Source organism: Oryzias latipes, chromosome 3, assembly GCF_053564925.1.
Source record: "Oryzias latipes strain Hd-rR chromosome 3, Olatipes_Hd-rR_3.1".
In the NCBI taxonomy this organism is placed as follows: domain Eukaryota; kingdom Metazoa; phylum Chordata; class Actinopteri; order Beloniformes; family Adrianichthyidae; genus Oryzias; species Oryzias latipes.
The window spans coordinates 19,062,777-19,134,865 of record NC_136239.1 but is presented as its reverse complement, the minus strand read 5'-3'; the positions used below and the strand labels follow the sequence as shown (position 1 = coordinate 19,134,865).

At 37.5% G+C, this 72,089-nt stretch overlaps 1 protein-coding gene across 1 annotated transcript; it reads right to left on the bottom strand.

Moving 5' to 3' along the window:
* Positions 1-33,401: 33,401 nt before the first annotated feature.
* LOC144990956 (uncharacterized) lies at positions 33,402-63,047 on the bottom strand. The gene is made up of 2 exons (XM_078944360.1): positions 63,044-63,047; positions 33,402-36,236 (listed from the first exon to the last, which is right to left on the bottom strand). The coding sequence occupies exon 2, from the start codon at positions 36,202-36,204 to the stop codon at positions 33,424-33,426; it is 2,781 nt and encodes a 926-aa protein (XP_078800486.1). The 5' UTR covers positions 36,205-36,236; positions 63,044-63,047; the 3' UTR covers positions 33,402-33,423.
* Positions 63,048-72,089: the final 9,042 nt, after the last annotated feature.

The window sequence follows — 72,089 nt, the reverse complement described above, 5'->3', positions numbered from 1 at the left end:
ATGCCCCGTTCTTTCTCTTTATAGATGAAGACTTTAAAGAAAGGTTTTATCCTTAAAGTTGAAAAAGAAATTCTAGAAATATATGCTGATAATGTCTTTCTGCTTTGAAAACAATCTTTTGAATTTCCAAAATGATAAAGTCGTTATTGAACTTTTACTGCAACAAAACCCAACAGGATACTGGATATTGATGTTGCGGAACCCCAAACACAGGAGACCAAGCAAGGGGAAGGAACTCAAACTTGAATGTAATTCAATTCAATTTTACTTATATATAATATATATTATATATTATTATTATTATATATTATATATTTATTTATATTACAATATTGTTACCATTGTACTGTCCACCGATCACTACCTGGTGGTGAGTTGGATTCGCTGGCGGGGAAGGAGGCCGGAAAGACTTGGAAGACCCAAACGTACTGTGAGGGTCTGCTGGGAACGTCTGGCAGAGCCCTCCGTCAGGGAAGTCTTTAACTCCCACATCCGGGAGAACTTCAAACAGGTACCGAGGGAGGTTGGGGACATTGAGTCCGAGTGGACCATGTTTTCCACCTCCATTGTCTCTGCTGCTGCTCGGAGCTGTGGTCGCAAGGTCTCTGGTGCCTGTCGCGGCGGTAACCCCCGAACCCGGTGGTGGACACCGGAAGTAAGGGATGCCGTCAAGCTGAAGAAGGAGTCCTACCAGGCTTGGCTGGCCTGAAGGACTCCAGAGGCAGCTGACAGATACCGGCAGTCTAAGCGAGCTGCGGCCCGGACTGTTGCGGAGGCGAAAACTCGGTCCTGGGAGGAGTTCGTTGAGGCCATGGAGAAGGACTATCGGTTGGCCTCGAAGAAATTCTGGCAAACCATCCGGCGACTCAGGAGGGGAAAGCAGTTCTCCACAGGCACCGTTTTCAGTGCAGGTGGGGAGCTGTTGACTTCGACTGGGGACATTGTCGGGCGGTGGAAGGAGTACTTCGAGGATCTCGTCAATCCCACTGACACGCCTTCTTTTGAAGAAGCGGAGAGTGAGGACTTTGGGGTGGGGCTGTCTATTACCCGGGCTGAAGTCACTGAGGTAGTCAACGAGCTCCTCGGTGGCAAGGCCCCGGGGGTGGATGAAGTCCGCCCTGTGCACCTCAAGTCTCTGGAGGCTGTGGGAGTGTCTTGGCTGACATGTCTCTGCAGCATCGCGTGGCGGTCGGGAACCGCACCACTGGACTGGCAGACAGGGGTGGTGGTTCCCCTCTTTAAGAAGGGGGACCGGAGGGTGTGTTCCAACCATAGGGGAATTACACTCCTCAGCCTCCCTGGGAAAGTCTATGCCAGGGTACTGGAGAGGAGAGTCCGTCCGATAGTCGAACCTCGGATTCAGGAACAACAGTGCGGTAACAACAGTGCGGTTTCCGTCCTGGTCGTGGAACAGTGGACCAGCTCTACACCCTATCTAGGGTACTGAAGGGATTGTGGCGTTCGACCGCGTCCCCCGTGGCATCCTGTGGGGGGGTGCTCTGGGGGTATGGGGTCCGGGGAGCCTTACTGAGGGCTGTCCGGTCTCTGTATGACCGGAGTAGGAGCTTGGTTCGCATAGCCGGCAGTAAGTCAGACCTGTTCCCGGTCCACGTTGGACTCCGGCAGGGCTGCCCTTTATCACCGGTTCTGTTCATAGTTTTTATGGACAGAATTTCTAGGCGCAGGCAGGGGCCGGAAGGGATCTGGTTTGGGGACCACAGGATTTCCTCTCTGCTTTTTGCAGATGATGTTGTCCTGTTGGCTTCATCAGACCGGAGCCTCCAGCGTGCATTGGGGCGGTTTGCGGCCGAGTGTGAAGCGGCTGGGATGAGGGTCAGCACCGCTAAATCTGAGGCCATGGTCCTTGACCGGAGTAAGGTAGTTTGCCATCTCTCGGTGGGTTGAGTGTCCTTGCCCCAGGTGGAGGAGTTTAAATACCTTGGGGTCTTGTTCACGAGTGAGGGAAGATCGGAGCGTGAGATTGACAGGCGGATCGGAGCGGCGTCCGTAGTTATGCGGTCGCTCTATCGGTCCGTCGTGGTGAAGAGAGAGCTGAGCCGAAAAGCAAAGCTCTCAATTTACCGGTCGATCTTCGTTCCAATACTCACCTATGGTCATGAGCTATGGGTCATGACCGAAAGAACGAGGTCCCGAATACAAGCGGCTGAAATGAGCTTCCTCCGTAGGGTGGCTGGGCGCCCCCTTAGAGATAGGGTGAGAAGCTCGGTCACCCGCGGGGAGCTCGGAGTAGAACCGCTTCTCCTCCACATCGAAAGGAGCCAGCTAAGGTGGCTCGGGCATCTTTGCCCGAGCCACCTTAGCTCGGGCATTTTTGTAAACACTGATAAGAAATTCAGACTTTTTAGCATTTTATAATTAATAACTGCACCACTAATCCAATTTTACTTAGTGATCAAAATATTTTGTATGGATAGATGGTTAAAAAAGCAGTAATGTCAAAGAAAGAGGAGAATTTGTTTGATTTTGTCACTGAAAATGAGGGGATGAGTGCAGAGTGTGAGGCGTTAAAAGAAAGTCATTTTTTTTATTATTTTTTTTTCATTAGCCAATTAAATACTTTTTTTTTTCATTTGTATTATAATATATTGTATAACATTTATGTTGTGGCCTTGTCAAAAAAAATTAGGTTCACTTTCTGAAACCTTTTTAAAATGAATACACGACGGACTGAAGCATTGAGTGAATTACATGATTATCAATGAAGGTGGAAAAAAGATTAAAGGAAGTCTGAATTAAAATGATGAAATATAAAAATAATTGGCAAAACCAAAACCGGGAAGAGGAAATTAAAAGAGAAGATCACGTGTCCAGTTTTATAGAAATTATATCAATTAGAAAAGAAACTCATTATGCAATTCCGCTTTGAAAATCTTGCCTTAGAGGATGTCATAACACAGCGGTAAAGCATCAGTGAGAGGCCAAGAAGGGAGGAGCGAATGTTGAACTCAGAAACTTAAAATGATTTTTCACGACCTCCTTTGAGTTCTGTCAGATGTTTGATGCTCCTTTGAAAATTTGACTTATTTTCCATAAAGGTGAAATTATAAACACCTAGCAGGGCTTTCTACAAAAAAACAAACAAACAAAAAATTGTTATCAATATATTCTTTTCACAAACTATTAATAGTAATTGCAAAACAAACAGATTTTTTTGCATTATTTTAAATGTTTATTAAACTAACTTTTGACCTGTCAAAAACCATTTGAGGAAAAACTTTGTATTTTAAAGTAAATATTATTTTAGAACATGTGAATTTTTTTATTCACACTATTTGCTTATGTGAAAAAAAGCATAACCGAATCAGAAAAAATCATTTAGATTTACTTTCTAGGTGACTAGATATTATTTGATTAAGGTATAAAAGACTTGTATTGCCTTAATAATTGAATATTTAATCAATTAATATCTCTATCAATTATAGAACATTTAAAGCAAAACCTGTTTGCTGTTCAAATAAATTGTTTAAAATGTCACTTGGCTAAACCACTTCTTTCATTACCCTGCCTTATATCTGAAATATGCAGAATACAATGTTAAACACAGATGTGTTAAACTGGCAGGACCTAGTCCCTGCGTCACAATTAATTTAGTTCCCATCCTGTTAATAAATGGTGGATGGTCAAAACACTTTGGCACAAGTGGAGTCTTGGCCTGGCTGTGGTCACTTGTTATTCTGACAGCAAGGGAAACAGGTTCAGTCACCTGGAGCAAACAGCAAAGGGGGGTCCTTTATTTCTCCAATAAACCAAGGTTTGTTTTGGCATGACATAAAAGGATTCAAATCGTTCAAACAATTTCACTCTGCTGTTCTGTGGTTTTGCGGACACTATAACAATACATTTTTTCATTCTTTGAAAAGAAAAATACATTTAAAAAGTGAAATAAATGACTAATATAAAAAATTATAGATGAGTTTTTTTTTCTTTCCTTGTTGGGACCTTGTTTTCACTAAAATAAAACCTAAGTTCTGAATTATTAAGGTCTTACTTAAAGTAAAGTAGAAAAGTAGTTGTAAAATCAGCCAAAATAGTCTACACATGAACATTTTCCACCACAGGTTCTCATTAAACTGCTGTCCATATTGTTGTCCCTATCAATGAGCCTATACATTTACACTGAAGAGAAATGTGAGCTACCTGCTCTCTTTTGAGGAGCATTATCACCTTGAAAAATGACTTCATCAACTCCAAACATGCTCAGAATTTCCAAGTTCATCTGTCCATTAACTGTGGACGTAATGACAACTGTCACCGTGATTCTTTACATGAATTGCAGTCGAACATCATTAATTATTGTAGAAAGTTTTAACTTTCTCCCCTCAGTCAGTAACTTTTATGTTTTACATGTTTTGAACCAAACAAATATTCTCCTTATTTAGTATAAACTGGTTATTTATCACTAAATGGTGTTTTCATTATATCAGTCACAGAGCTTGTAACTGACTTTTCTTGAATTCACTTTTTTCACCTAGAAAACGACATTTCTTTTTAACACATTATTTTAGTGTTTCAAAAATAATTTAAGTTCCTATTTTATTTATTTATTTATTTATTTTTAAACTTTCTTTTCTACAAGGGATATAACAATTAATCGACAATTGGTTAATTGATTTATATTCCTACGATCCAACCAAATCAATTTGCCTGAGGCCAGTTGTTAATTTAATCGACCTATACTATTTTAAAATGGTTTCATAACTCAATAAGTGGATTATGATCAATATTGGAAGATACTATTTGGATTGAGGCATGTTCGAGTTAACTTACTGTAGAAGATCAAAACGACAAAGTGCATCACAGTGGACAAAACACGTAATGGCAGCACAAAATGATCAGTCCATCATTTCATTACAATATGTGTATCTAAGACGTGTGACCATACAGTGTGTTAGAAACTTCTAATACTGTTCCCTCTGGAATATTTTGATGTGGAAAAACAACGGTCTGAACTTTAGGAAACTGAAATGTGAATGGATTTGACATTCATTTTTCTTTACTTGTTTATTTTTACACATATGTATTCACATGTGATCATCTTGCAAGAAATTTAAGGGATGTGGAAAACTTCACCTGCACTGTATGGAACCCAAGTATTTATCTCTGAGTCACACTGTTTGGATTTTTGGCTAAATATGTTGTGGATTGATTTTAGGTCAGTCAATCGGATTAAAACGGGTTGAAATAACCAAAGTTAACCATGAATTGTATCAGTAACCACAAGCTATGATATGAATTGAATTGTTTTTAAAGGAATTGTAACACCCATCGTTTTTTTTTTTACTTCAAAACCCTTTGTTTTCTTCATCGTTTGCTTTTCTGTCCTCCGAATTTGAAACCTAATTATGGATTTTTGTTCCATCACAGTTAATAGACTTGTGCAATCTAAGCCTTACACTTAAAGTCAATAATGGATTGTTTTGTTCTGTTTCCAGGCTCTCAGTAAGTTTGGGGTCATTTTCATTTTCAGTATAGCGAAGCAGGATGATTGGCACAAATGAGCCTGTGTTTGTGTGATGGATGGAGTGATGGAGGAAGAGAGAGTTGAAGGCGGTGAGTCCCAGGCTTATACAACAATCTCTGACCATCTTGGGCTTCTCTGACAGTGATCAAGTGTGTCTCACTGAGACACCTTAGGTGATCGAGGTGTCCACGACAGCAATTCATCATGCTATCGGGTAGCACAAAGATGACAAGTTGTTTCACTGGCTAAATCAATTTTCAACAATTTCAAGAAGACTATGGCTTCTTGTTGAGAAACCACAGTGCTCCCCATGATAGGTTCTTTCTTTTTCTATGCTCTTGATAAGCACTAAGTCAATTTAAGCTGTGGCTGTTGCTAAAGCAGCCAATTATAAACAGGTTTGAACAGTGGAACAGGTGATGCCTGTGAGTTGTGCGTTCATCACCTGTCAGATGTCTCCCGCAGCTGCCAACCATCCAGCCCCACGCACAGCCTCAGCCAGACTCACTCGAACTGAACTTTGAATACCACCGCAGTCGATGTGGCACCATTATTGTAAATAGACACAATTATTGGCCAATCACAGCAAAGGTAAAAACAAATCAATATGTCATCACTAATTATGAATAATAATATTCGCTTGATGAGAAACTGTTGAATTCGACTGTAACAGAATTCAAGCAGCCAAGAAAAAAGTGTCAAAAGGAGAGAGGAAGCAGAAAAGCTCATGCGATAACTACCTTTTTTTAAACCGCGACAGACCTGACTTATAGCTAAAAGAGTGGACTCCAGAGAAAGAGTATTAGTGAGATTTCATGGAAGAAGAGCATCCACCATTTGCCCATCCCACGGGGCTGTCTCTGCTCCGGTTAAAGACACTTATAAGAAAAAGACAACAGAATAATTTATTCAACTCACATGAAATTTTAATACTAAAATGTTTTCCCATGCCATTGTCTGTAGTTCTCTTTTTCAGATGACTTGATGGGCTTTTATTGTTCCCATGATGCATTTATTATCTGGGGGATCGCGTTACATTTCTTTTCCTGTTTTCTTTTTTTCAACCTTGAAGCAGACTTCCCATCTCTGGTTTTTTCTTCTTCCACCTGCTCCTGACTTCCATCTGTTTCTCCAAGCATTTGACTTGCTCTTGTTTTTCCTCTTTCTGTAGCTTGACTGTCATCCTCAGGAGGTTTTGACATGATATTAAGTTATAGTTACAAGGCAATACTGTGATGTGGCCCCTCTGGGAAATTTCTCTGATGTGGAGCATGCAGTTTTTACTAGAGAAGGCAGGTGTTTGCCTGTCTAAACCAAACAGCAATATATTTAATTTCAGAAACGGATCTGTGGGACCTCCTTTGAGCCACTGAGGAATTTCATTCTGGGATGAGGAAATCTGTTGTCTCCTAGGAGGAAGGTAATTCATTGACAGAATGACGTATGATTCCAGTGGTGACAGGTGTGGGCATGGCCAGGTGCTACATTGTGATACTGACATTAAATTTATGTTTGTTCATCTCACAGTAAAGGTCTTGTCTTTACCAGCTGCTACAACCTTGCAAGGAAAAAGCTAAAGGGTTTTAATTAGGAGTTAAAGTGTCATTAATTACAAATTCATTCACTCTCACATAACTGTCTTGCCAACAACTTCTTCCTACCACCTCATCCCTCCCCCTTTACTTTCTTGTCAGCCCAATGCCTGTTTAAGTACCAGAGAATTTACTCCATTGCCTTCTGGGAAGAGGAAGGTAAATTTGTTAATTTGATGTATCACACTCCCTACTCCCTCCACGCCACCCCTTCACCCCAGTCTCCCAGATCGTTCAGCGTGCTTTCATCTTTGATCTAGAACCCCCGTGAGGAGCCATGTTTAAAAAGGCAGATACCCAGCAGCTTTTTTTGATAGCCTGGATTTAAATGAGACAAGGCTATGTGCAGCAGATTACTCTTTTAAACAACTTGGGGAACAATAAGCGGGAACATTTCTTGTGAAAAGCACCTAGGTTCATTACTCTAACTAATTTAATTTTTCCCTTTTGTACAAACGAGATGATGAGGTCATAACTCACTGTAGAAACCTGCGACAGAGGCTGTTGCTGCCGTCAGTGTGATAAAGACATGTAATATGCTTAAGTTCCCCAGATATATCCTTCAGAGAAGGGATACTTTAATCTTCCCTTATAACATAGCCTAGCTTTATTAATATTCATTCATAGGTAAAAAATTGCTTTGCCATGCTGTTAATGTCCATTTACGGTTGTCTTGAAGGCATTGGAGGCAACTGGTGCTACAGTCAATTTAATATAAATGATCTTAATCCACAACTGCAGCATTACTGTCGCTTTACAACGAAAATTTATGTGTGTGCCAACTGGCTCAGTGTCTGCATGAATTGCCACCATATTCCCTGAATTCTTCTCAGTATCACAAATGGAGGGCTAAAAAGCATGTCGAGGAATACATTTAAACCTCGTCTTCTTTGTTGTTAATACTTGGTCCTTGCAAAGACTTGGATACCTCATAATCTTGAAAAGGCTTCACAATCTGAGTTTCCCTGCCTTTTTGTTAACTTTTAAAATGCCCTGACTTTTAACTTTGAAAGCAATGTATCTGCAATCTAGTTTTACATGCTAATAATAACTGGAAGGTATTTGCTTTTATTCATGGTAGCTGGGAATGAAATGTTGTCTTTGAAATTAAACCTCTGAAGATCTGTTTGATTTTTGATTAATTTTATTTTCATCAAAACTTGGCCGTAAGACTTATTTATACAGTAGGTCCTTGACTGAAGCTGTGCAGTGGGAATACCCAGATAACTTAATGTTTCTTGTGCACACAACATTTCACCATTTGGGTGCAGTTAGATCAACCATAAAATGGTAAAACGATAATGAACTACATGATAGTCATCAGTAACTCTAAGGCAACCCTGCAGTCACTCCCTTACATATAACCAAGATGATAGAAGTGAAGTATACAGGTAAACCGTCAGACAATATTGTCTTTGTGGGGAGCAACTAAACCCTCAGATAAATTTCAGCATGGCATTGATCTATTGGCTACTGTATATATAAGAACTTGACTTAGTGACCCCTCCCTATTTGTGTTCTGAATAGTGGACCCTTGCTCTTTCAGGAGTTACATTGCATAAATAACCGGCAAAAGAGGAAATCCGCAAAGTAGGATTACATTTGTTTTGGAGCTGCAAAACCGCTCACTACACACTTTAGACACTTTTCTCAAAAAAAAATTGTTTAAACTTTAAAAGTTCAAATCTTCACAGAAAAACAAATCCAGTATTTTAAAATGAAAACAAAGATCCAATCGCAGTTAAAGGTTTATGTTAAATTTGGCAAACTGAATGCATTCTGTACAGGAGACAGCACGGACTCGATAGATTTACAGGGTCAAGAGCTCATCAAGATGCAGAATGCAGTGCCGTGTACGTAAATGAAAAAGACAAAAAAAAATAGCATAAAAAATTGTGCTGAAAAAAATCCATGAGACAAGATATAATGAGGTATTACTGTACCCACTGGCTCCAAGAAGTCAAAATAAACAGCTGTTACTCAGTCATTCTATTTGGTGCAATGTATTCAATCATGGCCAATCAGATGTCTCAAAAAAGTAGACAGTAGAATCTGTCAATCAAATGTTCAACACATTTGATTGATTATTCTGCTTTCAAGCAGTAGGGGTGTGGACTTCCAACAAGCCTACTCCTGATTGGTGAGAGTGGTGACTCACACCAACTCTGACCAATCACTGCATACTGACGTCGTCTGGCTCCAACATGGTGGCATCCGTATAAGGAAAAAATGACGACTGAATTGACTTATTTCTGTTGGAGCCAGAATTACGCCCTTTTCATTGGGTGACGTCACACTCACTCAGTCTAGTCACTCGGTATCAGCAGTTAAGAAAGTTAGTTGAGTCACATTATCTCATGTTTCAGTAAGTTTTTTTTTGTTTTCAGTGTTTCTCATATAATTTATCTCTGATTTGAAGTTAGGTCTTTGGCCTTTTTCAATTTTATTTTTTTAAGCATTTAGTTAAAAATTGGCGCATTGGTTCATAGCTTCGGAGCATTGTTAGCTTATATGATTAAGAACAGACTAAACTTGTGGTAATATAGTTTCACAATTATCTGACTACTATTTGGTGCAAAAAACAGCAGGTGATTGACTGAGTAAATTAATAGGGATGCAGGTTCTGTTGCTCCAAAGCTAGCCTAACACATCATTATTCCCTCACTGTGGCTGATTTTCATCTGTAGGATGCATTTACAATGGCTGGTTTAATTTGCTTTTTTGGCTTGGACAGATTCACGTATGTCTAAACAAGTGAACTCCCACTTAAGAACGAGGGTCTTAGTTCACTTGAGTCTGAATGCAAACAGACTTTCAGTGAACTAAAGAGTGATACTAACTGAAAGAAGGAAATTACATCAGCACTGTGTTTAACAAATTGCAAGGGAAAAATAGCCAACTGTGCAAAAATATAAAACTTTTTTATCTCAATCTATGGTTCTATCCTGGTGGGAAAGTAACCCCAAAGGTATAAGAAGGCAAAAGAAAATACAGGCAAGTGTACAGGCATATTATACTACAAAGAATGTCTAAAACATGATAGAATTGAACATAGTCTTTATTAAACTGTGTGAAGATATAAGTAAAAATAAAAATATGTCACATAGGTCACATTGGAGAGATAAGAAAAAAAAGGTAATGGAGTCATAAATAAAACCCAAAATGTACAAGATCGCTTCTACACTAGGCAAAAGCTAAGGCTTCGGACGAATATACAGTGTTAAAAACAGTTACTGCAGGACTGACTGTGCCTTAAGCTTAGCTTGTCAGCTTATGATATTTGGCAGACTTGACACTGAAGGTATCAAGTGAGTCACCAGTCTAGAGACACAGTCCAAACTATGATATACCAGAGAGTGTTAAAAAAAATACACAACAGAATCTGTTGTACATATACTTAAAACATTTCTGTTATTAAACTCTGGCAAACCCACCTATGCCTACAGCAGTAGCACTTTTTTGTTTAAGTATGATCTCTATACTTGAGAAACTTATTGGCAAATATTTTAAAACAGTGCACTTTGTATTATAAAAATATTAGTGGATCAATCATTGGCTTGAGAGAAAAAAAGCTGACCAGTTCATTTTAAAATTACCTTTACAGAAGTTTCACTTTTGATCCCTACTACTTTTTTTTATTATTTCTCATTAGCTCTAACAAATTCAGTGATGTCACTGAGTCCACAATCAAGGAGTTTATTTTTTAGGAGACTGTTTAGCCAAAAAAGAGGGGCTTTGGGGGGGGGGGGGGGTGGGGGGGGTGGGGGGGTCATCTATGGTAAATACTTGCTTAGGTTGTTTTCAAGTAAATTGGTGTTGTGACGAGATGACATTTTTGCTTGTTTGCTTGTTTGTAAAATTAATCTTTGTTCATACTTCTTTTTGCAATTTTAAGATCATTTCAATTTTGCATCAGACTTTTTTAACTGATCAAATGAACCCTTTTGATATAAATTCCACAATAACTTCAAATTCATCAAGCTTGCCCGGTGACAGTCTTTTGTTTGGCCTTCTGGTTGTTTAAGAGCTACATAGAGTTGGCTTTCTTAAACCTCAACTACCGGATTGTCTTAAGCAGAACCGTTTTGGGTTCATGGACCCTGGTGTGAAAGTCCAACTCAAGCTGAGCTTTGAGCCACCAACCCTATAGCTGTTGCAGTCTGATGGGGTTAGACACTGCCAACCTTTAAAATCGGGGATGTTGCCAACGACACCTAAAAAACACACTTTTAACATACTGTAAGTCTATGACAGTTTACTCAATCAATGTGAATCAGTCAATTCTGACATAAAGAAGATGAGCTTTTCATATTGGCTTTGCACTGATATGTAACACATAAGTAACGTAAAGTGTTGCATAATGGAGCCAAAGGTGTTTTTCTCCACATCAGAATCAGCTGATTTAAGTTGATTGTGGAAACACTGCATTACTGTAAATTGTTGCAGAACAGTAAAATGCTGTTTTTACAGCTTAAGACTCCACTGTAGGTAGGGTAACTGCATAAACGATTAAGGAGTTATGCAGCATTTACACTACATAAAGTTTACTCCTCAACACCTTGACGCTCCGGTTGTGGAGCAACCGCCAAAGTTTTTTCTGGACTTTATTCCTTCCCACATCATGGAAAACATTGACGATGTCGAGCGAGTAGCTTGGGTTTTTGTGTTTTGGAGAGATCTACAGAGGCGCCGGCTAGCACATCGTTGTGTCTGGATTGACCAGGTCCTTCAGTCCCTTCCAGTGCAACGTACTAAACTCTTGCAACGAGTGCTGTGTGTGACTGTCGTTGTAAATCTCACACCTCTCTGTCTGTGGCCCAGTTTAAGCATTAACTTGAGAGAGAAAAATAATAATAAAATTGAAGGGGTAAAGGTAAAATAAGGAAAACATTGCAAGCCAATGGAGCTGGAGTGATTATGCCAGCTATGACGCACCTGCGGCACCTCAATGTCTGCAGAGCAGCCAACCGCAGGCGGGCCAGCAAAGTGAGCTATGCTGCCCAGAGACCGGCGCACACTAGCTCTGTTGGACCTTAGGCAGCGCGGCATGCTACACTGTCCAGGGGGTGGCTGGCTATCTTAGCAGGTTCGATTGTTCCAGCTCCATGGGGCCTGTGACAGGCTGGGGACCTGTCCGGGGTGTATTCCACCTTTACCCAATAGTAACTGGGGTAGTCTCTGGCAACGCCTCTGAACCTCATATTGCATCTGTACACTACCTTTATATTGATACTTGAAATGCGAATGGCATTCAATGTGAATGCAGCATTACAGTAGTTAAAAGAATGTCAACATTTAAGCTTTAGCTCAAATGTTAAAGGGTGAAATTTGTGACATTACTAAATGAGGCGTTTCAGCAATTCCACAAGCTGAAAACCAAATTGGTAAAATATACAGCTGCTGTGTTCTGCCAACACGCACCCCTCCAAATCTCACCTCTTTTACAGAGGAACTTATACGGTTTGTTTAGTAGATGCAGCACATTCACCACCTGGAACTGCCCAACTCTTTCGGTCTCGCGCTCACTTTCAGATAACAGCTGGTGACCTCCATCCTGCACTGAGTTAACACTTGTAAGGCTTCCGGCCCTGACACACCAAGAGGCTCAAAGGGTTATTAACTTATTTATTTTTATTCCAAGCTGTTTCAGCATCTCTTTACTTCCTCGGCTGGTGGGAATAATCCACAACAGTCACAGCTTTCACAAAAAGGCTCACACAAAAAACCTAATGAACTATAGAACCATTGTCTGACAAGTATGACTTTCAGGTCAAATTCTTGAGGCAAAAAAGTGGGTCATATATTCTGTCACTATCAACCACAAGTAAAGGTAGTATATTTAAAGTAGAAAAGAGCAATATGAGCTGGATCTATGTTCTTTTTAGTTCATCTTTGTTTTTAAAACAGAAATACTTTCTGTAATCTTGCTATGCATGTTTTACTGCTTTTTTAGGCATAAACACTGAGAACAACTTTGCAAAGAACAACAATGCAAAGAAGAACTTTGCATGGAAGTAAAGACAACTTTACTGTAAGTCTTTCTATTCCAGGTGTTCTAATGTATTGGAGTGTTCATTGTTGGAATATTTCTAAACTTGTGTTATTTATGAGACCAAATTTTGTGTTTTTCAGTGTTGAGGAACATTATTGGCTGAAAAGCAGACATTAATGGTTAAACGAATTTTCTGAATGCTAATTCAAAAAAGTAAACGAAACTGAGACGCAAGTAGTTTTTGGTAAATACCTTCAAAAAAGATTTTTCTGTTGTAGAATTTTTATACTGGTGTCGGAGCAACCTAAAGCTAACTTTTATATCTTCAGAGAAAGTTATTTCAGATATTTTATATTTTGGGTAAATAAACCCACCAGTTTGTTTGTGCTTTCACTTTAAAAGTGTAAGTAATGACAATGTTTTGTCTTTTTTATTTTTTTTAGAGAATCTACAGTTAAAACCTTTAGTCTACCAAATCCTATAGCTGCCATCATGAAGCCTTGCTAAATTTCTGTGATAATCTGCCAGAGAAGGTTTCTCTGATAATTTCTGTCAGGTATTATTTTGCTCTTACCTAAACTTTCTAACTTACATTATCATGCCAAATATTTATACAATTATTGATTTCTTTCCCTGAAATCTTTATTCATTCAATTAAAAGACTGTAACTTAAAAAAAAAAAATCCTATTTAGTTCTGCATTTGATTAAAAAAAAACAGGACTAAAAATTTAAATCAGTGAATCCCTGTTTAGTGCTCTTAGCAACCAACTACTTTAGGACCACCATATTTTTTTTGCAACATTTCCCAAAACTGTTCTGTTACCACAGTGACACCACAGTCAAAACTGCACACTTGAGAAGATTACTTACTGTTATAGAATTCAATAAATATGCAAATGGTCTTATTCGCTTTTATCCCACGAGAACTAAACAGAATAAATGTTGGTATTGTCTCTTAGAGAGATCTGTTTTATGTGACCAGGGAAAATCTGTCATGGTTCTTAATGGCCGATGGACCAACCTCTGCCAACAGCTGTCAGACCCACTGAACTGAGACAGGCACCCCACACTGACTGACTGATTGCCTCTGGCCTAAATACTAATCAGTGCTTCTGTCTATCTGAGTCACAACACACATTTAGAATGACATTATTACTAACTGTCCAATTGTCCAATATGAGATTATGCCACATCCGTAATTGGTTGAAAAGTTTTGTCTAAATGATTGTATTTCAAATTCAGATTTGAATGACTAGGGAAAGGAAAATTTGTGTGTTAGTAAAAAAAATATGTGTTTCTGTACATGAGTTATGCCATATGTACATGCAACTTTTTTTGAGAAAAGATGTTATCGTACACTGTACTAGCAGTAATATGTGACCAACTGGAAAGATTCAGTAATTTAATGAATTGCAGAGTTTATTTACATCATTTGAACTTCAAGAGACTTTAATTAATAACTGTAGCAGATTCAAATGCTCTGAGAGGTCAACACAGACTTGGCAGAGTGCTCAAAGTGACAAAAAGGAAGTAGTCGGGGATGTGAATGTAAGAACATTCCCCAGCTTTTTCCTCCCATGCGTAGAGCAAACCCAAGGGGAAACATTTCTGAAATAATTTGTCTTGCTCCCATTTTTCACTGGGACGTTGGATGTGCGATTGCAATTCTACCAGTTGAAGAAAAAAAATGTACCGAGTATGCAGAAAAGATTGTGACCATTTGTGACCTCTTTATGCCACAAACAGACCGGGCATGTGACGCAGGTTCAAGGACATTTTTGAACATCCTTTCAGCATTTGGTGTTCACACTGTGTCAATACTTGATACTAGTGCATTGTTGGAATAGGCTTGGTGAGAAATGATGACGTAGTGCAAATCCCATGAATCTTGCTTCAGGCTTTTTATTTCACAGCTCCATTCTGATATATGAAAGACTTAGTGTCATATAAATAAACAACTATAATTAATTCCATTAACAATTTTCAAACAGTTGGCACTTACGTGAAATAAAAGGACACAACCCATATGTCACTACTAAATCTGAATCCAAGAATGGTGAAAGCTCGACTACCTAGTTTAACATTCAACGCATGTCCAATAGACGCATGTTTTGTAGGTGTAGCAACATGTAAACATCAGAGTTTAGAACACAAAAGCCTGGAACACGTATATAGGCACGTTTACATAGACTATCCATTGAAAATGGTTGCTTGAATGGGCTTTTATGAGGCCGTTGTGAACGTAGCTTTTAATCTGAGAGCCAAAAGCTCAAGAGAGAGGTGTTGGGTTCAAAGAGCTAAGTGTTAACATAAATGCCATGAAATGTAGTTGATCCTAGTGTCTTAGAGTAAAACCAGGTTGGGCTTTAAATTGGGCTTAAGCTAGAGAAAGACAAGAACTTGACATATACATATAAATATAAACCTAAACCTCATGATAATTACTGCATCAATTTAAAGTTATTTGATTTCTTCCTATATGTTTTAAAAAATCAAACATTAGGTTCTTATTTGTCGGATCTCTTGAGATCAGTAAAACATTTGCCTCTCCTTAAATGCTCAGATATCCATTTTGAATCCTAATTTTCTTTTGAAGTCCTGTTGTCTTATGAGAAAATATTATTGTCTCCACACAAGATCCAAAAGAATCCATTGGATGGTCTAATTTCTTTTCTTTTTAAAGAAGTGATCAGAAGTAAATGGAAAATCCAAACTGGGACCAAGACATCTGAGACATCTGAAAACGTTTTCCACAACTTTCATCGTTCATACAAGTTGTATGTTTTTTCTATATGAAATAAATATATTTCATAAATTTTTTATTTTTTTTTACATTTGTGTAATTTTCTACATCCCCCTTCACACACACATCCATAAAAAGTACCTTTGTACTGACTAATTAGTAAAATTATTTGCTCAGCTGTGCTTTGGAATTAACCCGAAGCTCAAACACCAAATAATGTGCCAGACTCTTTTTAACATTCAGCGCCAGCAGAAGTGTGTTTGAAAAAACATGCATTGGATGTCATCATCTGCTTGGAAGGCCAAAAATAAATATGCCAAAATCATTTAATTTGCATGCCAACAGAATATGTTTTTTGCAGTTTTAGATTGAGGAATATTTTTATTTGTACATAGGCATAAACTACTGGTCTAGCTCAAAAATGAGAACGGTCTTGTACATGTTGACAACAACAATAAATAAATAATACATAATTGTTTTCAGTTTTGCTTAAAAATTCGGCCGTAATTTCATAATTTTGTGGCAAAAATTATCATCTGCTAACCTTATTCTGAATCATGGTCTTTCCTCTAATCCTAAGGTTTTTCTGTGGTTTATTAACAAAAGCAGAAAATATTTAGCATGTTCATATAAATTTGTACTGTGTGTAAACATAATAATGGATCTCTAGAACACTATATCAAAAATATGTATACAAAATACTAACTAATACATAGCTTGGAGCACATAATTCATAAGCACAGAATAAAATATTTCTATGCCCAGACTTTTTTGATAATTGTAAAACAAGAAGGTTAAGGTTGTATTGTATGCACTTTGTACCAAAATTTGGTCCAATCATTTCACATGTTTCACGTGTTAGGGTTCAGTACAACATACATCTTTGTGAAACAGATTTTTTTTATCACCTGTATAAGATTATTTAAGATTTCAAGATCTTCCAGGCCTCCGTCTCCTTTTATTCTTTTTATTATTATCATGATTATTTTTTGATACTTATAAAAGTAGTAACTAAAGACACTATTCATATTTCTTTTATACAAAGTAAAGAACCAGATTTCTTGAGCACTGTTGTTTTAAGTTACTCTGACAATTCTTCGACTTTGGCATTAGAGATGATGTGTGATGGCTGTTTTAAGAGGTGTAAAAGACTGGACATTCTGAAATACATTTCAAGTTGCTGATTAATTGTTAACTTAAGAGGGAACAGTCATGAAGAAGTTAACATTCTTAAAAGGCTTTAAACATAGAATGAATGCATTCAATAGTATGATACACTTCCCTGCTAGTGCTGTTTATTCTTGAGAATTCAAAACAAAAGATTGCCTTTTTCTCAACTACAAGTGTAACAAAGAAGGTATAGAAAAGCATTGCAACATCAATGTTGTAGATTATGCTGACAAATCACAGCCAAGAAGACATGATAACAATCTCAGACCATACCCCTGTTTGCTTATAAGGCTTAAAAATTAAAGTCCCATTGCTGTGGTAAAGTTGCATGGAACTAAATTCTATGGAAAATTTGATTCTTTCTTGTACCACAATCTACACATTTATGTTTCTATTTTTTATTTAATTTCTTTAAAGAGATCTGCCTGAAATCCGGTGTCTGTTTTAGGGCCTGACACTGAGTGTGATGTATCGATCCAAAGATATGCCACAGTTACATAAATGTTACCTTCCACAAGAGCAATTTTTCTCAGCGCAAATGTGTCACAAGATGTATAAAATAGTTGTTGTCTGGATGAGATACACAGATCTGTGAGCTAACTGCCTTTCTAACTAGTGGTGAAAAATGCATTCAGGCGGAGATATGTATGCTATCTAATTTATATTCATATCTGGCACATTGGGGCTAAAATGACATGTATGATGCATTTTTACAAATGGCTCTATCCTTCCCTGCATTGTATACCCTCTTCTTGCCTGCCAATGCGCCTCATGGCAATAGTATGTTACATAACTCCAACAATTCTTTTCATGAGATTTTGCAAAACAAAATGTTTGTTTTTCTTTTTACAGATGATTCTGTCAGTTGATTTCAGTCATTTAAGTTATCCAAAACATCATTTTGCTGGTTGTTTGTTTTGTTCTCAATTTCAAGTCTTTAATAACCTATTACTTTGAGTAAATAGATATGTTTGTCTTAGCCAGATAGCCAGATTTTATTGTTAAAATCCTTTTCTCTCCTACCCATGAGTTAGTTTTGTCCACTTGCAGTTTTAAAAGATACCTACATTTTGATTCAGTCCTGGCTTTTGCCAAATCAGAATGGATTTCATCCACTTGGTGATTGAAAATGTAACCTTTTTGTTTACTTTCTGTGTTCCTCTGGCATCGGTTACTGCAATTTCACAGAGTAAAGGACTTTTAATACTCTTAAAAGTAAACCATGTGTTTGGCCTTTCTATATTTCCTAATTTGACAACTTTACGTGTTACAGTTCAAGAATATCTGTAAAGATGATGCAGGAAAAGTCCCAGAAATTGACGAATCCTGATTCTATCATTTTATAATCCCTCATGGAGCTTTTCCCATCGACTGTACTGCAAAGGTGGCGAGCACGGCGGACCATTGGAGGTCCACCAATCAAAAATTCACATAAACACAAAAAATGTTAACAATCAATGTACACATAGACAAAAAGTACACAAACAAAGCATGGACAATACTATCTATGCCATCAGTGCTGGCAAATAAAACAATTTGCATTTTATAATTAAAACTTCTGCTTTTACTGATGAGTTGATTAGAGTGAATACAGGAATCCAATTCTGTGATTACACGGGACTGTATGTGGAGGTTTAAAAAGAAGCAGAAGATAAAGATCAATGCCCCAGGATCTACATATATACATGCAACTGCCACAGAGAGCAATCAACCTCCCACAGAGCTAATAGAACAAGACCTTTAAGACATTATTACATAGAACAAGGACCAGGAAAACTATGGCACTGTAACAGAATTAAGGAACCAAAGACCAGATATTTTTTAGAATGCTGTATAAAATAATAATTTGCAAATAAAAGCTGTAGTTCTATGATTTAAAAAGAAACCATTCAAAATTTTTAATAAAAGGAGTCCAACAAATTAACATTACATGATTCCTGCAATGCATGATGTAATTGTTTACAAAACTAAAGCTCATATAGTACAGGAGTTTGGTAGAATTGGTACAATATTGGGAGTTAGAGGATTGGATTTAATAACTTCAGGGATTACGTAAAATACATTCTGCTTTCAAAAGTCTTTTTTTTATTTTTAAAGTGTATAAATATTTTTGTGTATCAGTCTCTTCATACATTTGATGAGAAGTGGTTTGATGAAGGTGTTGGCGAAAATCAATGAAGTTTTAATGGAAAAACAGGATGTCCTCAGGTAAAATTGCGTCCGAAATACTGCACAAAACTCTTTCTGAAGGATTACTTTTTGTATACTGGATGGGGACAGGAGAAAAATGTAAGGAAAGGTAGTCGATCATGCCCCCCTCCACCAATATACATTTATGTTCTTGAAGGTCAGAAAGCTTGTTATATTGGACAAATATTATATGTCTGATGGAGCTGTCGTCTCATTAATCTCTTCTTCTCATCTGAGGCAAAAACCATAAAAAGTCTGGATGTACTCCAATATATCAAAGTCCACATTTCCTTAGATATATTACTTTATCTAAAAGTCCCATCTGGTAATGCTTTAATTAATCCTTTAAGCCCTCACACAACATATGGCTATTCAATTTCCCATGTATAAGGGACACCTTGAGCCTTGAAGAGTTAAAAGCCTCAAAGGGAGTGTTGGAGTCTTTCAAATGTAGCATTCAGCGATCTGGTACCACTTGATTAGGATGGCAGTTCATTACAGGGCTACACAGTTACAAAAGCCTTGGAACATTCACAATTACATCCTATAAATATTTAACCTAAAAGAGCAATATGCAGACGAGGCTCACCAAGGCACATCATTTAAAGTGCATCCATCAAAACAACAGTAATTGTTCTATTTCTGTTGATCAATACTCTTCTGTAAAAACACATTTGCTGTATTTTTTGACAAAATGCGTTATAATGTTATGCCTGCAATAATGTGCAATTCCGCATTTTTTATTGTATGATCAAATATCAAATTCCCTTTATTAATTATGTATTATGAATGAAGAGCAGATGTAAAGTTCGGATCTGTCTCTTTTTTATTTGTTTGCAGTTGTTTTATCATGATACCATAGTGTGTAACAATATAAACGGCTTTAAAAGACTACACTGATGTTCATGTAAAAAAAATTCTGTCCAATTGTTATTGATAAAACAGAGCGTGGTGTGAATCTTTTTTGTGTGTTTTTCAATCAATTTAAGTTTATACCTTTCTTGTCCCAATATTTACAGATTTATATCTTTTCTGTTGTGTAATAATAATTTATCTGTAAAAACAACCCTGCAAATTTCCCTGAAATAAAAATAAAGATAGAATGACAGGCAATTTCAGCAGTACCCTGTCAGAATTGACTGCTTAGCATCTCCAGATAAAATTCAACTGACATACATATAAATAGAGAAAAATAAAGAAAGAAAAGGAATTAAACGAAAATTCTATAGAACAAAGCAGGGCTGAGACCTCTTACAGAAGCAATCCGATCATCTTTCAATTGATTGTAAAAGCAAGAGGTCTTTTAATTATGCTTATGCCATTTTTACCCAAAATCTAAAAACATATGTCGTTTTCTAGGACGTAGTTTCTGCAGAGTGGCAGTAGTTCATCAGAAATTCACCTCTGAGTTGTGGGCGTTGCTCTGCACCAACACTGTCAGTTGTTATAGTTGCAATGAACCATTTGTATATAATACAGTTTGATAAATGCATACTGCCATACACATAAAATCAGCATTTATACGTACATCACATTGAATAACCCAAATCAAATTGAAGACAAGAGCTGGAGCCCACCACAGGAAGATAGAGTAAAAGTAAAATAATATTTATGCAGAGAAGCTAAATATTCATCTGTTCCTATTTTACTTTATTAAAATAAGTTTTCATTAAAATAAGTCTCAATACTCTGGTTTGCCAGACTCATTGTGCAGGCTGCAGACATGGAAATACTCACCCAGAACACCACCGCACCATCAAACACTAAAATAGAATTACACACATTGAAAATGGGAGATTTTTCCTTGGTGGTAAGATGCAAAGTTGCTAACTCCTTAAAGCAATTTCCCTTTAGGGGATAATAACTTTTTTCTTCTTTCTTCTTCTAAGAAGTGGCGTATCTGGGCTATTATCAGACACTATTCAAACCATATGTGTGTTTTTCTGATACCTATAAAACATTACTTATTTCCCTGCTCTGCTCCTCCTATTCCTTTTTTTCTCCATTGTGGTCCAGGTTTCCTTTCAGTTTTCTTGGTTTAAATTGTATGTGATCTCTCATTTTCAATTGTTGATTATTGTCTTTTTTTTATTGTCTCTTTACTTTTATGCTATTTTATCTTTTGCTTTTGGCTTTTTCTGTTCTCTTCACACCATCAGAAGTTTCTTGACCAAGACCAAGAAACTTTTTTTTAAAAGTGGCTTTGTACTGTTATGGAACGCTTTACGTTGGTATAGAGTTACGGCATGTCAAAGAGAGTGTTGTGTAACCCTTGTGCTATCCTAGGCACTTTAACATTGGGAGTTGGGTCATTTAGACCCACCAGACAGTGCGCTGAACCTTTTTTTTCAATAATTTGTGATCTTCACTGGTGTCCATGGATTACATGAAATCTTTTCACCTTTGTCATGGTAGGGAGAACACGTCAATGTAAGGGTGGGGTAATCTAAGATAGCACAAGGGTTAAATGTATTTGGCAACATCTCCAGTGTTGAAGATAGTTTCTTCTGCATCAACTTTAACTGAAGTGGGATGAAAGCAAAGGATGAAAGCAAAAGATGCTTTAAAAAAATGAAAATAAAAAAATGCAATAATAAACAAATAGATTATTATACCAAAATGAGTCTGTGCTGTACCTCAACCTTAAGTTAGAAATATTTATGGCATGGTTTAAGACACTGTGTCTTCTGAAGACATGGGAAATCTTCTGTAGTGCCAACATCATGGACTAGATTCATTTAAAACTACATTTAGACAATTGTTGTGATCAAAAATAAAAATAACAGAACCTAAGGCTGCTCCTGCCAGTCTAATGGCCAGAAACTGGTCTGAATAAATCACATTTTTAGTATTAAAAAGAGTATGAGAAGTAAACTAGGTGCACAAATGCACTGTTTAAGACAGTCTGGGTGTCATGACTTCCCTGGTAGAGACCATCTTTCATAACAGAAAAAATGTGGATATGCAAGGGCTGTGTCACAGGAGTCTTATGATCATCTGTTTTTATCCCCCAGTCCAAGGCTAAACCTAGAGTAACAAGACAGCCTGAAGGCAAAATCATCGATGGGACAGATCCCAGGAACCAATAGAGTCTCCCGTGAAGGCCACTCTACTTCCACATTCCCTTCAGCAGTCTTGGACAACCTTGCATTGTGACCTCGCTTCTAAGGCACACACCAACAGAAAGCCAGTTAAAGGTTCCTTATTTTATCCTATTTCTTTTAAAGAGAGCAGTCTCACATTTCCTGGCCTTGGCACAGAGTGGCATTTGCACATCATCTCTGTCCCAGTGCACACAAAAAAGGGAAACTGTCTAGAAAATACTCACAGCTGTAAAAATGTATTTCCTAATGCTTTTCTCTGAGCTGCTGCTCCCACAACCCTGCCACAACCTGATGATACAAGCATAAATAAAGCAGTTTTCACAGTGGTACAGATATCATTAAATCCTGCAACACTTGGTCAATGTTACCATTAGCTATTTATTCCATATCCTTGGACATTGGTCATTTTTGATTTCATTTGTCTGCTATAATGTCTTAGTTTTTAATTTTTCCACATCATACTCGCCCAACAGTAGTTCTGGTCAGTTACACAAGAAAATGTTAGGATTTTTTTGTCTTTTAATTAGTAGTAAAAAAAAATAACAACAGAATAACAAAAAGTTCTAATACTTCAGCTGTCAATGTTGTGTCTCTTCTTAATGTCTAATTTTCAACTTTGAGATGTCACATTACAAATTTTATTTTTAAACATTTTAACCATGTCAGTTAAGTCCTGGTTCATTCCTAGAAAGCTCCAGAACTGCTGACATGTAGGCTGCAGCATGCATTCTCTTTTTGCCTCCCTGAGGCAATCATGACTTGCCCACAAAACCACCCGGTTAAAATAGCTCTGGGTTCTTTTTCTCTATGCCATCACTCCTATCAGTAGTCTCTAGAGTGCCACAAAGCTGAACCCATATCCTGGCAAGTGGGAATGAACTGGAAATGTTAAGGCCTCTCTTTACTTCCTACAAGACAGGTAACTAGAATGCATTTAACTGATGTGCTCCGTTAGCAAACACAATCTCAGCATTTTGTCATAATTTGCTGTGGATTCATAAACTCACAAACGCACGAAAAAGGGATGTGAGGATGTGATAGATTTCCAGCATAGTGAAACCTCAGTCCTTCTTTTTTGAAATGCTGACAGACAAACGATGTGCTGGGCTTGGTACTGCCAAGATAATCTTGTTAACATCAAGTACAAGAACAAAAATAAAAGGAAGATTTAGGTATAATAGATTTTAATTGAGGTAGAAGTATTCGGTTAAAAAAAAGGTAAACGAAAAAAAAACAACAACATGTCACCCAAAAACATGGCACCCAAAAGGAAGAACTCTGTTGACTAGGCCTGCCCTCCATCCTTTTCCCAGTAAAGTATAAGAAAAGCTGGAACTCTTAACTCTTGTCCATTTCAGATGTTCTTTTATTGGCGTGTGATGCCAAAGACAGAGTCCAGGCTGAGGACCCAAGTGTAGGACTTCACAGCCTGTCAAATATTTCAAGAAGCAGCTTTGGTGACTGTAAAAACAAAACAAAAAGCCAGGTAAGCAATGACTCCAAAAATCATAATACAACAGGAAGGGGCGCATACTACAAAATAAAAGCAATGATTAAGCCGCGCTTGGTAAACTTTGACATTTTACAAGTTATTACTTTGTAATGATTGTACAACCTCAAGCAAAGAAAAAGGTACAAACTATTTATGCCTCAAACTCATTTACTTTCATTGTTTTACGAATAAAAAATAAAAAAAATGAGTCAGCTGCATAGTGTGCAGTGGTTAGCGCTCTCACCTCACAGCGAAAAACCCTGGTTCAATTTCCAGCTGGGACCTTTCTTTGTGGAGTTTGCATGTTCTCCCTTTGAATGCATGGGTTATCTCCTAGAACTCCTGCTTCCTAGGTTATTTGGTGGGAGTGATTATGTGACTTGCGAAAGACAGGCAACCTGTCCACGGTGTTATCTGCCGACACCCAAACATAGGCAGGACAGGCTCAAACATTCCAGTAACCCAGACAGGGATATAGCAGGTTGAGAAAGATGATGGATGGAGTCCCAGCGTCACTAAGGTCATGGTTAGCATTTCCTGAAATTGCTGCAAATAAGAGTATATAGTTACTTTATGGACACTTAAATCCTAACCAAACTTAATATGATTGTGTTTAGCGTTGCAGCTTTTTTTAATTTTGTGTGCATTATATTCTCTGAATCATGCCTACACTTTCTGTTTTCTTCTAAAATGCAGTGACACAGTCTGAAAAAGCATGCTAAAACTACTGGCTGTGACTCGGGATCAATATTCGCACATTCCTGGACTCTATTAGTTACACTGATGGAATGCCATTTCGTAGTGGTGGTTCCCTTTAAAGATCAATACATTTCTTCAAGTGGTAGAGAAGGTACAATTAAGGGTAAGGGTTGTTCTTAAGTAAATGCAGTGATGCAGTGAGCTCTAATGCAACCACCTTTTAGAATGGTATGAAAAGAAAACATTTGTGAAAACAAGTTTCATTGTTTTTATTCATTTTAGTCAATAACTTTCAAACAAGTTCTGATAACTTTAATTAGGAAGTCACATATAATTTTACGAGACGGAGAACATGAAACAACAAATGCAATTCTCTGTGTTGTTTAAATATTTTGTAAATTGAATAGCTATGAATCAACAAACTCACTATTAGTGTAAATAACAAATGAAACCCTGCAAATGACTGTTTTGAATAAGAAACAATTGAAATTATGAGTGCTGAGATTTTTCAGACAAACACGCTTGATTGCCATTCATGTGGAATAAAATATCTGTCAAGTTAAAAATGCTGCTCAGCAAGAAACACATCTCTTGAAATATTTTTAATGCTCCAGCCCTGTTGAACCTGCACGGTTAAATAGAAAGCTAGTCAGAATGAGAGAAATATCAGATGAATATCCATGATTATTCTAGTAGCTTGCAAAAATGTATCGGTATGTATAGGAGATGACAGAAATATAAAGAACTGCAATCAGCGTTACTTCTTTCTTGTCGTCTTCAAGAGCCTCTTAACTATTGTTAGCGATGTTCTTTTTACATCCTCAATGTAACAAATCAGGCTGATGTGAAAGGAGAAGCGGAGCTAAGAAAAGATGTAAGAAAGTTGGAAAGAAACAAAGAGTGGTAGGGATGTGCCACTGCTTTCATGAAAGAGTTTAGAGTTATGCAGCCACTCTTTTTATGAAAAAAATAGTGTTGCAAGTGGTGTTTATATAGCATCTCAAAATCTACAAGGGCCTACATTCTTGCTTGAAAAAAATATTTTCTGCACCATCATAAAAAAAAAATTGAAATCAGAAAATGTACATTTCTAGATTATTATGATTATATTAAGTTTATGTCTTACATTTAACCTTGAAAAGACTACTCCATCAAATAATTAAAAGAAATTTCTTTTTTTATTGTATTTAAATCACTGTGTTTTTAAACACCTTGACAGAATCCATTACAAAATGCTTTATAATGCTAGCTTAAGAGATGTGAATGGTGTGACTAATAAACATTGGGTGATTTAAAGCATCTTATTTACCCACAGTCTCAAATTTGATCCATACATTTTAACATGATATGTCTGTATTATAAAGAATAAATTATCAACAGAGTTTGATTTTATTTAATACAGAAAGCATTGAATAATGAAAAACACCTTATGACTCATTCTCACTATAAAGTTTTCAAAATTAGTAAAACTTTTCTGCCAAAAGCGATTTTTAAAGTTCTTATACTAATAATGAACAAGAGGGCAAAAAAAGGACCAAGGTCTATACAATAGATGTTTAAAGAAATTTTGGATCATTCTAATGAGATAGGGGTATCAGAAATGCTTGTATCAAATATAACAAAATATGATCAAATATGTTTGTTCATAGGTTTGTAGTATCTCTGCTGAATGTTACAGACCTCTCATGTTTTTAAGAGGGATAACTTGCAGAATCTGTTATTTTACCCCACTATATGTTGTTCACCTTTCGGCATATCTCTTCAGGGATCACCGCAGCTTTCACTGATTCGCACAGGTGGTTTGGCAGCGATTTGTACGCCAGATGCCCTTCCTGACACAACCCTGTATTCTTCCGGACTGGGAACTGGCACAGGGAGACCTGGACGGTAGCCCCTTGTGGCTACATAGTTAGGCACCAGTCCGAATCGTCTCACCCAAGGACCCACATTGGATGAAGCTCATTGTGTCCCCTGGGACACGAACCCTGGTTTCGCATCCGCCAGTCCTACACGCAGCTAAGTTTCTTTTACCCCACTGTATCACAGAAAAAAAGAATGAATCCACAAAAAGGGTTGCAGTATTTCATAACAGCTCTGACATTGTTAATCAGTGTTTTGTCTGCACTTATGACAAAATTAAAGGCCAGGAAAGCTGTCTGATAGAGAGGCCTATTATTTCACTCAACTCTCCAGATGTCCTCTTCATCTCAATTAACCAGCCACAGCTGTTGTCTCCCATATTTCCTTTCCACTGAGAATGTTTCTGGAACTGTATTGAGGCAGTTAAACTTTTGCAGACAGACAGTGACAAAGGACGTTGACCAACGAAAGCTTTTTGTGCCTTTTGGCAAGAATCTCAGCACTTGAACATATGGGCTCATCTGATATCTTGAAGCTGCTCAGCAACGTTCTTTTTGGTTTGCACTGATGTACTTGAGTGCCTTTTCTTCCAAGAATCATTAAACATAGTTTTTCCAACCTAAATGTTTTTATACGGAATCATGTCAATACTCTATGTGGGGGGAAAAACATAGCAAAATGTTCCCAGGTACATCTTTTTAAATTATTTTTCAGTTTTGTTCAACACACTTTCTTTAAATTGAACTGTAAAGAAGAAAAACCTTATTTTTTTCATTGCTTTTTTAGATCATTTATTCAATAAATCAGTTAAAGGCATATTTGTCCTCAAAATACTATCACCAGAAGGAAATGTATTCCTTTTTTCTTTTTTATATTTATGTATTTATGCTTGATAAATTACTAAATACCTATACATTTTCATTTATAATGCAGACCTATGTCATTTGCCCCTTTGGCTAAGCACCAAACAAATGTCCTTAAACAAAAAAAAGGAAAATGCATTTTTCTCCACGTAAATTTTCAATTTTATTCCTGCTGGCTTGTTATACATTTGTTCTATAGCACTATCCTCACTAAGCTTTGACTGTTCCCTGTCCCCTCAAGGACGGCTGATAGAAATGATCTATTGAAGAAAAAAAGTAATTTTTGACCTTTTTGGGCTCCAGACTTGTTTTGTAAAAGGTTATTGTTCAATTTTAACACTGACCCTACAAGGTTACTCTCACGATCTCAACACGTTTTTTTGTGATATGACAGCCATTCACCACAATGAGAACTGTTTTGTGTTTTGCTTCATTTTGACCGTGACATTTTGTTAGCTTTATTCTCGGTGTGAATCTAGCATTAGACTGACAAGTGTTGAATTGTGGGTGTCACTGGGCATGTTCCAACTACAAACAGACTATTTGTCACAGAAAATTTGACTTATTTTGAAAACCAATGGATTTAATGACTAAATATCAGAGTATGAAGGCAAACACTGTCATAAAAAAAGAAAAAAAAAAAGTTGATATGAACCAATGGCTCAACGGATAGGAGGGTTACTAAAGAGTTCATACAGAGAATTTCAGGGGCAACAGCCAATAAATGAGGGCATGCACTAATCAAACGAGACACAACGAGGAACCTTTTTGTTGCATTTTTTTTAAGTGCACACTTTAAGAGATTTTGTTTAGCTTTGATGCAAAAAGCAGAATAAAAGGCACACAGGTTAGGTTTCTCATATTTACCAAATATTGTGCCTGGGAGCCCCAGATGTTTGACAAACTTGTAGACATAGTAATAGCTTAATTCTTGATGCATGTGTTCAGGATCTATTATTACTACCTTTGAATAGACGCTGCATATTATACTTTTTTAACCTGAACTAAGCTATTCCATGTTTTCTGCAGTTTCACTCATTTCCTGTAACATGCATTTCGGCTCAGTTGCTTGGTCAGGAAGAAAGCTGGAGCTAGGAAGGAAGTGTGAAATGATTCTGCAAAGAAGCACCTATGGGTATCTCCAATAGACAGCAAGCAGCGTTTGTAGTCATGCCTTTATTTTATTTCTTCTCTCTGCAATAGCAGCAGGGGGAAAATAAAAGTCTCCAGAACTCCAAAGAGTCTTTTTTTTTTCTCCTCAGCATAATTATTTGTTTCAACGTTTCAACACGCTCAGCAAGTTCTAAGACGAGACAGATGCACTTCAGCTGGGCAAAGACTAATGTGAAGTACCAGGAGATAAAGCTGTGATTTGACACGCTGCTTTGTAATTCCAGAGACATTTTCTGCAGTGGTGTGGTCAAGGTTTAGGTGATAAGAAGTAAATGAGTGTCAAACCAAGGTAAGAATTCAGAGTTTTCAAAAAGAATGAAACAATAGCACGTTTAAGAAGTCATCTTGATAGTGCAGCTTGAATTTTGGAATCAAAAAGCTGAAATTATAAAAAAACAAGAATCTATTTTCATACCGGCTTTTAAACAATATCTCATGGGTCTACTAAAGCCTTTCCTGTGTGTCGTGGGGCAGTGAAGAATTACCTTAAATTAATTTAAAGCTTTATTTGTTTTAGATTTCTAAAACTGTAAATTTTTACTCCAGAATCAGTTGATGTATTGGATGAAAATGACTTATTTTGGTACATTTAATACATAGACATAGCAAGGGTAGTTATTTTGGGGGGTGGAAAAAAGTGTTCTGTCTGACTGCGGAAAAGTTGAATGGACTGCTGCCCCTTGCTATTCATGGTTGAAAAACAACCACAGAAGAGCAGTTTCATTAAGAGCTTTTCCCCAGGAAAGGCTGTTTAAAGCCAAACTTGGTAAGCTGAATGAAAATAGCTTTTGTAATATTTGCTGAATCTGTCACTGTGTCCTGATGGTAGGACAAGAAACAAACATTTCTTTTTTTATTTAATTTCCAAGAGTGCACTGTGCCTGAGTGAGAAAATAAGTGAGACCCAAGAGAAGTTTAAAACATGTGTCAATCACTGTCAGCACCACAGTTGCCATGGAATCTTGTGTACATGTATGCATTATAGTCTTTTCAAGTAGAGCTGAAGCACAAGAACAAGAAAGAGAGCCGTATTTGTGAACATTTTTTCCTCTGAAAGCTCCCAAGCTTTAGTGGAGGACTGCCTAAAATTATTTTTGTAATAAAGAAAAGAAACGAAAAAAAAAAAACATATTAGAATCTGTTCCGAACATGATGCTCAAGCAGAAAGTTGAGGCAAAACACTGATCCGCACATGCCATTTAGCATGTAAGTGAAATGTGTTACCTTAGTAATAAATGTTTCATTGCATAAATAGAAAAGTTTTCAGATTGGCAAATGTGAGATGACACGACCAGAATGTATGCGATTTTTTACTTAGACACACTCAGAAGCAGCACCAAAAGGGTTCAAGTAATCAAGCTGAATTGCTTATGTGTGACAGAAAGACAGTGAGTAGTGGCTAGCTTCAGGGCACACAGAAGTTCCCTGGCTTGTCCACAAGTAAAATCCAGACGTTCCCTACTGTTACCATCAATTTACCTGCATCCTAATGTAATGCCCTTTTTCACTTCAAATCCCTGTGTTTCTATTTATATTATCATTTTAATTTTATTTGACCAATTGTCCTTTCATTATTCTTGGTAACCCTTGTGCGATCTTAGCTGACCCCACCCTTACATTGATGTGTTCTCCCTACCATGAGAAAGGTGGATAAAGGTGGAAAGATTTCATGTAATCCATGGACACCAGTGAGGATCACAAATCATTGAAGCAAATAGGTTTAGCGCACTGTCTAGTGGGTCTAGATGACCCAACTCCCAATGTTAAAGTGCCTACAATAACACAAGGATTAAATGTGAGCTTCTTATTATATATACAGTACAGACCAAAGGTTTGAACACACCTTCCCATTCATTTGGATGAAAAGGTGTATACAAACATTTGGTCTGTACTGTATATAATATAAAATATTCCCCTGGACACTTTTTAACCAATTAACCTAAAAGTAATGTAAGTTCACACATTTTCTTAAATGCAAGTTTTTCCCTTCTCTGCTTGTAAGGTAGTTTCTCAGAGAGCTACTTTTTTAGGAAGCTGCTCTGAACTCCCAAAGTGAAATTCCCAGAACTTATCAAAGGTGACACTGTCATCACTTCTTGTTTTTCAGGCTGTTTTCTACCTTAACTCAGTGGGCTTTGTCCAGCTGAAACATTTTGCCATTCAATCCTAAGCATCGCTATGTGTCAAAATAAGAGTGGGCTCCATACCTCTGTCTATAGAGTACATTGATGCTTTATAATGAATGCATTGCTAAGCACACTGTGGAACTCAGATATACACTAAAAAGAGCAAACATCTGCTGCATTCACCATGGTATGCTTATGGCTGGCTTATTCAGAATTAATGTTGCATTCATTTTCCAATGTTTTTTATGTTTTATATTTACATTTTACATATTTACAAATGCTGCACGGTGGCGCAGTGGTTAGCGCTCTTGCCTCACAGCAAGAAGGCCCCCGGTTCAAGTCCCGGCTGGGGGACATGAAAACACAACATCAAACCATTCAAAGACATTGTGAAAACTTTTTAAAAACTTTTTGTTTAAGGTTATTCATAATACATCATTAACATAGTCAATTTGTATTGTCAGCCAATCACTATTTTGTGTTTAAAAACATACGGCTTTGTTAAAGTTGCCGTTTTTTTTAATGTTGCTGTTGTATTGTTTATTATATATTACAGTACTCAATTTAATTTAGCCAAAACATAATCTTCTTGCAAATGTATTCAATTAAGCAATGTAAAATTGGATGTTCTATTTCCAAATGTGAAATACGAGCACTGCAGCTGCAAATGTTAGGGGAGAGAATAAATCTAAAACTTAAGCTATTGGTTAACCATACAAATCTTCTTACCAAACTCCATAATTTGAAGATGATGAAGAAAAAACAATATATTACAAATACATTATTTTGAAACTCCTCAGAGGGCCAAATTGATATTTTTCTTTTTCTTTTTAGAAAACAAGTTTTTCTTTAGTGAAAGGAGCCAGGTGATGTTGTTTGGACATCTTGTCATCCTGCCCACTGCAGATCTTTTAATGGAGGTGCTTTAAACATGTCCAGTGTTTTGATCCAGGCTCAGGACATGATGGGAAGTTGTCTGCCTAAGGAAATCTTTAACATTTCCTCAGATGAACTTGAAGTTGTTAGAGGACCTCTTGGGACTTGTCTTCAGTCCCATGCTCTTTTGTTGCCTCCAACTACAGATTAAACAGAAATAATGAAGGGACTAATAGGAAAAAAACAACAATAATTAATGTTATGAGCAACAGCAGGTACTGTGGTATGAGAGAAATTTACTTAAAACATTTCATTTTGAGGGTAGATAACCTATCTTTCTTTTTATCCTCTGCTCTTAACAGTAAACCATCTTGCTCAAACTACGCATTCTTCAGGTCTAACATGGATTGATTAAGCCACAGATAATCGACTGCAAAGGCAGTCTCTCTAATGTCCAATCGAGACTGGTTGTTATGTGAGTCATTCATGATATAACGCATAACGCAGCTTTATAAAGCTGTGAGCTAACGTTTGCACGTGACAGCTCCGGTCACAAGGCGCTGCCTGGCAGTAAGGAGAATTTGTCAGGACCAAAATAATTATAGAAAAAGGTTTTCTAGGATGCTGTGACACTGTGTGAAACACATAAAAACAAAAATGGTGTCCCCTGCATCAGCCCTTTGCACGGATTCCACTGAAAAAGTGCCACTGCCACAGAATGAGAGTTTGTTGGCACAGCTCATTAACTGGTAAATACAGTAATCTTGTTTTGACTTTACATCTCATTAACATGGTGTTTTGAGAACGCTGGGTTCCTAAAATACATCATTTGTGAAACAGGAAATTCTTGTAGATTAAATACATTCTGAACGCCACAAGTCGTTCTATTAAAGCTATGGGCAAACCAGCGAAAATATAGCTCCCTCTGGAAAGTTTTGCTTGACACACAGGCCTGCACTGCTGCAGTGAAAAGTCTTTTTTAACAAATGTAATGGTACAAGTTTAGTGATAAAAATCCAAACAGGAGTGTGCCCTGCTGCTTCAGCAGTGGCTGTAGTGTGACACATCCAGTCAAAGGGGGTGGTATATGGGCCTTGCAAGTCAAAGAAAGATGACCCTCACTTCTGCACTTCAGCAGACTTAGCCTGACACGCTGCCTGTTTCTGCCCTCTTAGTGGAGGGAGCCTGGACTCCCATCTAAATTTAATATCTCCCTGTGACTGTCTGTGGGCAGAAGTGACGCTGCTGTCACTGTGGTGGGCAGGAGTGTGACTGTGAAAGTTAGAAGTGATGATATTGTTTGACCATAGCAGGAAAACCCTCCAAAAATGCATGAAAAAAGTATAATCATTTTTTAGGACTTGCAGTGTAAAGTTTGGCACTTATTTTTTTTTCAGTGCTATAAGAAACACTGCGTTGACCTTCTTGACTTATAGTGATTTATATTAGAATGATGAAGTCACTAATGTGGTATAGTTCCTTAAAGAATTATAACATCCTCTTTTAGACATTGAGATGACCAGATTCTGCAAGACTGTCTAAATTTATTATTTTGATCAAATAATGATTACATATCTAACTGACTTTAGTTCAGCACTTTCAAAAAACAGATGTGTCTTCTGAGCCACATCACCTATTTTAAGTTCTTTACAATGGCAGTTCATGCTGCAGTAAGTGTACTAGATATGTGTGCCTACACACCCTTAGTGAACAGTCCAAGAGGCAAAAATACAATTTTCTTACTTGGTAGCAGCAGGCATTTTCTGTGCCAGAACAGAGAGCATTATGCTGTGACACATGCTAGAAAAACAAGTTATAGGCTCTCTCTGTTGCTCATTTTCCTTCATTACATACTGAAAGCTGAATGCATCAAGCCTTTGATTTACACAAAACAAAGACAAAAGCGAAATGTACATTTAAACAAAGAATGGAGGAAATGCTAAAATGCACAGTGAGAAAAAGAAAATCCTCTGACATGCTGCAACATGGTTGTCTCTTAAGGCCCATGTAGGAAAGACATTTTGTGTGCAACTGTCTTCTTTCTCTTTCGGCTTTTCCCATCAGGGGTCGCCACAGCGAATCATCCTTTTCCACCTCACTCTATCATGGACATCTTCTACCCTAACATTAGCCAACTTCATGTCCTCTGTTAAGACATCCATGTATCTCCTCTTTGGCCGTCCTCTTGCCCTCCTGCCAGGCAGCTCCATCTCCAACATCCTTCTACCAATATATCCACTATCCCTCCTCTGAACATGTCCAAACCATCTCAGTCTGGCTTCTCTGACTTTGTCGCTAACACAGGCAACATGAGCCGTCCCTCTGATGTACTCGTTCCTTATCCTGTCTAACCTGGTCACTCCTAAGGAGAACCTCAACATCTTCATCTCCGCTACCTCCATCTCAGCCTCTTGTCTCTGTCTCACTGCTACCGTCTCTAACCCATAGAGCAGAGCTGGTCTCACCACTGTCTTGTACACCTTTCCTTTGAGTCTTGCTGGCACTCTTCTGTCACACAACACTCCTGACACTTTCCTCCAACCGCTCCAACCTGCCTGCACTCGCCTCTTCACCTCTTTTCCACACTCCCCATCACACTGAACTGTTGACCCCAAGTACTTAAACTCCTGCACCTTCTTCACCTCAGCCCCCTGTAACCTAACGCTTCTACCTTGATCCCTCTCGTTCAGACACATGTATTCTGTCTTACTACGACTGACCTTCATGCCTCTTCTTTCCAGAGCAAACCTCCACCTCTCTAGCTGTTCCTCCACCTGCTCTCTACTCTCACTGCAAATTACAATGTCATCCGCAAACATCATTGTCCAGGGAGATTCCTGTCTTACCTCGTCTGTCAGCCTGTCCATCAGCATAGCAAACAAAAAAGGACTCAAAGCTGATCCTTGGTGTAGTCCCACCTCCACCTTGAACTCCTCTGTCTGACCTACAGCACATCTCACCACCGTCATACTTCTCTCATACATGTCCTGAACTACTCTGACATACTTCTCTGCCACTCCAGACGACCTCATACAGTACCACAGCTCCTCCCTCGGCACCCTGTCATACGCCTTCTCTAAATCTACGAACACACAATGCAGCTCCTTCTGACCTTCTCTGTACTTTTCCATCAACATTCTCAAAGCAAAAATGGCATCAGTGGTGCTCTTACGGGGCATGAAACCATACTGCTGCTCACAGATCTCCACCTTCTTCCTAAGCCTGGCTTCCACTACTCTTTCCCACAGCTTCATTGTGTGGCTCATCAACTTTATTCCTCTATAGTTGCTGCAGTTCTGCGTGTCACCCTTGTTCTTAAAGATCGGAACCAGAACGCTTCTCCTCCATTCCTCAGGCATCTTCTCACTCTCTAAAATCCTATTGAACAACCTTGTTAGAAATTCCACTGCTGTCTCTCCTAAGCACTTCCATACCTCCACAGGAACGTCATCAGGACCAACGGCCTTTCCGCTCTTCATCCTTTTCAGAGCTTTCCTAACCTCATCCTTTCCAATCTCTGCTACTTCCTGCTCCACAACAACCACATCTTCCTCCCTTCTTTCCCTGTCATTTTCCACGTTCATCAGCTCCTCAAAATACTCCTTCCATCTTTTCTGTACACTCTCCTGGGTTGTTAGCACCTTTCCATCTCTGTCCTTAATCACCCTTATCTGTTGCACGTCCTTCCCATCTCTGTCTCTCTGTCTGGCTAGCCTGTACAAGTCCTTCTCTCCTTCCTTTGTGTCTAACCTGTCATATAGCTCATCGTAAGCTTTCTGTTTGGCCTTTGCCACCTCTCTCTTCACTCTACGCTGCGCTTCCTTGTACTCCTGTCTACCTTCCTCAGTCCTTTCTACATCCCACTTCTTTTTAGCCAACCTCTTCCTCTGGACGCATTCCTGTACTTCCTCATTCCACCACCAAGTCTCTTTACCGTCTTTCCTCTTTCCAGATGACACACCTAGCACCTTCCTACCTGTTTCCCTGATAATTTCTGCTGTAGTTTCCCAGTCATCTGGAAGCTCATCCTGACCACCCAGACCCTGTCTCAACTTCTGCCTAAATTCCTCACAAGTTTCTTCATTCTGTAGCTTCCACCACTTGGTCTTCTTTTCTGTTTTCCCTATCTTCTTCTTCCTGACCTCCAGAGTCATCTTACACACCACCATGCGGTGCTGTCTGGCTACACTCTCTCCTACCACCACTTTGCAGTCAATAACCTCTCTCAAATGACCTCGTCTACATAGGATGTAGTCCACCTGAGTACTCCTACCTCCACTTCTGTATGTCACTCTATGTTCCTCTCTCTTCTGGAAGTAAGTGTTGACTACAGCCATTTCCATCCTCTTCGCAAAGTCCACCACCATCTGTCCCTCCAGATTCCTTTCCTTCACACCAAACCTGCCCATCACCTCCTCATCACCTCTATTGCCCTCACCAACATGCCCATTAAAGTCTGCTCCAATAACAACTCTCTCTCCTCTGGGGAAACTCTGTATGACCTCATCCAACTCACTCCAGAATCTCTCCTTCACTTCTAACTCACAGCCAACCTGTGGCGCATACCCACTGACTACATTCACCATCACCCCTTCGATTTCTAACTTTAAGCTCATCATCCTGTCTGAGACTCTTTTCACCTCTAGAACACTGTTTACAAACTCCCCCTTCAGAATCACTCCTACCCCGTTTCTCTTCCTATCAACACCATGATAGAACAGTTTGTATCCTCCTCCAATACTACGTGCCTTGCTGCCCTTCCACCTTGTCTCCTGCACACACAGTACATCTACCTTCCTTCTCTCCATCATGTCTGCCAGCTCTCTGCCTTTCCCTGTCATTGTGCCAACGTTAAGAGTCCCTATTCTCAAACCTATGTTCCTGCCTTTTCCCTTCTCTCTCTGGCCACGGACCCTTCTGCCTCCCCTCTTTCTTCGACCAACAGTAGTCAAATTTCCACCGACACCCTGTAGGTTAACAGCATCGGTGGCGGTCGTTGTTAACCCGGGCCTCGACCGATCCGGTATGTCTAAAGTGTTGTGGATGATTCGCATGGTTATTTTGGCAATTTTTACGCCGGATGCCCTTCCTGACGCTACCCTCTCTATTTATCCGGGCTTGGGACCGGCACAGAGGCAACTGGCTTGCAACCCCTGTGGCTAGATTCAACCCCTGTGGCTAGATTATTTTGTGTGCAACTGTAATGTAACTGAATTGAATCATCTCTACCAGACTCAGGGGGTTAATTGCTGGATATACATTCATTGTTGAAACTGCATTTGAAATTTTAAATGCTGGGGAAAAAAAAAAAAAAAACTATTTTAAGGCGAAACAGGACTTTTTTATGTAAAAGTCAGACCCATTGGATTGGAAGTGCAAGGGCTAAGCCTCTTGCGTTGATATATATATTTTTTTTGCATTGTGTTTAACTATACGGGCATTAAAATTGAGCTTTAAATGAGCTTTAAATATTGTGTGTGTGTGTGTGTGGGGGGGGGGGGGGGTCCTGTGTGCAGATGTGCGTGTGTGTGACAACATGTGAATGCGGATTTCTGGTTCAGTATGTTAATTTCAATGTTCTTTCTGTCAGTTGTTTGTACACTTAAGGTTTTCGGTGAGGGTAGCTGGGCTGTGTGTGTGTCAGAGCTATGATAGCAAAGACTGAGTGAAACGGAGCAGTGGGGTGGGTTAGGGGGGTGTGATAGGGTGCAAATCTAACTATAGGCCAATCTTCCTGCTATAGGGCTTAATGTCACTCCTGCATTTGGAGCCTGAAGAAAATCCCAGGAATGATTATGAAAACTAGATTGGTTTTCTCTGTGTTTAGCACATTCTCATTCCCTAGGCTCAAGCAGAAGATTCTTAGAGAGCGGTCTGTCTGTCACTTTTGCAGCATGGTGTTATATTGTCAAGGATATGACTGCTGGATATATGCTGTTCACTCTTGATCCAGTCTGACAGTGATACATGGTTTTAACCCAAGAACAGCCCTGTTCGTAAAGTAAGTCTAGCTATCAATTGAAATTTGTCACAACATAATAACCACATGTTATACTATTCCTATTCTGTCAAATATTCAAAAAGTATGTTTTTTTTTGAGTGTTGAATTTGTTTGTCAGGACACATTCACTCACTTGTGAAGAATTGACCATCCATCCATCCATCTTCTAAACCCACTGAATACCTTTCGGGGTCACGGGGCTGGGCGAAGGCGGGGTACACCCTGGACAGGTCACTGGTCTGCTGCAGGGCCACACAACTACACACTCTAAGTCACAATTTGAGCTAAACCAACAGTTTTGAACCTTGAGTCGAAGCTGGAGTGCATGGAGAGAACCTATACATGCATTAGGAGGTGAACATCCAAACTGGTGTTCAGCCAGGGATTCAAATAAGGGCCTTCTCCCTATGAGACAAGAGTTCCTACCACTATACCACCGTGCAGCACCAACGATGACAATTTTTATAAAAGTATATAACAACAAATCTAGGCCATGTCCAAGTTCAATCAAGGAAGCTATTAGTAACCTGGTTGATAACCCTAATCCTAGCCGCCTGCAGAACACCTCACTTTGCAGATACAATTTTAACGAAATCAGTTTTAACTGATTTAGCCTTTGTGAAATGGTGCTGCTAAAGTAGTCATCAGAGGTTTTGCACACGACAGTAGAAACTAGATGCACACGATCAAAAACAATCCTAAAGAAGGATGTGGCATTTGAACCATGTTGGCACAAATTGGACCAACACGTGCCAAAAAATATCCCCAAAATCATAACACACCTGCCTTAAATGACAATTCAGTTTAAACTCTTATATTGAGATTGAGATTAGAAAGTTCTCCATGCAAATTCAGACTATTAAAGCCTCATGATAAAACTCTTTTTTAACAGAGTTGTGTCTAATGTAACACATCATAGTAAAAATTAATGGACAGCGTGACTACATATTTTTGCAAAAAATGCATTTGCAAAAGTTGACAGCTCACGTTTGTAACACAAGTCACAGCAGGCATGCAGTTTTCAACAGGCAAATATTTAGATAGGTGGAGAGGACAGTCATTTTATTGTTTTGTATATGATCAAGTCCTATTGAAACTATTGAGACTAAGCTTTCCTAACCCTAGAGAGAGGATGGTCTTCACAAGAAACACCATTAAAATTTCTTCGTAATTTTCTTTTCTTTGTAATTCTTTAGATTAATATGGATGAGGGCAACTAACCTATTTCCATTCCTCAACTACATAGAAGCATATACAACAATAATTAGGCATATTTTTTACTTGTTTAATTCATGAAAAAAAAGTGCATACAAGCAAAAATGTATTGACTTATTTTTTTTTGTTATAAGACATTTTAAAATCTTGTTCTTCTAATGGGAATGTGTAAACATCTTTTTTTTTCCTTGGACAGAAACACACAAAATACTATATTTCGTAATCAATGCATCAATTGTTAAGCCATGGTCTGAGCAGTTGCTAAACACACTGCCTTAACAGACCGAATGTCAGTTTAAAACAAGTTTAAATTTATGTGTAAATGCATAATCATAATTGCTAATACTAAATTACCCTTTTGAATGTGTTGGAGTTTATGTGAATTCATGTTTATATCTGACGCAGTGATGGACTGGTACTTCACCTTCTGCCCAGTAAAAGGCTGGGAAGTGCTCTAGCAAAACCCATCGACCCCGCAAAAGAAGAAAATAAATAAAAAAAAGATGGAAAGTGAATGAATGCATTAACTTAGGAGGACTGGTTGGAAAATTGGCTATGTAAATTTGAGCCAACTTTCATGAAAGTTGAAAAAATATATGGCCTCTGAAACATTATTAAACTTTTTAAATAAAATCTATTAAAATTAGGCTAAAACACACCTGGCATTCCAAAATGTTACCAAATATTTTTTGGTTTTAATATTATTTTGTTGTTCTCACACCTATTACAGGGGTAATAAGGCCATGTTATTTTTTTATTCTTCTAGAGAGTGTGTGGATTACATAAAGCAAGTTGGATCTTCTAAGATCACTGTGGGTCTGAGCATTTCAGAAAAAAAAAAATGCAAGTTTCAAAATAGTGCAAAAACAAATCCCCCTTGGTGGAAAGTCCCCATAACTAAATTTGACCTTAAACTGTTCTTTTCGCACATATGAAAGGGTTCCGGCTTATTCTCAAACTCTTGAAAAGTCAGTATATGGTTCCACAATGAAACGTACAAACTTCAATCCCTCTGTGGCATTTCAGAACTTAAGATTCAAACATAAAATTTTTCTTTTTGAGAATCAAGAGAATGCCCTAATTCGATGCACTTTCACAGGGGGAAGAAAGAGAAAGAAAAAGTTTAAAAGAAAGATGCATAAAGAACAGTAAATGCAAGGTAAGGTTCTTATTTAGTCTTGCTGCTTGGAAGCGACTGTTAAAAGGTAGAAAACTCTGCAAGGAGGCATATAAGATAAAAGAGACCCCTTTCTCTTGACACATACATATGCACATTTAGACCCACAATATTCTCAATGCGTCACAACTCCTTTTTTTCACTCAATGAAATATAATTATCTGAAGAAAATGTGGAATCATCACAATTTTCTGAAAGGGCATAAAATAACATGCAAATAACTGGGGTGTAGTACGATGCATTTGAGGCTATTATGCATGCTGATAAGAGAAAAAAGACCAAAACAAATACTGAGGGGAAAAACAAAACACGACACACTACATGAAAGCAACTGTAATTATATCTGTTAAAATTACCATTTCATTAAAATTGTGATTAAAATTTGACATTTTTAGGTGAAATATTATTTTGGCGTATCTAGATAAAACATCCCTGAATAAGTTGACAGTCAACTTATTTGACTTCCTTTTAAATATTTGCCTATCGATCTGCATTGGCTTCCAGTTTTGCATGGTCAAACATGATTTTTGACAGTTCATACGTCACAGTTCCAGCCTGCTCACTTCACAGTCATGTTGTCCAAACCTTGTTAGCTAGTTAATTGCCAGCAAATCTTAGTGCTAATGCCTAAAGCTTTGCCTCCATGAAACAAAATGTTCTGTCGTGTGTGTCTGTCTCAAGCATCTGTCAGTGCCAGTGGTGGTGCCGGAGACTTATCTGCTGTCAGCCACAGCCATTTGCATATGTCCTTGCAGTTGTCTGGCAAAAGCTCATAATGTCAAGAGGGGGCAAGGAGACCAATAAAGAGGGGAGGAAAGGGGACTGTTATGACATATCTTATTCATTTATGTCTGATTTTGCTTATTTTTAAGTTCTATCAATGCGGTCAAACAAGAACGTGGGTCAAGCCGCACTTAAACTGTCTAAAAAAATATTCTATATGTGACTAAAGCATCCATTATTTACATGTTCTCATTAAATACCTTATACTGTAGTAGTAAAAGTCACATTTTTGGGGGAAAATATTTATTTTTTCAAGTGTGCATATTATTACTATTAAAAAAATGATAAAATGTTTTCCGGTCCTAAATTACTTTTCTTCTAATAAAGAAAAAAAAAACAGCTTGTGACCTCCTCTCAGCATTCAGACAGTTGACAACAAACAGAAGATTTACACGGTTTACAACTTTAAGTACCAACAATTTAAATACAAATATTATAATTTCTAAATCTAACAAAAAAGATATACATTTCCTTTAACTCATGCAGGACAAAATGAAATAAAATTAAGACATGAAGTACGTAAAGTATAAAAATAAATGCTACATTTGTTACTCATGTTACATATATATAAGTTTAAATGAAGGAAACAGGTTTTATTCACTAGTTTCCCTTTAAACCAATACATTCCTGTAGGTAACTATTGGAAACTTGTTGAAGAAGCATGCCATCTGGCTGATGAGGCTTATGTCTCTCTGTGGAGTACAAAAGCTGTCATATCTCTGGACTGCAAAAAAATAAAGTGAATTGTCAGAATTCTCAAACATGAATTTAGCTGACATGACTTAAACCTATTCAAAGCAGTACCTTTGATCTTCATGTAAAGTTTAAGTCTTTGTAATAAGATGACGAGGTCAGCACAGAGTGCAGCATGTTGGCATCCATTATGCTGCTAAGTAGTTTATTTAGCCATCATGGGCTCATTTGCATTTAAAGTAGTGGAGCAAGATAAGCTGCTTTCCTGGTTTTCATTTCCCTAGCAGTTAAAGAGCTGGAAATAGTTGGATCTGATATGACGTCCTCACTCAGACAAATATTATGTATGTGTTTAAAATAGTGTTTGGTTGTGGCAAAATAAAACACTACAGTTTCTAGATGAATACGTTTTTTCACATTTTTAATGGTCTTTTTGTTTTGTTTTTCTAGTTACAGCTAGTGATATAAAAAACAAACAAAAACGCAACTAAACATTCCTGGTTACAGAAAAAAAATGTATATGTACACATTTACAATATTTTTCTTATGTTGAATTATATTAAGCATCCCTGCGAGCTATTAAAACAATACAGACGTAAATCTATTTGTCTAAGAAGAGATACAAGAAAGAAACAACAATCTCAGTGCTTTAAGCTTTAAAAAAAACTGGAATAATATCTGACATTTTCCAAAGACAACGATTCAAAGTTTGCCTACAGACAATCATACAGAGCAGCAGATGTAGCATTAGACATTGCAAAAATACACTCAGGAGAAATGGGTAAAAAGTAAACCAGTTGAAGAAAAAATATCTAATAGATGCAATTATCAAAAAATCTTACTCAAAGTGCTATGATTTAAAAAACACAAAAAAATTATTAAAGATTTACCTGTTCTTTAATTTTTAGGCATCATCATATGACACATTTTAACCTTCATTGTGAATCATTGTGATCATGAATGACAGTAATATTTATAAAGGTATGTCATATTTTTAATGTTGCGGTATGAACATGCAATGATGTAAAATCCCACTGAATTGAAGTCTAAACCAACCTAATGTAGAGCACCTCTGATGCTTCAGTGACCCTTTACTTATTTCACATTTCAAGAGTGATGCACTCCAACTGACAAGGCCATATTCCAAATGTAGAATGTGGCCATCTGGACTCAGTGGGAAAAGACAATCAATCATTTCCTGTGGAGAGGTGAAAGGTGGCTGTAGCTGTGGACTGGTGCTGCAGAGACAGCTTTACTGTGAAATGCACAGTCAATTACCACAGACAAGTCTTCAAAGTATAACTTTGTTTGTCTTGCGGTACTTGAACAACATTGCATGTGCTCACACAACTCACTGTCCGGATGCAGATTAAGCTCTCTCTAATCAGAGAGATGGGAGAAACACACTTTGCTGGTAAATATCACACAGTACATTAATTGAGCAGCAATGGTGGCTTTTTTCTGTCTTCTTGTCTGGATCACATTGAATTCATTTTAGAAGTTGAATGCCTTCTATTCCCATGGTTAACAGTGCCCTGGTATATGTAACATCAAGTAAAAATTAAGATTGAGAGAACATTAAAAAAAAAGTTATTTTAACAAACCACAATGAGTAATTTCTCCTTCATGATCACTTTTCAAACGGTCGGTACTTCCATGAATTAAAAAGGATGGTACTCATTTGTCACTACCAAATCCGAGTTCCTGATTGGTCAGAGTTTAACTGGTTTGACTTTCAACGCGCGATCAGTGGTGGTTAAAGGAGAGAGGTTAGAAGTGGTTGCTTGTATGCCTGATGCAGATGCAATTCATGCAGAGTTCTTACAGTATGAATCCCTGTTTTCTGTCTCTCTATCTCATCTACGTGTTCTTCCCAGATGAAATAACTAAAGACACATGGTGGAGGCCTGACAAGCTGACCAATCTGACCCGACAGCCTTATACTATGAAGCTCCTGGAGAGATACTGAGAAACCCCCCTTCATAATCCGCCTTTCAGTTGTGTTAATGTCTGTGAGCAGCAGAAAGTCTCCCGTGTGCTGGAGTGTGTGGGCGGTTTGTGGACAGGTTAGACATTGTATCCTGTACAATACACATAGTCTTTTTTACTATCATAAACACTAGAAAAGTTGGTTGGTTTGTATGTTTTGAACACATTTTTTACAGAAGAAGTTAGGGAGACTTGTGATTTCTTGTTTTGTTTTAGTGACTGAAAAGTTAAGTCTGGGTTTGTTTTATATATTTCATTTCTTTGGCCCAACCATGGTCCGTTTCCCTTCCTCCTTTTTTTTGTATATCATCAGTAATAAAGAATCTTAAATTCAATCTATTGTGTGTCTTATGATTATGTCCTTTAAAGCGTTAGCCCTAGATAGACCAACAATATTGTGGATTTATAATAATCATCATCTTATTACAGTGGAGGGCTTGAGAAGTAAAGTGATCCTAGGTCATATAATTGCTGGAACAAGCGCCCCTGGTTGGGTCCCCTAAAGGAAACAACTCCTAGCTAAACTAAAAAGAAGATCTGCCATGTTGCTCAGGCTGAAGTCACATTGAATTCACACAGGAAGCAGGCATGGGGTTGGGATTGGTGTTCACAGGCCTGGTGGCGGGGCCTTTTTCTGATAGGATTTAACCCAAAAAGGCTACATGGGATCTTCATTCAGCAGGCTCATCACGTACAAGGAGAACAAAGCAAAGAGCTGGTGCTATGTGATTTTTGCCAATGATTTGAACTGATATATGTTTTATTTATTTTTTGCATCTTTTCATAATTTCATATTAAAATAATGAAAGACTATAATACAAAAATTACAAAACAAAGATATAGCAAACTCATTGCAGATATAATGTAATAAACTGGTTAGAAATAAATGAAGATGAAGCCACATTTTCCCAGTGAAATTACTTATAATCATAGATATTTTTCAGAAATCTACAGTACATGCTGTCACATTAGATTCAATAAATATATTGATTACCAATAAAGTCAAGTAGAGTTTGAAATAGATGTAATCCCACCCCTACGGAGTTACTTCCTTTCATATAGTTCTACAGTCAGTTCTTATCAGATCAAGTGCAGATTATTTCGTGACAAAATGGAAAATGTATTGGTTTTCCTCAGAACACTTCATCAGATTTATCCAGTGATTATCACTACAAATTTGTGGTCAAATCGAGAAAATGAACAGGTTTTTAATCAAAAAGCACTTCTACATCTTTTTGCTAAACATTAGCATGTATCACATATGTAACAGATAGGAAATACTCGTTGATTATCATCAGAAAACACACATTTTTCACAACATTCGAGTTCACACCTTTGGGTCCTTTCTCCTCCATATAGTAAAAGAAAATTTTCAATATCGATCTTCTTGAATTTAAGGATATTGAGCTCATCGCTTAACCTGTTACAAAGTTTAGTACAGAAACTTTTCATTGCGTTTCTTATCAATTTGATTTTGAAGTTTCTACATCCCCTTGTGTAGCCTCTTCAATGTCTTAGAACTGTTTTTGGATATTGCCTCAACTGTCTTGACAGTCCAATTAATGAAAAATAACTCAAACTATACCACCTACAGTTTTTTTACTTTATTTTATTTTAGATGTAGAGTGCAGACCAATTTATTCAACTACGTTTATTGGAATCACAAAATCTCATATGTGAGAACTTTGTGAAGATGATGTTACATGAAACTGAACTGTGACTGGACACAAAAATGGCATTTTGACAACAAGATATAATTTATGTCTTAAACAAGTAGTGAGCTTCCACAGACCTGTAAAATATTAGCACACTCTTTGACTGATGTTTCACACATCATGTATTATTTCATGGTTGCAAGTGATATATCTGCGGAGAGCTGTGAGTTGTTGACTTTAAGTTTGAGTTTTTTGGAAAAAAGACAAGCATTGTTGTGACATATTTAAATGGAAAATTAAATCAAAGAGAAAGTTGATAGAAGTTTTGGTATTACAAAAAAAAGTGGCTTATTATTTTTGCTCGAGTGTCCTGGTGTGAATTTGCCAGAGACATTTGTCAAAAGTAATAGCTTTGTCAGTTGTGTCATTGACTCTCCATGGGAGATAGTCAAGAAGGGATTACATTTTGGTACTCTATCATTACAATTTGAGAACCGCTGACTTACATATTATCTCCCAATAGGAAGCAATGCTTTAAAACCCACCCACAGAGCTAAGTGCTAACATTTCACAATAAAGTAATAAAATCCAAAAGAAATCAAACAAGTATTTGGTGTTCACCTGAAAGATAAAGTTGCCATGGCTTGAGAAAAGAGCCTCATCTCCTCCCTTGGCTTTTCTTTCTTATTTTCAGCAGTTTATTCTCTGTTGAGAGGTTGAATCTCATTTTGACAGGCATGCAATGGATCTCCTGTTATTTAAACCAAACTGTGACACAAATGGAAGTGCATCTCATCTTTTTGGTAATTTAATCTTGTTGCTATTGGATGTAGAGTTTCAAACATTTTAAAAATGTTGTGTAAAATGTGCTGTTTTGTAAAATGAACATACTGCTATGTGTCAATGTTGCTTCTTCTGCTCTGTTTGCAAGTTGTGTTTCCATTCTTTAGGCCTGATTTCATTTAGCTTGTATGAGCTCCCATTGGGATCTATTATTGCAGCATCAACTAAATATTTTCCTCTATCTGAGACTGACCAGCATGTGCTCAACAAACAAACGAGTTTCTGAATCCTTAACTTCATAGGCATTAAACACTTGGTTCAACATTCACTCTAAATACAAATGCTTGCATACCGGTTGGGTCTTTTTCAATTACTTTAAAAAGTGATTTTTCATATTAAGAAATAAACAAATACTTGCAGAAAGCCACGACATGTTGCAGTAACTGCAGAATGGACTTCTTTTCAGTAGCTCTCAGTTGTTGCAAACCCTAAAAACTTCCATGTGAAAACAAGTTGCCTCATCAGTGCTTTGTGCATATGCTTTTTTTATAATAATAATAATAATAATAATAATGGATTGGATTTATCTGCGCTTTTCAAGACACCCAAAGCGCTTACATTGTGTCCATTATTCATTCACTCCTCATTCATACTTGGTGATGGTAAGCTACGGTTGTAGCCACAGCTGCCCTGGGGGCAGACTGACAGAGGCGTGGCTGCCAGTTCGCGCCTACGGCCCCTCTGACCATCACCGGGACATTCATACACATGCACACACCAGTGGAGCCACACTGGAGGCAAGGAGGGTGAAGTGTCTTGCCCAAGGACACGACATTTTTTGGCTGGTGGGAGCGGGGATCGAACCGCCAACCCTTCAATCATTGGACGACCCGCTCAACCACCTGAGCCACTGAAAAATTAATTGTGAAGTGCAACTTATGAAACATTTTTATGAGCAAAATGAGTTCCAGAGTATTCAGATTCAGCTATGTGATGGAACACAACTTTTTCTCTCGTATCATTTTGTTCATTTAGTTTGAATGCGAAGCTTTGTTGTATCACAACAGGTGACTGCATCTAAAACTGCTCTTTGTGTGTGAGGCGAGATGATGATGTAACTTTTTATAACATTGTAACTGAGATATATATTGAGACTGTGAAGATGTGACAGGTCAGCTGTGGGTCCTGAGAGGATTTGAGGACTAAGCAGGACAGGGGAGGAGGTGGAAAATGTTCAGCCCAGAGGTGAGGACACACCCATGACTGGCCTAATACTAGTGGTAACAAAACCATATACCTTTCTAAGTCAATTACTTTGTCTAAAATGGCTTTATGGCTTATGCATGAATGTTTGATACAAAAAATATATAAATGTTCATCGCACCCTATGTTAAAACAATCAATCGCCGGGCTCACTTTTTGGATCACACTGCTGGTTTAATGGAAACCAAGATTATTACATTTTTTACTTTATCTAGTTGGTATAGGAAGTACGTTGGTTTGTGTCCATAATTTAAAGAGGACATTCTTGCAAAAGACATGTATGATGGGACAATAGGAAAGGAAAGTAAAGTGTTCAAAGAGAGCTGAGTAAATTAGACACCCATCAGAACGTAACTTCTTTGACCAGGTCCAACCATGTTTTATTTATTTATTTTTTTCATTAGAGCAAAAGTTAGACAAAGACGCTGTTGGCACAAGACAGGCAATCATGGAATTATCTGGCAACCACAGGGCCAGGCACCTGAAAAACACACATTTAACGAGATGTTTAGAAAGATCAAACAGGCCAAACTCCACACCACAGGACTGATGACTCTGTGGGTGCAACCACACGTTTTTAGGTTTCACCTAAAGCGTCAACAATTTGTCACTGAACTGTGGCAGAGGTGCATCTGTGTGGAGCTGAAAATTCGCATGGAGCTGTAATGGCAGCTTTTATTTTGTTCACGTCCAGGAACTGCTGGGCGTAAATCATGAGATACCACCAGTTTGTTTACAAAGCCACTCACTGTATCTGACAAATTTTTCTGGTTAGATAACTATTGGAGATTCATGCCACAAGTCCATCAAATAATTGATGTTTTCATAATGATTTTTGTTTTCAAAATGAAACAAAATCTATAAAATTGAGGAAAAAAATACTGTTTATATACATTTAATGTAATTCCACACAAATGCATATCCTTGTTGAAGATAATATAGAAAACTCAAACATCTAAACACTGTTGTTGTCCCTTTTGGCTGAAATGGCTAAGTAAGATGCTACTTGTTGCCAACTCTTGGTCTCTGTTTTTGCTTAGAAAGTCCTCAATATAGATTTTTATCATTTGATCTGTGACTGGTTTTATGTCATTACAACCTATACCAGGTCATGCTACATTTGGGTTGCCCAACCCTGGTCCTCAAGATCTGCTACTCTGCTGGTTTTCCAGCTCCATCTGCACTTCTTTTTTTATTTTATTTAACTTGTCCTGTCCAACAGCTGAGCAGGCAGATTAGAGTTGAAGACCTCTTAGAACAGGAACTTATGGATCTTTAGACAAACAGAGTGTACATTTGTATAAACCCCTTTGTATTTGAGGCTGGGGGATAAGGGGTTAGAATGGGGGATATGGGGGGGCAGTCGATAATACAAAGTCAAAACATAAGAGTGTCATAAGTAAATTGCATAACTTAGTTCATACATCATCAATTCGTCTGCACATAACTATTCACTGGTTTTAAGTATATTCATACAATAATGACAAGACCTATGCAGACAGACAGATACACACAAGATTCGCGTTACCAATATTCTCGAAGAGGGGTGTAAAAACAATACCCTTGCCCATATTTGTGCAAAAGTGAATAAGCACTTGAATGGGTTGAATGAATGCGTGCTTCTTAGAGTGTGCATTGATCATACTGAATGCTCCAGCAAAGGCAGGAGGCCCGGCACCCCCAACCCCAGAGCTAAGGGTAGGCAGCATAGGAACCCGGCACATCCAGGCATCCAAGAGCCCCACCGTCGGACAAAGACCCGGGAGTACCCACCCTCTCGCGCACCTGACCTCCACCATGGAGACGGAGCCGGAGGCCAAGACCCCGCAGCCCCCCGGCCGAGGAGTAGGAAGAAAAAAAGGCGAGCCGAGCCAGAGCCCCCGCCTGGGCAGGTACCCACCCCAAGGCGCTCCGGGCCTATACCCAATGCCCCGACCGCTCAAGACCTACGCCAGCACCTGGACGAGAGGTACGCCACTGCTAAAGGGAGTCCTGAGCCCCCAACCCCAGAGGCAGGCTGGGACAACCCATGGCCAGCCCGCACTGTACACCTGTGCAACCTGCCCGCCACCCCTACCGAGGACAAAATGGGGGAAACCGATCAACCGACTAGAAAGGCAGACACAGCCGACCGACTAGGAAGGCAGACACAGCCGACCAACAGAGGCCCCAGACAGAGCCAGGGGACAGTGAGCCTGAGGACCAGGTTCTAGTTGCTGTGAGCAAATATGGAAAGAGCAACGATCTGCACTTCTTGCTGCTGATTACCTGGATCAGGTATGGTCAGTCTATAAGAATGATGAGCCACCTGAGTAAGTTAATAAGCAGAAAGCAGATACAGAGAGAACTGTAAAACAGAAAGGGTGCTTCTGCAGATCTCGAGAACCAAGGTTGGGTAGCCTGGCACTACCCAACATTATGTGATTGAAGTCAAAGTCTAAGTCACATCTGCCCTTTTGGTTTAAAGATATGCAAACCTGAACACAAATGTGGCCCACGTAAAATAGCAAGGTTGTGGACTGCTTTGTGACCCCACAGAATAAAAATGTTCATGTAAAAACTAGGGTAAAGTAACTTCCAGCCCTAAGACTGGAAAGTCGTGTGTACAAATCAAGGCAGAGTAATACCCAACAAGCTCAGCACTAAATATTTGGATTGGAGGGTTAAACCACCAAATAGTTCCTGAGTGTGGAAAAACAAGTTTCATACACTTAGGTGCATGAAAGCCAATGGGACTTTAACTTCTAAGGGTAAATTAGGATCAGACTCAGGTTTGTCTTTGTCTTCGTCTGGACTGTTTAAAGGCCCTTGAGTGCGGTTCAAGTAATAAGGGCAGTCTCTGTGATAGGCAATCAATTTGGTGTGGGAATCCCACTTACATATCCCATGCACATCCCATGTATGAGGCATTTGCTTGCAGCAAGTAAGGGGCCGGTACTCGCAAGTTACTAAAAATTAGTTTGGTGTAAGGGCACCGACTCCGGCCTCACCTGTGTGTCATCACTGCCTGTGACTTACATGACCTTCACAAATACATCACAATATCCTTACCACACGCACAACAACTGCACGTTCCAATTTCACCACGACTTTTGAGGTGGTTGTACGAGCCTTAAGACACTACTGCGCTCCTTTTATGATGAACCACCTCTTTCTTCAACCCTTCGCAGGCCCGGACAACCAAAAACCTGCAGCACGGGTGCACAAATGCAAGGTCTGCCCTATGGTTCAGCCATTCTAGGATTCTCCATTTCTTAGATTTTATTCAGTCCTTGGTTGAGTTACTGTTATATCTTGGATCACTGTCTATTGGGTGGTCCAGTTCTGCTTTCACCTACATTTTTGATATATAGTTTAATACTTTCCTCAAGCCCTAGTGACTTGATAAGGTGGTGCTGCTGCAACATTTGTCAACATTTACTCTGACAAACTTCAGACTGGGCTTGATGTTTATCTTAGAGAGCAAAGATTTCCTCTTTGCAAACAATATAAGATCCACTGGAAGTAAAACTTAGACAATTTTTTTCTAATCATAGAGGCATGCACTTTTACACCTAGTCAAAGTCTGCAAGTCCCATGAGTTATACACAAAAATATATATATATATATATATATATATATATATATATATATATATATATATATATATATATATATATACATATATATATATATATATATATAAATACATATATATATATATATATATATATATATATATAAATACATATATATATATATAATATATAAATACATATATATATATATATATATGTATGTATATATATATATATATATATATATATATATATGTATGTATGTATGTATGTATGTATGTATGTATGTATGTATGTATGTATGTATGTATGTATGTATGTATGTATGTATGTATGCATGCATGTATGTATGTATGTATGTATGTATATATATATATATATATATATATATATATATATATATATATGTATGTATATATATATATATATATATATGTATGTATATATATATATATATATATATATATATATATATATATATATATATATATATATATATATATATATATATATATATATATATATATATATACATACATACATGCTTTCACTTCAACGTTTAAGGGTTTTATTTTATAAGTCATTGCTTTGGATCTTTTGTACGTGAAATATTTCAAATATTATGTTTTTGTTCTCAAGTCCCATGTTGTATAAATTTGCATGTTCTGTCTGCTTCCATCTTGCTTTGAAGTGTACTGCATGATTGACCTAAAAAAAGAATCAGAAATAACAAAGATAGAAAAGCAAATTGAGAAGTTTTTGAGACAATAAGAAGCTAAAATTGATTTTCAATTTTCCAACATGGAACAATAATTATTCTTGCTATAGTCCTTTAACTTTTTTTTATTGTTTGTTTTTACTTTGTCTCTTTACCTCAGTTTTTCTCAAGATATGCTGGGAATTTTTCAAAATAGGTTTAGAAGCGCTTAAATAAAGATTTTCTTTTAATCACAAATTTGTGGGAAACAGTGCTGAAAGAGAAGACTTGATGGCAGAAACTTAAAAGCTTATTGAATAAACTTGAGCATGAAAAACCTTAGAAACAAAAATATGACAAAGCAGGAGACCTGAAAGGCAGATAGGTTGAACAGTTTTCAGGCTAGAAATATCTTTGGTTTTGGATCGAGTCCACTTAATTTGTTCAGAATCGAGTCTTGCATTTGGTCTGTATTCAGACTGGCATCAAGTGGACCATTCTGTTACGGACCAAAGCTTGTAAACAAAACCATGTGACTAAATATCTCTTCAGTCAATGGCCAGGAACTATGAGGGTGGGTCAAAGCAACAAGACAAAGACGGATGTGCTGCAGCTAACTTATTAAAACTTTTTGTTTTGATTACTAGTTTTGAACGTCTGGTATAAATAACACTTTGTACTTGTTACTTTGGCACCGCAGAGGCATACTGCAAGGCGGGTACTGGCAAGGAGTCGTGGCGTGTGTGCTTTAACTGAGAGGACACTAGTAACTGCAGTCGTGATTAGGAGATGTCAGGTATGAAAGTACACTGATAAGTGTTTATGACAAATAGATTTTTGGGAAACCAGTGTGTGAAGCAATGTGTGTCACGTTAAAAGTTGTTTTATGAGCCTGCATTCGTCCGACCAGATTTCAATGAGTTGCTGTGTGTCATCGTTGTGGTTTAAAGGCATTGTTTTTAAGAGAATCCTGTTAAGGAAACTAAGGTAGCTTTTAGGATGATGACATAGCAGTCCTGTGCGCGTGCTGTGTAACGAGACACAGAAAAGCGTGTAAGAAGCATTTTTAGCTGGGTTAAAATAAATGTTCTAACAAATAAACAGTTGGAGCCTTTTTTCTGTTTGATAACACGAAAATTGTTGCTTTACATTTGTCCGCAGCTTATCCGTTGCTACATTCCTACCCTGTTTACGTTGGCTACGGTGGCCATTTTGGTTCAGTTATTCCGCTCCAAGGACAGATTGTATTCAGAATAAGGAATCTCAGAGCAGACTGAAGCTCAGTCCAATTGGAAACGAACCGAGACCACCTCAAAATATGGGTCAGAGAGAGGTTACTTGTCCCGGACCAGGGTCCGCTTGGGTGTTTTAAGACAGAACATGTGTTCTAGATTATTGGGGGAAACAAACTCTAGTTCACTTAAAGTTGACCAGATATGTCCAGTCTGAATACACCCTTATGTACACTAAACATGAATGGTTTAATGAAGACAGCTGTGGGTAATTAGTAAAGAAAAACCAGGTGATACTGTGGCAGGGGAACACAGAAAATATGACAAAAACCAAAAATACATAAGTAAAAATCTAACAAAAGGGCGCAGTCCTCACAAGTACCTTTGTGAAAACAATCACAATTTAAAGCCAGCTTATTACAAATGAAATCTAATTTTTTTAATTAGTAATTTATTTATTTGTTTGTTTATTTATTTTTGAATTAATTTTTTAAATAAAAGTTATAACAATATTTACTTTTCCCAAAACTGCGCACTTCCTCCTTTTCATCTACATAGATGAAAAATTCCTAAAGTGAGGATCTACTTTAGGAACTTGTGAGGCATATTTTTTTGGCTTTCAAAGGCATATTTATCACATCCGTTGCAAAGTCATATACATTGAATACAATGGGTTACTACTGTATAATCGTGACTAAAATGACTATTAGATATATTATTAAGCAGTTTAAAAGAAAATGGTTGGTAAAATGAATTCCTAATGTGAGTACTTGGAAAGTATTAAAGTACATTTAATGGCAGCGTGTTTGAAGAAAGGAAAATGCTTGGCAGAAGAAGCACTTCCTCCTTTGGCATCCAGTTGAATTAATCAACTTTTAGTTTAGTGAATCATTATAGTGCATACGTCTGTTTTCTTTTTCTTAGAAAAATTGAAGTCTAAAGGTGTAATTTACTTAAATGTCTTGTGAGTACTCACCTGATAGTGACTCAACAGGCACAAAACCCTCTTCAAAAGACCACAGGTCAGCAGTGGAAACATCTCAGGGTAAATCTTTGTTATTCAATTTTTATAACAATGACAAAAAGGTGTACAAATGCTCATGGAAGACAAAAAGAACTTGATTAGCCTGCTGCATCATGGAGTGATATAAAGATAATTTCAAACATCTCAAATTCAATTCTAAAGCTGACTGCTGTCCCATCAAAAAAGACTAGAGTTACATGATCTTATGTCTTTGAGTAACCCACAGCTGCAGTACTGTTTTTAGCGCTGGCATTGATTTCTGACTTACCTCTGAATGCAGCTATGTGTATGTCAATAAAGAGAGAATGACATAAAAGCATGGCTGATTCTTCCAATATCAAAACACAGAAAGAGAAAAGATCTAAAAATAAAAAGATCCAATATAAGTTATGGTTCTAAGGACACACCGACTGCACTGCCACGCAAGATTTAGACCAATGATTTTTTACTTGATATTGACCAACATTGTTCTACAGGGACAGTGCTTTCTTTCCATTCTTGAGTGACGATGTAAATATACACATGCTATTTGTTGCACAAAGGACACAATATAGCACTTTTAAATTATATTCTTCTACGTTGATATTGTACAATTTGTACAATTTTTAATCATGTTTTTATCAGAATGAGACAAACAGAAAGTTCAGGAAAAACAATGAACAATGGCAAATCTAAAAGTCAGTAGAGCTAGAGGTTTGATTTTGATTTGATTTTATTGATTTATTTCAAGCATTGTAGTCAAAGCAATAAAGAATTTACACATATTTATCAAACTCATTACAAAAATTATGAAATGCATAGATTAAAAAGACAGAAAACAAAACAAAAACGTCCCTTCAATCATATATGCTTAATTAAATACAGTGATCATTAACTGAGGTATAAGTAGAGTTTGATTTATTGCTTGAAAAGGAGTGGGAAGAAGCAAGCTTATATAATCCCACCCCTACTGAGTTCATTTATTTCATAGTTTAACAGTGTTTTTAAATCTGTTTCTGATCAGATAGATTCTCTTCAAGTAACAAAATCCAGTGCCTAGAAATGATTGATGATCTTCAGAAAACATTCATTCATGATTTCAGTAAACAGTAACGGTACCGATATGTAATAATAATTGATTATCATTAGAACTCATGATAACATTAAACTAGTAATTATTGCTACACATTGCAGATCAAGTAAACAAAATCAATGGCTTATTTTATTGTAATTTAAACATTTCAGTAATCATTATTGCACATTACAATGTAACACTCAGTGGTTGTAATTAAAAGAGCTTTGATTATTTTACCACAGTCAAGTTCACACGTGCATTTGGAATTATTCAAACACCTGTTGATCATGTTATCTTCATATCCTAAAATAAGAGTTTCTTGATACTTTCTTTATATTATATAGTGATGGAGGTTATCACTAAAATAAATCAGTCAAATATTTATATAGCTTCTGTGCAATGTTGCTTCACGAGTGGCTTTACACCTTACCTTTTGTATGTTCTAAATATACAGGACTTCTTTTGGTGAACTTGTGGAAAAAAAAATCTGTTTTTTCAAATACTTGTCAAAGCTTGCCTTGATGTCAGAGAACCAGAAACGTCCGGTCCGCTTTAAAATTGCTTTGCAATACTTGCAAGTGGACACTGATGGAGTTGACTACAGTGTAAACCGCCAAACTGTTCAGTGGTAGAGTAGGTAAACCATAGAGAACAAGTGATGAAGGGGAATTCAGTTTAAGTATTGAAAAAAATTGAAACAAAGCCCAAGCTACAAGCACAAAAAAACACTGACAAAAGGTGGAAAATTTGAATTAACATGCATGCACTTTGATATATACTGTATATCCAAAACCTCCAATAAATGACTATTGGAACAAGCAGGGTTTTCTTTTTGGTGCTTAATTAGAGCCATACCTCTTCAAAATGAGCAGTGTTAAGTTCATGTTGTTTTCAGGCAGGTGTTCTGCTCTCAATAGTTCAATGTGAAACCAAATAAAGGTGTTAACTTTCTCATATACTGTACCTGTTTGGTGAAACTATGTCAGTTGGGCTTTCCTGATCTGGAAGAGCCTTAAAACAGTCATTGCATTAAAGCTAGTCTCTTTCTCAGTTTTTTAAAAGACCATCCCCAATATACACAATGTCTGCTGGGACATGCACTTGTGTTGACATCCAGTATGTCCTGTGTTTTTTTTCAAAGGGAGAGTACAGGTATGCATCTCTTAAAGCTAAAAGTCACTGCAGGCAAATAGTTAGTTTAGAGGAGCATAACTGAAAAGAAACCCCTGCACTGTAAGCTGGTTTGTGGTCAATGATAAATGTTACCTATACCCTGAACTTGAATTATGTCAATTGAGGATAAAGTAGGTCGAGTAGACAGTGACTTCTGTGGCCATTCATCACTTAGACAATGTTCCTGTTCATGGGGCGCAGCATAATAGTAGGCCATGCCTAAAACAGCCATGTCGTGTCCATGTTCAATTATAAATGACTGCTTTTACAACATTTTTGCTCAGATGTTTAAATTCTATTTGTAAAAAATACACTGCAGACTATTTTTAGGAGTATAGTACCATCCCTTAGTTCACATTCTCGAACAGGAGTTTAAACAACTCGAGCTGAAATGATTTAGTGACCCTTCTTCTGCACCAATCGATATGCTGTTTGAGAGCTGTGACTAGAGCATTTCGAATGTGTATAGTTCTAAATTTTACACAAATAGTTAATAAACATACACCTGCCTCATTTACATGTGTTAACTCTTTGGATGCAGCTTATTTACAAGAATTTCTTTAAACAGTTGTGTCAACCTCATGTTGTGTTTTGGATTAAAATTTCTATTATGCTTTTTGAACACAGGTGTATCACACTACTGCAACTGAAATTTAGATGGTTAGAAGCTTCCCCCTAAGTGCAAGCCTTTATATTATTTATGAGGATTTTCTAAAGAACTAACAATAATGAATGCAGAAGCCATGGCCTTTTGGCTATGAGGTTTCAACTTGAAAGAAAGTTACCTCTAAACTAATGTAACATTGATATAAAAAGACATCTGGAGTACCTTCAAAGGAAAAAAAAACTTGCATACTTTTGAGACTTCAAAGTTTACAGTGATCATTTGAGAACTTCTCCAGTACAAACTTGTTTCTTTGAATTGATACTGTAAGTAAAACGTGCAAAGATTGATATATAAGTTACCAGAATAATTCTGCATATCAAATGTGACTTTATTCAAAATCCACTTTGTCAAAGGTTTTGACAATATAAATACATACTTTTTCAGTAAATCAGCAGTTCCAAAAAAAGAAATACGTGTGCAAATATGGTCAATGTTAATTTGCTGTCTTTACAATTGTCAGATCCAAAGATTAATCTTAACAAGTTGTAAACTGCACACACTTTCTGCAGGAGAGTTCACATGCATGTGCTATGGAAATAGTTTGTCTCCTTTTTTTATAAAGATATCTTTCAGTAAAAGATGCTAGGCAATTAAACGTTTTGACAAATCATATGACGGTCCTCTCAATCTATTGATCACATCATTGTTCAAGCCAGTGCAGTCACACAAATGCAGTGAACGTCTGTTTGAATCCCATCTGACTGTTATGTTCAAGGACGGTGACCATGAATTGCGAAAGAAAAAAAAAATTGCCAGGGCTCTTCCCTCGCACTTCTGTTAATGTTTTAATATAGAAAATCTATCAGACGCAGGATTTCAATATGGTCATCTTTCATTACACCCGCCCCCAGTTTTGAGCAAGGGCAGGTATTTCAGGGGAGTCATACTTCTTTCTGTCTCCTCCACTAATGAGACAAATGAGCAGACTCTGCTGCTGCTTGACCATGCATGCTTAAGTAGGTGGCGACAGAAGACGACCCTTTAAAATGACATGTTGCGAACAACATGTTCTTTTGCATTATTTTTCGTTTGTTTGTTTCTTCCTAGTTTTGTGTGGTAGGATCAAAGACCTTCTTAGAGATTAATGACCAACTCCAATGAAAATGTTTGTTTTGGTGTTTTAGCTTTTTTTTTTTTTACGATGAAGGACGTATATAAAAGAATTTAAGATAAAAACTGCATTTGAGTATATCTTTATTGAAATCGCGATGAATCAGAACAAGATGAAAATAATGCATTTTGTGACACAGCAAGTGAAAGGGGTGAGCCGGAGTCTCACTGCTCCGCTCCGTTCTGATGCATCCACATGCAGACATTACCGTCTTTGTTTACCTCATCTGAGCTGGCATCTGGCTCAAAGCTGTTAATATCGCTCGCCATGTTAGCTTAGGGTTGTTAGGGCTGCAAGAGGTAGTATAAAACAAAGGGATAATGGGATATCTGCAGAGGCTTTTTAAACAAACCAAAATATGCTTGGACTGGAGCTTTAAGAACTAAGTTGAAAGCTTCTTTTTTTTTAAACTATTTATAACACAGTTTGACATTTTTTTTGAAGTTTTTTGTGTTAAATGGTTGCACAAAGACACCTTTTATACAAGGAGGCCTGTGTGAATGCTGGAATTGATGATTTTAGCGTACATCACAGTTTTGTCATAGCTTGATTATGTTATACAATTTAATAGACTTCTTTTAACAATTAGTAATCACATCATTTCAACATTTTGAAAAGCTTTCGTGAAATCTTAATTTAGAGTAATTTCTTCATTGTTTAAATACATGGAACCTCTAATAAATAGCCAATTTTGGATACTGCGCAAGATACCAGTCAGGCCAAACGCTGCACCTGGTGTTATCTCTATTGTGAACCTTTCTCTGCTGATAAGTGGTGAGATCATTATTGAAGATGATGGTGCATCACGTGTCCGTCTTATCTTTCACAGCTACACAAAAACAGACTGCCTAATTTGTTTAAAGTTTAAAAGATATTTCAAAGTTTACTCTTAAATAAATACAAAAAATATATATCAATGTAGCTATTTCCCATAAATTTGACGTGTTAAAAAAAAAAATCTGTCAGGGATAAGATCTATGTACATCTGTCATGACTGTCTTTTCTTTTCTCATCCCTGATTACTTACACCTGCAGATGGAAAAGGAAGGCAGCAGCTGACACACCTGAACCTCATCCACTCATCACACGTTGCCGAATAAAACCCAGACTCTTTGCTGCACTTGTTGCTAGGCTGTCCGTTTAAGTGGCAGGGTGTCTTGACAGTTACTTAAATAATCCTTTGAAGTATAAGGGGGAAGCCGGCTAATCCTGTCTTTGCTTGCATTCAGATCCAGGCAGCAGCTCTGCTCCACTCACCCTTCCTCTTCCAAGTCTCAAGACTATTTCTATGATGTGAAATATGTTCAGCATGATTTTAAAATATTGTTTTCTGTATGTTTGAATTGCAATAAAATAATTGAACTACATATAGTTTAAAGACCCAATCCAATGGAAATTGTTTCTTTGGTGTTTTTAACATATTCTTGTGGCATTTTTCCTCACGATGGAGGACATGTATAAAGAAATTAAGATTAAAATTGCATGTCTGACTATTTCTATTTTTTACTGATATTGTTGTTTCAGGAGCAGATGAAAAAGTCATGTTGGAAAATACCTGTAGCAGTGAAATAGCTGCTACAGTCAAGGTGGGTCACACACCCTGTTCTCTGCTCCATTCTGATGCATCCACTTGTAGACAAATAGATCCATGTACATCTTCATGTTCCTCGTCTGAGCAAGCATCTGGCTCAAAACTGTATGGCTGGATTACTCCAATATTGCTCAGCATTTTAGTTGCACCGCTAATGCTATGTTCAGGTTGTGAGGGACTGCAAGACGGTGGGCGAGAGCGTAAACAAAGGGATGATGGGAAATAAGGGAAAGCTTTCAATGTGCCAGCCTCACAAGCCTAGAATACAGAGGCAAATTTCTTATAAACTACTGCTGCTGTGCAGAAACTATGTCCTAGTAAATGACACAGGTTATTGGATTTTTTTTTTCTCCTAAAAATGGCATAATCATAGTTAAAAGACCACTGGTAATGCTTTTACAATTAATAAAAACATGATTGTAGCTGTATTTTAATGTAAAGTTAATTTAAAATTGCCCTATTTTTACGTAATGGATATAATAATAATAATAATAATAATAATAATGGATTAGATTTATCTGCGCTTTTCCAGACGCTCAAAGTGCTTACATTGTGTCCATTATTCACTCACTCCTCATTCATACTTGGTGATGGTAGCTACTGTTGTAGCCACAGCTGCCCTGGGGCAGACTGACAGAGGCGTGGTTGCCAGTTTGCGCCTACGGTCCCTCTGACCATCACTGGGATCATTCATGCACATTCACACACCAGTGGAGCAACACTGGAGGCAAGGAGGGTGAAGTGTCTTGCCCAAGGACAGTTGACTGGGGGGAGCGGGGATTGAACTGCGGACCCTTCGATCATTGGACAACCTGCTCAACTGCCTGAGCCACTGCCGCCCCAATATAAGGAAATTCCATTTAAAAATTGAAAAAATAATGATGATAATAAAAATAATAATTTACCTTTTGTTAATTCACATTTCATAGCAGTACTGTAGTATTGAACAGGGTTGCATTGAAAGGTTCCACATAATAAAGAAGCAGCTGAATGTGTTTGTTTTATGTCCCCACTGGCTTGTGTGTTTGCTCATGCCAAATTTAGTCTGAGCTGCACACCTGGACCACATCTGGATTGCAGGTCGAAAAAGACACACATTCCTCAGGGGAGAAACAGCTGGATTACCTGTGGAATTGAGTCTGACATCTGCCAGCCCCCATTCTCAAATAAATAAATAAATAAATAAAACATGCACTGCTTCTATCCACAGAAAATACTTTAATGTCCATAATTTGTTTAAAGCATTTTTTACCCAGAAATGCTTGTTTTTAAAATGAGCCTTTTTTCATGTTTGCCAATTTGTGAATAACCTCTGAAAAAAAATCTTTGCTTGCATCTAAATGACCTGTATGTGGAATAAGTTAATTTACTGATGTGGCAATGTTAACTTAATACAATTATCAAAAGCAATTAACCTTGTGCATGTTGGTTCCGCACTTCCATACTTAAACCTTTTACTTTTAATTTCAGTGGTTCCTTTGCACTTGTAGAACAAATTTTATTTCTGTCTTTTGTTGAAAGCCACTCTTACCCAAAGTTGTAGCGCTCCAGATAAAAGCACCAGATAAAAGACTAAAAAAAAATGGGAATGTCACTTTGATGTAAAGACAAAGTGCAAGTTGTACATGCTTTAACATCATATGATTGATCTCATTGATTAGAAAATTAACTTTGATGATCAGAATCCTTCTTTATGGGTTTATACAGCAGGCAACCGTCCTATATTGTATACTCCCTGTTGAAAGGTGTAGCAAAATTTGCACGCTGCACACACAGATGCGCGCGCACACACACACACTAACATAATATGTCCAACTTTCAGTGTGTCCAGTTTGTTGCATGTGTTTGGGTGTCTGTCCTCTAGAGCGGACCATCTGCTCCCTCCTATTTATTGCATCTATCCCCAGTTGTGCTCTATCCTTCTGGTGGTCTTCCACCCCATGCCAAAGCAGACACCAATTAGAGAGTTATGCATTAAACTTCTCACTTCTGTTCGGCACTCATTATGTCATATTCATTTAGAGTTTGCTTTATTGGTTTCCATTCCTGTGAGGATGAGAAAGATTTCTCAGTACCCACAAACTGATAATGAAACAAAAGGACAGACAGAAAAGAAATGTACGGGACAGAGTACAATAATGATGAAATATAAAATATGAATGGAATATTCCTCTGTTTTTGAAGATAAAAACAAGCATTACTAAGTCAAGTGTATGCAATAAAATAGCCGTTAAGTGATACTGTTTGACTGAATGGTTAAAAGCCAACAGCTTGCAGTACAATGCAGCAGATAAAAGACCCAACTTCCGACTTTTAAACACTTTTAAAATTGACTTTATAAACTTTAAAAATGATTATATGATTCATATCTTACTTACTAAGAAAAAAAGCCCCAAATAAGCATATCAGCTGATTGAAACCCAGGCTGTTGAAGTGATTTAAATCAATCATATTTTAAGATCCAGCAGCAATTTATGTTGTGTTGCGAAGTGGTTTTGTAAAAGGGCGGTTGTTTTAAGTATCCTGTTGGTTGAACATTTTTATACCATAAAATAATAACAAATTTAAAAATTACACAATTATAATACCAATAAAAAAATTATCTCTGCTAAACGTAAAAGGCTGACACTGATCAGTTGATGTTATTCCTTCATTAACACAGCAAAAGTACAAGTGTATTCCAATATAATTCTAATTTCTTAAACGTGTATATAAATAAATAAATGGTAAAAATGGTAAATGGCATATACTTATATAGCGCTTTCTACCTTCTTTCGAAGGCCCAAAGCGCTTTACAGTCACAGTCCCATTCACCCATGCACACACACATTCACACACACATTCAGACACTGGCGGCGGCTCCGCTGCCAAACACTGGCGCCAACCTCCCACCAGAGACAAGGTGGGGTTCAGTGTCTTGCCCAAGGACACTTTGACACATGGGCATGCAAAGCGGGAATCGAACCTGCAATCTTACGATCATGGGTCGACCGCCCTACCGCTCCACCAGTATGAATAAATGAAACGTTTTTGGAATGTGACCATGAATTCATTAAACATTAACCTAAAAGAGTATGTTTCAACTTATTGGAATGCCAAATCTTTTTTCAGTAATTCCTCCAGCAAGCACTAAATTTGTGACCAGACAATGAACACAAGACAAAAAAAAAAGTCATGACATTCTGTGCTATTATTATGTCCTATATATTTATTTGTGCAACTCTAAGGTTAGAAATGAGTCACTTCCCCAGGTAGAAGATTTTGTCTTTACAAGTGTTGGAAGGATGGAGCGTGAGATTGATGGATTGTCTGCATTAGTAGCAGCAGACCCAAGACACGCTAGTGAGGTTATGTTCTCTTGGCCGGTTTGGGAACGCCTTAGTATCCTCCTATAGAAGCTAAAAGGGGTGGCCGGGGAGAGGGAGCTCCAGGCTTTGTTACAGAAAGTGCTGCCCTCATGGCTCAAAAAATGGATAGATGGATGGATGGTAACTGTTAGGGGTTTCTGGAGTTCTATTTTTTTTTTATTGTGAAATGATTCAGATGTTCTCTTTTGCAGAAATGTTTGCAGCGGATGGCAAGTCAGTTTATCACCTACTACTATGATCACATACACAACTGCCACCTCCACTGACAGGAAGGCATCGGAAAAATCTTCAAAATTAGCCTCTGCCGCCCAATTTTTTTGAAAATCATTGGTGTGGTCATGAATACAGACGGCGGCAGTCCAGCAGCAGTGAGTCCGGCAGGGATAAACTCATTACAAAAGTGTATGACAGCTGGGTGGTCACAGTCGGATCGCAGGCCGGCAACAGCTCTGACTGGACGATGTGTAAATGTCTCCCAATGGCGGTCTATATCAGCCGCCAGCCTCCCGGGAACCCAGGAAAATGTTCCCTGTGCTCTTGTGCAATGCGCACTGTTCGCACATTCTCAGCGCACAAGAAAATGTGTGCAGTGCACGAAAGAAAATTCCACACTACTTACAAACGTAATTATAGTTTTTAGATCAAACACAAAGTTACACAGTCAAATTCATTAATGATGTGGTGATCACAAACGAACCAAATGGATCATAACCATGGGAATGGACGTGCGGTCGGCAGGGAACCATTCTTTATTTCCCTTTTTTCTTCCCTCCACACTGTCAGATAAATGCTCAAACAAGCTCTTCCTTTGTTATTTCAGATGCAAATCAAATTGTGCACACCCGATTTATTATTATTTATACATTAGTATCTCATGAAGACGGAGAAAAGGACAACCTCGGAGTTGCGTGAGCGCGTGGGGGGTTGCTCACAGTGGTCCTCAGGGAGCTTGTGTGTACGCACAGACACATGAAAAATACGAGGAACATTCCTGCCACCATGCTACCTCTAAATGTGCCGGGGCGTGTTAAAAAAGTTGTCCGGTCGGCGTTGAATTTTAAAAAAAGATTTTAAACCCCGGTGGCCACTGCGCAGCGTGTAAAAATGCGACTCCCCCACCCAACTACAAGTGTGGCCACTACACAATCACCTGTTGAATTTGCTAAAAAACTAGCATTTTGGTCACCACGCGGTGACATTTTGGCATACATGACCGTAGCCTATATGTTGTCCCTATAGTTTGGTAGCGTTGTGGTAAAAATGCTTAGAGATATTTTTAAGAAGCTTATATTGCATTTTGTTTTGATGTTTATTAGGTAATAGATAATTTGAACCATATTCTGATGACAGATTGGAGAATCCTGTTGGTAGTGGGTCTAAAGTATATCTACATTGTAAAAAGTAGGTTCTTACAAGAAGTTACTTTATTGTCAGAGTAAAGGTACACTTAAATTGTCCTTGTCAGCCGTGCATTTTTACAGGGCTATAAAACTAATGGTAAAAACTCATAGAGGAACAAATAAAAAAAAAACGTCATAGTCTTAAAGTTACGCGTATATTTATACATAGTTTAAATATACAGTTCAGTCACAGTACAACAGTGTGTGTACACAAACTTTAGGCAGTGTGTGTAGTTATTTTTGGGAGTTTACAAATGCCCATCAGTTTCCATACCTAGACATCAACCTTTCCTTGACAAGGCAATTAAAGTTGTGGTGCTGCAAGTAACCTTCTATTTACTGTCCAGGGAGACCAGTAAATTGCTCCCATATTTGTCACAATAAAGCAGCCATCAGACTCAAGGAGGAAGGTGTGTATATGAATGTTGATGCTGAACCGCTGTCCAATTAACTTGGTGAGGTGGATGTGCACCCATGGCACTAACATGCCACCATTTCATAGTGAGGCTAACACACTGTACTCTGAAGGGACACAGAGGCTGGTGTCACATGTTCGGCAGGCGCATGAAACCTTTACCGTGTTTGTTAATAAAAAAACCTTTCTTTGGTTGGATTTCTGTATTCATTATTTCTGTACACCTGTGATATTTAACAGCATCTACGTGCTGCAATAATATTTTAATTACTTTTTTTAATGGTCTGCTATATCATTAAAATGTTATAGTGGTGTGGGAATGTTTGGGGAGTTTTCCTTCCAGTCTGTTTCCCAAGCTATTTTGTTTTCAGACTAATTTAAAAAACAAGTTACTGGCTCTCAATAAGGTCGTTTTTTTTGTGACCTCTACACCAACAATCACCTTTACCTTATATCCCAAGTCACTCGGGGAAACAGGAGGCACTGTTATTTATTTTATTGAAAATAAAAACATTGACACTGATGTTTAAAATAGTTCTAAATTGCATCCTTTTCAGCAAAAAATGAATCTTCAAAGATGAAGATGGGTTCTTGTAGACTGACAGAGTAAAGCAGTGAAGTAGGGGTTACAAAATTAAGAAAATAATACTAAAAAAGTGTAATTTTAAATAAAGAAACATAATTTGGCATTGCTGCAAAATGCCAATAGGGACCTTAAATCTCTGTTGGTTTATAACAGTCTAACTTGATGGCCCAGGTATAGTCATTCATATTTAAACCAATTATTTATTAAGTAGAATAAAAATGAATCATCATAGTGTTGTTGTGGCCATAACCTTCGTATTCTCTGTAAATGTATAACTTCCTTTAGTTGGAAAACCAACACAATGAACAGTTTAAGGACAAGTTTCTGTAGGACACTTGTGCCTGTTTATGTCAGCACTTATTGAACACTTGCAAAATATGCAGAAACTTGTATACAGTGTGCCCTCGTTTATCATTGCATTATTACAGTTACGTTCTAGAAATTACTTGCAATAGGTGAAATCAGCGAAGTAGGACTATAGATGTTTTAAGGTAGCAAAACGCATCACTTCATACACTTTTCAGACAGACATGAACATTTCACACTTCTCTCTCTTGTTTAAACTCTCAAAGTTCAAATCTCATTAAAAAAGGAGTCTAGTATTATAGAATATAAACAAAGATCTGGTTGCGATTAAAGATTTATGTAGATTTGTGTGAACTGCATGTAAATCAGGAAACAGACCACAATGCACTGTAAAGAGAGGAAAAATAAAAGCATACAAAATGGCACTGAACATTATCTGTGATGCTGCGTAAGGTCAACTGCACTACAGCGAGGGAACACGGCACCAAAGACGGAACAAAAACATTTTACAATACGTTTTTCTTTAAGTCCTGTTCTGTGTACATATTACCACATTATGTAAAATGTAATGAATAAAAAATACTTCCATAAAGGTGGAGCAGAAAAAGATTCACCATATCATCCACAATCTTATTGAAAAAGCCAAAGAGAAAAAAAAGGAAAAGAAAAAATATATAGGGTCTTTCCTCTTCAGTTATTACATTAAGTATATAGAATATATGTAATTTCTTCATGTAATTTTGAGTCACTAATGCGTTCTGTTAAGCTGTTTCCATAAATGAAGCCATGTCTTTGCAGAGAAAGTGTGGGGGAAATAGATTCATGAAGTAAACTGTTAAATAAGCCTAAAACAATTTTTGCCAAACTGCATAAATTGAAGGACAGTTCCAAAGTAAATGTAACAATATACTATTGCAAGATTTATTACAGACTGAGGACACAGATGGCTTTGTGTAATACAGTTTTAGAGTGGTGAAAGCAGTGAATCAACAAATAAGCCACAGTCTCCTGTTTGACAACTATGAAAAAATAAAAAAAGATACAAAATGAAAACAGTCTAAAGAAAAGTGTTCAACCTTGGTCTGAGGAGAACTTAGTCTTTTATGTCTGGACAAATCATAATAATGGAAGCATATTTATTATTAATAATTGCAAATTGAAAAAAAAAGATCGGACAAAGATCAGATATTTTAACATTAACTAACCAAATCTAAGGTAAAAGCAAGGAAGGGAGATACAAAGAGAATAAATGAGAATAAGAGTAAAAGAAAAATAAAAGATTTGGGGCAATTGATGAAAGTGCATTATTTAAAAAAAAATCACATGATCATAAACATACGACTAATGTAACAGCACAAACACTTTATTAATTATTACCATTTCATTGATTCATTAATGTTACATTGAGGCATGTTTTTAATGCATGCATTCTTGTATTAATGTTTTCAGAAAATGGTTAACCTTTCACCAAAAATCTTTTTAAAAGCAAGCTAGAAACTAGTTTAATATAGACTCATTTTCCTAACTAAGATTGTTTCATAGGTTCATTATGGAAAAGTTTAAATGTCATGGATAATCTTGCAATTGACTTCAAAATACCAATTTTCACCAACTGAATTTTTTTTTGCTTCTAAAAAGAGGTGAATGTTTTGGGTAAAAATAGTGGTATGGAGTTGCATTTAGTCAGATCTGGAACAGGTGGTGCCAGGTCGAGGATAGATTGAGGTGTTGACCTTTCTGCAATGTTATGTTGACAAGTTTGATGGCATTCTAGAATAGAAAGTTAAAACATGTTGTGCTAGTGCCCTGATGGAGCATTATCCATCAGATTATCCAGTATGCTAGCCATACAGAATTTGATTGATTTTTTTTTTGCATCCTTGGAATATGTACTCATTACTGCAACATAGGACTGGAAATTGTTTTGCTACAACAGTCAGGGAAGTTTGTAAATGAATGGGACAACAATGAGACCTTGTTTTGGTATATGGGAGTTCAAAATGCAATAAAAACTATCCAGATGTGTTTATGCCCAAACTATACCCCTGAAGAGGTCAAAACCCCACTATGGACCATGGAGCATCCATTGAAGTACAGTCTGGATTTGATCAAGAGTAGGATGAATGATAATTGTCTCCAACTAAATGAGGTCTAAACTGAGTTTCTCATCTCTGTTCCTGACAATTGCCCCCCTCTGACAGTCCAGGGGCTTGGTCCACTTGCTTCCTGTAATAAGCCCTCTGTAAGGAACCTCTGGGATAACTCTAGACCCTATTTTATCACTTAACTCTCTCATTGGGTTACTTGTCCATTCTTATTAAAAAACATGGCCAAACTGAGTCCGATTGTGTTGAGTTCTGAAATGGAGATGCTCATCCATGCTTTTATTTCTTCTCGTCTTGATTATTGCAACTCCATCTACACATGTCTAGGTAAAAAAAATGGCTGCAGGCTGTTTAAAACACTGCGAGGCTTTTAACCAAATTTTCCAAAATTTTACACCTCACCTTGTTACTCATGCAGCTCCACTGGCTTCCCATCTACTTCAGAGTTCATTTTAAAACCCAGCTTTTGAAACATAGAGCTTTTAAGCACTGGTCTGTATGAAAAACCTTCTGTGGCAGTACACTCCAAGCAGGTTCCTGAGATCATGTGACCAGGGGCTGCTGGTTGTACGAGAACGTGGTTAAAAACTAAAGGTGATATAGCCTTTGCAGCAGTGGCTCATTCCCTCTGAAACTTCATTCTTCTCAGTCTCAGATCCGTAGACTGTGTTTTTAAAAGGTAGCTAAAAACACATCTTAAAATGTCTTTTTCCTAATTCTGCTTTTACATTCTGTGTTTTATTTTGTGCTTTACTGTGAAGCACTTTGTGATCTTTTTTCTCAGTCATTATTAAATATGAAATGCTACATCATGTAAACTTTTGCTCACTGAAGTCAATTACAATGCCTAAAGCATGCAGAAGACTTTTCCTGAGACATTCCTAAATGTTTGTTCGGCAATCATTTGACCACGCAAACCAGTTGTTGCAGCACCTGTCTGCATTGGTGGTCTCAGATGATCCTGGAGGTAAAGATGTTGGATATAAAGGTCTTAGCTGGTTATGAAGGATGTTGGATGAACTGCCAAATTCTCTGAAACACATTTGGAGATGGCTTAAACAAACTTTCTATTCACAGCAATTTCAATGTGAAATTAGTAGCATTTGTTGTAACGGAAACAAACAAACAAAAAAAAAAAAAACATCCAAGCAATAGGAAAAAAAATATCTCACATCTCTGGGGTTGTTTTGTTTTTTCTAACATTTGTTGGAACTGCCCAGGGTTTTAAGTTAGGAATCTTTTCTGCATCGGTTTTAACTCCTTTTTCTGACATGGCATCCCAAAGTAATGATTAAATCTGAAAACATTTACATTTTTCAGGTTAAAGTTTGAACTAACATTCCTGATGTCTGGTTTATTATATTTTAGCTATTCTGTTTTACTTCAGTGCTTTGGAAAATGTAATCTGATTTTTCCAAAACATTTGGAGTTCTTTGGACTTCCAATCCATTTTTCCATTAGACTCTGAAATATGCTGGGCCATCAGTTACACCTTCAGGCATCTTGTTTAACTCCCAGAAGCCCACTGGAGGAGAGGGAGGCAAAAGAGACATCAGCACCTTCCCTCCACTCACATGATACGCGGATACTTAACCCCATTCCCCTAGCAAAACTGCTGAAAAAACATGGCAATAAACAAAGCAAGTTTTTTTTTTTTTTTTTTAATTCCAAAACCCCCACAGAGACAGGTAAAAAAAAACATTCACCGTATAAAAGAAATGGACTGAATATCCCTTACCCCTTTGTATTTCAAAAAAAGCCAATTTCCCATAGATTTCTATTGAGAAATTAACAATTATTACTCAGTTATTGTCTTCGTTAGAATAACCATTCTTGTTTTGCTTCCTTTTTTAACTTTCTCTTGTTATTTGTTCCCCTATTTTTGCTGTATTGCAGGTTATTCAATTTATAAACTGGCCAATCAGATGCCTAAATAAAAGCATCTGGTCTTGCATCAAATGTTCAAAGAGTTTATTGACAGAATCTCCAAAGGCTGCTTTCAGTGGAAGGGCTGTGGCCTTCTAACATGTTCCTTCCTGAATGGAGTGGCCATAGAGTGGTTGCCATAGAAATGCAGACTCAGAGCAACTTGGACCAATCACTGCATACTGACGATTTCTGGTTCCAACATGGTGACAGCTGTATTGTGGAAAAATGCCAACTAAATTAATTTTTTTCTGCTGGGGCCAGTAGTCTTTTTTGATGGGTGACGTCATACTCACGTGGTCCAGTTCATTCAAAGGGGCAAACCCAAACCCAGTAGAGTTTGCTGACAACGTTAATTTTAACCCTTGTGCTATCTTAGATGACCCCACCTTTACATTGACGTGTTATTCCTATCATGACAAAGGTGGATAAAGGTGGAAAGATTTCATGTAATCCATGGACACCAGTGAAGATCACAAATCATTGAAAAAAAAAAGGTTCAGCGCACTGTCTAGTGGGTCTAGATGACCCAACTCCCAATGGTAAAGTGCCTAAGATAGCACAAGGGTTAATGAAAAGGAAAGTGTCCAAGAGCTGAGCTCCAAATCCAAACAGCAACAAAATGCAGAACCTTTTCAAGTGATGAAGTGATGAAGCTCCATGTTGTTCTGCTCTGTGCGCCGGTCAAACGTTGGATCATTTGAATTTCTTCCTCTACAGAATGCCTGATTTCAGAGTGATTGATGGGTTCTTTGAAAACTATAAGAAGCTGGTCTCAAAAAAAACGTTACACAACACCATTGCATCCCATATTTGATGCTGCATTACAAGAAGATACTTCAGCATTTCTGAGTGTTTTTTCACTGTATCCTAACACTTTGCTACTTCTAGACTGGCAGGAGTACAACACAAGCTCAGGAAAAAAAATCCCCACAACTTGCTTGGAATATACAAAGGTATCATCACTCCTGAGTACATGTAGGTTAAGGTCTAGACTTGCCCGTCAATGTGATTTATGAGAGGTTGAACATTTACACCTTGGCTTTCCCTTACTGTCGGACCCAGTCATTCATCAGCCTCCAAATAATGAATGGACTTGTTCTTTGCGCTGGAGCTAACAAGACGATGGGGTCCTTAGAGTTCAGTAAAACGAGATTACAACTACTGGTCAAGCCCAAGAAAAGGGAGCAACCCCATCTGGAGTTGGAGTTGGAGCGCAGGGCTGCTGGAGGGAGAGATTGGTGATAAAAACAGCACTGCTGTAAGTTTCTGCCACAGTCATGCTTCTAATGCAAGATAAAAAAATCCTAAACTTTCACCTAAGACACATCACACCCCCAATTGGCATTCAAAGAATGACACCCTGTAAAAAATAATTTAAAATAAAATAAAATAAAAAATTACCAGCCTGACACTTTATTGATTCCAACAGGCGTACTTCATATTTTATTACAGACCTTTTCACTTTGGACCCTCCTCAGGGAGGTCAGCAGTGCGTGACCTGTTGCAAAAGAGGGAGGTCTCCCTGTTTTATCAGACTGACTTCTCTTGGGGCTTGGAAAGAGATGGGCAATTGATCCTGAGCCCAATTGCATACAGCCTAGTCAAGGCAGAACTGTTGCACCTTTGTTATGATTTGTTCTTCTTTAAATTAAATGTGGAGATTGAACATGGAAGTATGGGACACAGAAAAGGGGAGCCTTGGAGTTTTGATCACAATTTTTTGTTCAGACTCTGTGAGATTAGTTTTCACTGCAGAGTAATTGTAGAAAAACTAAGCAGTCAAATTAGATTAGGCTGGAATGGTCAGAATGGTCTTTTTTAAACAAAGTTTGATTCAAACAGGGAAAATAATTATATTTTAGATTTATTGCCAAGATTGAAGTCAAGAAAAAGTATAAATCATCATTTAGCAATGATGAAAACTTAAAGGACTGGGAGCCACAGAGGAATACAAATAAAGTGCATTTTTTGCACATGCATGATGTTTTTAAATTAAGCATAGCAGGGACATAAAAGGACAAAAAGCCTCAGGTGGGTTTTGTCAAATGTAATTTATTTGATCTTTTTTTATTGCATTTCATTGCAACTGGAAAGTTTTGAGATTCTAGCTGATTGAAAAATATTGTTGTATTGTTTTCTTTGTGTTATAGTGTAATAACAACTGGCAAGCTATGACAAGTTTAATCATATCCTCTCATTTAAATTACAATTCAAAACAACTGATTGGCAACTTTGTCTATAATCTTGTGAACTGTTGAACTCATATTTGTAATTATTCTTGAGGTATTTTTGGAATTGTAGCAAACATACTGTACCCTCACACTTTTTTTTAATAATGCTGTATAACTCAACCAGCTGTAGAGGGGATAAGAAAGCAGACAACTTGACTATGTTGTCACAAAGCATGTAGCTTGCACAGTAATTTTACCTTTAAGTCAAATGCTAACTTCTATAAAACTTTGTAATTCTCCTCTTTTGAAACACAATGTCCTTTATTCTGCAAAACCCACAACTTTCATCAGAGGACTTGAAGACTGATATGGCTACGGTTCACTGCAGTTAAATCCATATAGGGAAAATCCAAAGACAGAAAGCTGTCAGTGGGTCATTGCTTTAGCAATGTATGTCATTTCGTGTTTATACATATGGAAGCGATTGTGGAGCATAATTAAAAATAAAAGTCAAAACCAGAAAAGCTTTTTTTATTTTCAGAATGAAGCTACATTTTTTGACTCAAAATTAAAATGAAAAAGCAATCCGCCATAATGCTTTTTCATTTTCTTCCTCAACACTGCTTATTCTGTCACTTAATTAAAATGATGAAGAAAATTGTATTTGACATTTAATTTTCAAAAAGTTCTCTGGTAAATGTGTAGCAAAATTCATTTAGAAATGTCTAATTTGACAGTTAAAATGAATTACCAGAAATGCTTTTTCTACTTAAAAACCACT

Excerpts from the sequence above, each read along its gene's own strand:
- LOC144990956 (XM_078944360.1), bottom strand. The coding sequence starts at position 36,204 with ATGACAGGGAAAGGCAGAGAGCTGGCAGACATGATGGAGAGAAGGAAG.